The following is a 70,896-nucleotide window of genomic DNA, read 5'->3' as shown; positions in this document are numbered from 1 at the left end:
ATTGGTATCTACACATCAGATTTATAAATCAATCAGTCAAGATTCCGGTCTTGGACTGCACGCAGAAGAGGAAATCATCTAATACACAGGTTTTTGAAACATATGTTTCTGGAGCTCAGAAATCTTAAATCAGGCAACTCTTTTTTTTCTCGTTTCTCCAAGACAAGCATGTCAGTCACTGTAAAGCTGACTAGGAGAGTACAGATGTCCAGCTAATTTCCACACGTAGAGATTCCCCTCCAGTGTACTTCTAAGCCTATGTTTTTAACTCACCAAGGAGAGAGCAAAAACCCCCAGGTTACTTGGGACCAATAACTCAGAGTGTTTCAATCTCTGGAATAAATGGGGGAGAGAGGGAAAAGGTATGAAAGCACAAAGCTAGCTTTCCCGTATACATAGAAAGAAAGTTGCTCTATTTCCATGGATATAGTGTGGTCCTGAGTGTGTAAGAACCTGCAATTCCAAGGAGAACTTATCAAACAAACAAACAAAGAAACAAACCCCACCATAAAATAAACTAAAACTTGTGTGGGCCATGCCACTCAGTGGACACCTATGTATTTGCAGGGTTCCCAGACAGCAGAGTGCAACTACAGCCTTCTTCTTTCCTTGGGGTCACCCAGGCAGCACTGCCCATAGGATGAGCACACCAGCTCCCTGCCCTTACCCACCAGACCACATTGGGGCTGCTGATCTACGGCAGGGAGCTGCCTTCCTGCTATGTGTTGCTCAAATGACACAGCACAGCCCTGGGCTGCTGAGGCTTTCAAAATGCAACTTAGCATGTTTGAAGAACACACGTTCCTTTAAGATCTTAATATCTGAAAACTATACGTTCAAACCAGCATAACATTCAGAAACTAGGAGAGCTCAAGCATTACACACCTGAAAATACATTTTACAGGACAATTTCCAAGGGGAGTACAGCAACACAGAGAGGTGGTTCTAATTCAGTTTGTGCTCTACTTACCTAAACTATCAGGACTATCAATTGAAAAACACATAAGTATAACATCAGTATCTGGATAAGAAAGCGGTCTAAGTCGATCATAGTCTTCTTGTCCTGCTGTATCCCACAGAGCCAACTCAACCTGCAGAACAAAAATAAGGCAGTTACCCAGATCAGGGAAGTTTTAATTCAGAAGCCAGTAAGCAAAGAGAAATGGATAAAATATTTCAGTCAACACCACTCGAAAGGAGGAAACCACAAGACAAACTGCTTGGACAGAGGAACTATTCAAAATTTTATGTTCCATAACTCCAGGAATCAATTTATGCAGCTTATGAGACTTTTCTTTATAGCCATGACCAGCATCCATTCTCTGAAAGGACACAAAAGCCACCAGCAAAAAAGCAAGACAGAAGAATCTAAGGGAATTTGCTCCAACGGGCTGGAAATCTCTCTGATAAGCATTCCAGGAATACCAGTTTTTAGTGAAACTGGATTCGCTTAAGTATATACTTTTTAGGATTATGCACATTTTCAATTGGTTTACAGCTGGAACCTGTACTAAGAATGTCAGGACTGCACTTATTTGTGCACAAAATCATTAAAACTCCACCACAGCAGAAATTTACTCTTGCTATTTGCTTTGAAATAAACCTGATTTGTGTGCAAAGTTTCTTGTTACTAAGAACTGAATAAAGTAGCTGATGTTCTCAATATTTCTGCTTATGATGGAGCTGGAGGAAAATACCCGTTTAAAACTGCAGAAGGAATAACCAATGTTTAAACTAAGAAATTAAAACTATAATCAACGTCTTCAGGCATACTCTTGCTTGAGGTTCCCTGATGCATCTCTGCCTTTGCAACAGAGTGGGCTGCTTCTTCTTTAAACTCTCGCATACAAAAATTCCAGCAAAAAAGTCCACAGCAGCTCTGATAAAAACAGAACTGCAACCCAAACGTGAGCTTGGGTATGCAATAACTGTTCAGTTAAATCTGAAAAACAAAGCCTTAGTTACACGCATACACAAAACAATTATTCTGTACTTCAGTCAGAAATACTCCTCTCAGAGTCACCTCTGGATTTGTGAATGTGAATTCTGTAGCAAATATTCGTATTTTTTACAGAAATGTCTGTTGAGAGTTCCCTCATGTGACACTGGAATCAGCTCCTTTGCTCTACCCAAAACCCCCACATTCATACCATTACCGCTTTGTCTTCACGTGGCTTCTGAACGTTTCTGGTGATGTTTTTTTAGGAAAAGAGAGCTTAAGTGGCTGCTAAACAGTAGAGTCTTAAGCACTGATCTCTTAATCAGCTGACATTTCCACCACAGAAAACGCTCTGCTGAAGCCGCTCATGCAAGTTGTGTTTAGATACTGGCTGCGTACAGCTGATAGGCCATAACTCCCTGATCAGCCATGTAGAGATGCAGAGATTCAGGCAGAAGGGAATAAGGAAGTTTGAGTAGGTGATAAGAAAGAGAAATGGATATTGTACATATTTTAAACACTAGACCTTAAGAGTCTAAGAAACAATATAGAAACTGCAGAAGCTGTCACTTGGGGGGAAAACATGTTCTAATAGTAGTCTCAAAGTAAGTTTTATTTCACCCATTTGTATCACAGGAGATACAAACTCTTTTTAGACTCAAATGGCATGAACTATCATGATTAAACCCACAAATAATCCATGCCTGTAACAGCAAGAAATCAATTTTAATATAAGCCCAAAACTAGCTCAAAGAAATTTTGTTCACATGGGGATCAAAACAGAGCAGTTTCAATGTCACTGCATCTAAACTAGAATGACTGACAACGTTCTGACTGCACCTGAGCCCAGAGCAAAGGTACATGTCCAAGGAAGGGGCGAAACAGGGGAGCTCAGCATTGTAAGCATCAGAACCTGCCACATACTCGGCACTGAAGTCAGCTCTCTGTGGCTGCAGTAACAAACCAGACACATGCCATGGCTGCTTAAAAGGATTTGAAAATAGTTGAGCTTTTGAGATGCGAAGTGTGTGCTTTGTGTGCTTCCGGAGTATCATGGCAAGTGACAGTTTCACACATCATGAACTCCCTTGTGTGACATAAATGCAGAAGGCAACCAACCCTGTGTTCAGAGAGCAGCCTTCTGAAAGCTGTCTCTCAGAGCAGGTGCCTGGCATGTTTGCTTGTTTGGGAAACAAAAGGACTCAAGAGGTCACACACATTGAAAACTGATTTTCAAAATATTTAAAACTAGAATGAAATATTTTAATGGTTAATTTACTGAAGTAGCAACTGAAAACAAAGCTCAGTGAGCCGTGGGAATGCTTGGCTCCTAAAAATTGCATTCCTTCAGACGAGTAGGACAGATGATGGTGACATGCACTACAAAAATCAAATCCCTTTGAAGCCTGTCAGTCATCTGCTCTGAAGAGGATTCAGCATGTTGCCAGGAGTGGGTATGAAAAAAGACTCTCTCCAGGAACTAGTCTTTGTTAATCACAATACCAGGTCCTTATTAAAACAGGGACTCCACTACACAACTCCAAAAGCTAGGAGCTCTATGTCCTCAGCATGTAAGCATGTCTCTGAATTGCTCCATCCCTTTCCACCTACTGCAACATTTAAGTTGGAATAACTACGCTTTTTAGAATCTCAACTCGTATAAGGTTAGAAATAGGTTGTTAAGCAGACACTAGATATCAGCAGGTTCTAGAAAGGCCAGTATGTTTTTCCACAGGAACATGCTTAGTATTTAAAAATATATTTACAATACAAGCACAAAACATTTGCATTAACCACTTACTAAAGAAGCAGAGATGTGCATGCTATTCTGGATAACGGCAAGCTCATTCTGGCTGTCACAGCAATGTGCACATACCTGCTTTCCATCCACTTCGATATCTGCTACGTAGTTTTCAAAGACGGTAGGAACATAGACTTCAGGGAACTGGTCTTTGCTAAACACAATCAGCAGACAGGTCTTCCCACAGGCACCATCTCCCACTATAACCAGCTTTTTTCGAATGGCTGCCATAGCTGAAAAATAAAATGACAACTCATTAACTGAGATGCTAATAATAAAGAACCACTAAACTTTCAATTAATAAGAACTTTCAAATTGGGTCAACATGCCCATTAGAGACACTCACACAGGTATCTGAAATCATGTGAGTTCAGATTCTCATCTCCTGAGAGAAACGTTCCCCAGCACTTGTAAACACACTGGTGAACCACGGGGTGCAAAAATAATAGGAGAGTAGACCAGCCTGGCTTTACATTTCTTGACCTATTCTAAAGGTTGAGATAGGAACACCCTGAGACAGCAAGTGAGCAAGCAGCACTGTCCAGGAGCACCTTCTGAAAAGTGTCTTCTAGGTAATCAGAGATGCTTCAATTCAATTTTCTTGCCATGCTGAGTTGTCTTAACTATAGAGTGCCAGTGAGCTGGACTGAGGAGCATCTTCCCCTTCTAAAAGAGGTATGAAGTCAGAGTACCAACAGAAGATGTCAGAGTACCAACAGAAGGATCTCAAGGTAACCAGCCTGTTCCTCAAATTACAACTACCACACTGCAAAGGATTTGGAAGGCCACACGCCACTCCCCAACCTCCTTTAAGGGACATCGCTATTAAAAGCTTAATACAGCCTGCTGTCAGCTTACATTAAGCAAAGGGAGACACAGAGAAAGACACCACCATGGTGCTCCACACAGGTATCTGCTGTTCAGTGTATTGTACCAGAATCCATGGCTGGCTCACATGCAACTTTGGCCTCAGAAAGATGGTACGAAAGCTTGAGAAGTTTCAATGAAAGTCTGGAGTCAGCGTGGGACTGGAGGAGATGACTGTGCTGGATTTGGCAATTTACTACAGTCACAAGTGGCCCATGTAGTATGGACAGGGATGGACTGCTCATCTTCACTCCCCACAAATGGAATGCGAGGGGTGTGGTACAAAAACAGCAGAAAAGGGATCAAACCCACCAGAAGGCAATGGGCCTTGAGAAGTCCAACAAGAGGATGCTATAGACACAAGAAACTTACACAGGCCTAAAGAGGACTGGGCAAGTACATGGGAGAAGCTTCCCATGCGAATTAAAGAATGAAAAGACCACTTCTGCCTTAGAAAATCTCCATAGTAAAAGGACTTTGAGGCTGAGAGAGTACTTTGGGTAGCACTATATATGTGCCTGCTCTCTTCTTTCTTTTCCCTAAGCATTTATTTTGACCACTGCAGGAACAAGCTGGAGATTTAGGGAGTAACCTGGCTAGAAGAGACTGGAATGAGACAGAACCATAACTACTTTCTTCTCCGTAACAAAAAACCACTCCAGGGGAAGCTGCTTAGTCATCCCATGAAGCTTCCTGGAAATGGAGCAAGGCCACCATAATACCTACTATTGCATGACCAAAATACCACAAAGGGAGCACCCTTCTGAGTTAACTTTTGCCATGACAATCCCAGTACAAAGCTCTATGAGGAAGACTGGGGCTGCTGGCAAGGGCAGAACGGCTCAAAAAAGCATAGAAGAGAATTAAGACACAGAAACCCCATTTTCTCCTTTCCACCTCTTCTTTTGCCTTACGAAATTAAATAAAAAGGTAAAATCAACCATCTGAACGCAACATTAGTACTATTAGGGGGTGAAGAAGCTGTGGATATTACAGAGATTCTGTACTTCTGCTCCAGGGGCAAAGAGAGAAGGACCATTTTAGCCCATCAAGCTGCATGGGTTCAAGGACTTGTAGCACATAGCTTTGTCAGACAAAACTGCTCAAGTAATCCAAATCTATCTCTAAAGTGAGCTTATTTCACTTTGTGAACATATATGTGCGCACATTCAAGTTACTTACCTTAGGGATTTGGGGTTATTTTTGTATTTGTGGAAGGTTTAAAATGATCCAAGCTTTAAAAAGGTTTCTTTCCAGTGGTTTTAGATGGGTTTGAATACCTTCTAGCAATGGTAATATTTGATTTTTACAGACCTGGAAATCATCTGTCCTCTGTACCAAGTCAGGATCAACTACTTACAAGTTCTACCTACCGTCAGCTTCGTCTAATCTGCCTTTCAAAACTGTAATGCTGAGTCCTACAAAACCTCTGAAGCTGTCAGCTCCTGTGCTCCACAATGTTTACTATGAGCAAATTCCCCCAGTGTGTACCCTCAACCTTTACTTATGTAATGTAAGCCCGTTACTGTTTATCCTATTTGTCACAGGCATAGGAGAATAGTTTATTCCCTTTCCCTAGTGTAGTTGAGAATACATACTTTCATTTAGTCTTCTCTTCAGGCAAAACAATTCCAGTTTATTCAGGTCTTCTTTGCAAATCATATTTCACAGGCTTTCCTGTTGCTCCCTTCTGGACACAGTCCAATTGGCACAAATCTGCCAAAGCACAGAGCCCAAAAGCTGAATCCAGTATTTCACCTGGGGCTCTAGGAACATTAACTAGAGCTGAAGGATTAATTTATTTATTGATCTTCCAGGATACACTGTTGCTTAAACTCCATACTGGAAGCGTGTTCCAACACCACCACCCCCCCAAAGACAACAATGTTGATACATTTATCTTTTAATTCATGGTAACTCCCAGATAACTCCTTTTATCTTAGGACAGCCACATAGTGAGTTGCTCTCTATTCACACAGCTGAATATTCTACTGTCATGCTTTTATTTATCCTTCTGCTGATGGATATTCTATTCTACCTTCAGGTTCTAGTTCTGTCCTCCACCTTAATCATAGTCTTTCTCAAATGCAACTTTAGTAATAATTATCTAGGTCACTGATGAAACCACACTGGAGACAAAGCAGGTGGATGACAGGATGGGATAACCTGCCCTTCTTCAGTATTCTCCCTCTTTCCCCCTTCTGTGCTGGTGGCTGGGGCTCTGGCCCTTGGTCAGCTGTGCTACCTGCAATAGCACATAGGGTAGGTGACCAGCATAAGCTATGGATAACTGTCTTTTTCTGTGGATTATCAGATCAACTCTTCCTAAATACATCTGTTACTCCAGACTTTTTTAAGTGTTCCTTGCCAGTTGAATCTCATTTTATGTTTTGGCTTTCTATATATTTATGCCAAAGGTCTACAAGAGAACTGTAATACTTTAAAAAAACCCCAAACAGTATCATTTAAAGTAGTGCCTTCTATAAACCCTTTCCAAAAAAAAACCCCAAACCAACACAAACCCCAACAAAAGCCAACCCTTCCCCAAAGCACAAACCCTTGAATTTATTTTTTTATGTATATATTTCAAGAACTTTATTTTGTCTCTGCAGTATCTTTTTCCTGAGAAAAGCCTATCATGAAGCTCTTCCTGCCTGAATCTTTCCTGAAATCTGTTGACTCTGTACCCAACATGGAAAACCACTCTGTCAACCCAGGTGCCTTTCAGCAGTGTATGCTCAGCCACTTCCTTCCCACTGCTTACGACTCACCCCATGAGACTCTCCCCTGCTTAGTATTTCATCTGCAGGATGGCCTCCAGGACACCTCACACCTCCTGATCAGTCCCCTCTGCCTAATACTTTGACTACCTAGGTAATTAAAATTCTCTCATCACCACCTTCTCCAGGACACTCACAAAAAGCTTTAATCACATTATCTTTTCTTGGTGACCTACGGCACTCTCATATTTTTACTTCCAGAGCATTACCACAGAACAATTCCTTCTGCATGATATCCTTGGAGGAAATGTATTGTATAAAACTCAGTAGAGGATGCAGAGATCACCAATTACATCCTTGAAGCTTTCACTTGCTTCCAAAGCCCGAGGAGCTGCTTTTGATTTGCTTACTTCAAGCATTCCCCTGGGCATGCAGCACAGGCTGAGGATAGCTTGTTTATGGACCTCAACACATTTTCAGAAACAGCTCAGATATAAATGCTCGGTAGACACAGATACCTCAGGATATCAGGTCTGATCACTGTATAGATCCCTCCATCCACCTCAGAAGGAAGTCATGAAACATCACAACCACTTGTTTCTTCCTGACATTAGTGGTTACAAACTTCTCAGCTTTCTGGTACTTGAGATTTCTCCTCTGCTGGTGAGGCTGAATCCTTACTTGCTGCCACAACAATATCCTTCACTTCTATTCAACCTGTGGACATTCAACGATGGAGCACTGCTGTTCAGCCTGCACCTAGCTTTCTTCTTACAACAGATTCATCTTGTCTGTATCACTGAAGATCTCCATGTGTATGGACATCATTCAGCAGTGCTACAACACCCCAAACCTCCATATTCAATCTTCAAATGTTAGCAGATATCTGGCCACAGCAACAGCATCCCATAATCCATGCATTAGCATAATTACAATAATAATGTCTTCATTTACAGGATTCAGTGTACAGATCAGCATCTTTCAGCTAATTATTTTTAGCCGAAATAAATACATTCCTATCCAGTGGGGAGCTGGAAGGGACTGGCAGGTCTGGCAAATACTCAGAAAAGCAACACCTCTGTAGTAAAATAAAGGAAAAAAAAGATTGCTTAGGATGGAGCTACAGCTTAATGGTGCATATCACAAGGACAAAACTAACAGCATTCACAGCAGTCAGGTCTTTCTCCTGCACTTTGTCATGCTCTGGCTTACTTAATCAAGTGTTCTGAAGCCTTGGACTGAATTTGCTTTTTGATTTGGAAATCCGAAAGCACTTTGCTAGCCTAAAAAGTTTCATTTAATATGTACAGTACTTACACTGCATGCAAGTTAGTATTTGCTGCAGCGCAGCCCGTCACCAGTGAGTGTGTCTACATTCAAAGGTAAAAAACCTCAACCATATGAACTACCTAAGAGGATATTACAAATAGACCAAATCCAAGTTACTACTACCTCACTGTAACAAAACACAAGTACCACATATTCATCCTTTTAAGCAATGCTTAGAGCAGGGAGAGACCAATAAATCCAGAAAGCTGCTGGAACAGCACCACTGACAACGCACACAGAACATGAAGCAAGAAGCATTCTATCCCACTTAGTGTAGCAGCATGGTTGCAGGAATCTTCTAGGGGAATCTGCTGTCTTCTGCAGCAAGATGACAGATCTGCAATTTTTCCTACTCTTAAGTGAACCACTCCTCCCACCTCTTCATTTATAGGATTCTTAAAACCAGCTAGTCTGCTAGATTCAAAGTGGAAACTCTCAGAACATGAGTCCAGTGACTCATCTAAATGGAAGAGATTCAGTGATGACATTTCCTCAAACTAGGCCAATGCCTTTCACAGGTATTGCAAGAGCTTCAGCCATCATTTACTCAATCCCACTAACATTACAGGAGGTTACAACACAAGGAGCTCCTGTTTGCCGAGTTGCCACACTAATATCCTTGTTACATGAGGCTGCTATTTCTAAGTGCAGTGACACTCCCAGACTCATGCAGCATAAAGCTCTGCTTGTTAACAGAATCCAGAAAATACTCCAGAAGAACAAGAAATGGGGGAAATATTCCCTCCCTTCCCCCATTTTAAATGTACTCCCCTACTCCAAGTATTATTGTTTACTGCACGGAATTTGCCTCTTCTCTTCAGCAGGCTATTTATTTTTACAAGGAACAACATTTCCAGTGCCTCCTCTCCTGCAAATCCCAAGGCCACACAGCATGAGAGGGCAGTGGACATGCTGTTGACTTGGATATCTGAAGCTGGTTAAGCTGGTAACAAACATGCCAGGTTTGCCTGCCTCACCCTGGATCTCATCCTGGAGAAAGTAATAAAGTGGAAAAAAAGCCTTTTACCACCACAAAGGCATCCTGACTGGATTTAATTTCAATACCAATCAACTACCATCAACTTCATGTTGCCTGTTGGGTCAGATGGGCAGATCTCCTCCTGATCTGTACTGAAGGAGTTTGCTACTGATTGAGTTACAGCCTAGTACTCTTCTCACTTCCTTCATTTCCCCCTGCATTCAGACAGTCCTGCTCTGGGCCAGCAGCAGGAAAAGGCCAAGGCTGAGGAACCAGAAGATGAAAACCTACTCAAGTGTCTCCCAGCCTGACCAGTCAAGCCCTGCCCTCTACCTACCAGAAGGGAGAACTGCCTCTGCACCAGGACCGGAATTTACTGATAAAATACACTCACTTTTGTTCCAAGTTTTGACAGGGAAGAGGAAGGAGTTTCTGCAAAGACTCTAGTGATGAAGAGGACACAGATAAGCAGGCTTTCGCCACAGCTTTCTTCTGGCTGTTTAGCATAGCAAGGTCTGGCATCAAAAATAAGAACTATCAAAACAGTCTGGAGTAGAAAGCACATCAGTCCAAAGGCAAACAGGTCTGCTTTTAGGGCACCTGTATACAGTGAAGAAACTGAGATCGAATATGGAGCATCTGGGTGGGGGAAGTAGTCCAAAGACCATCAGCAGAGAATAGGGAGGGGATGAGCAAACACGCCAGGAGGAGGATGGCAGAAGGATGTAACTGCTCAAACCTATCCTCCTTCAGAGCAGAATCCAGGATTCTCCACTACACTTTTAATTAGTTAAAGTACGCACAAACAAATATCAGAAACATTTGCTGTTGAAATGCTATTCATGTGACTCTGAACAAGCTCCTTTGAGCATACACAAGCCTATCAAGCTATCTTTTTCCAAATAACTCATACAGGATGGACATGCTCTTAAATAGCAATAGTTGTGAAGTAAAGGAAATTGTGAGCCCAATTCACCTCTGTAAGAGGTTGCAAAATGGGTAACAAACAGCCTTGGGACTGCAATAAGCATACAAAAAACCCACAACCCTAAGAATTAAAGAAAGTGATTCAATCACATAAAGGCATTAGAGACAATCCATGCTTGTGCTACAGGGTTCCTAAAAGATCCTGGAAGAACATGCTGCAAGTGACCACTGATTTATTGTCTTTATTTCCAAAGACATCCAGAATAGATCTCATCTGTGCAACTGCACTGAAAGTAAAGCCAGATTAACTCCATGCTCAGAGTGGCCATGCACATTTGGTACAATATACAACTTGAAATCAAGTGTTACTGGGGTAGAAATACAGTTCAATTACAAGCTACTGGAATACAAGCACTAAAACTAAGAATGCAGTCACTGCTATAAAGGAGACAGTCACAAAGCATATTTTAACAACTGAAATGTGTTCAATTCTGTGCAAACTTGCTTGTGGACACTTGCATTCACAAACAGATAAGCCACATTATTTAAAGCAATGCTAACAAGGCCTTTGGGAAACAACTATATTTATACTCCTTGCAGCATCCAGCACATAAAGCAGTTTGCCAGTACTGCAGCAAGATAGACCTATTTCTAACTATGGTGCTATGTGGGAGCAGTTGTTAAGAAAAAGCTATCTGCTGGGGGTTTTTGGAGGGTTACATACAAAATTAACACTTTAAAAAAATCCCAAAGCTGGCAGAGCACAGGGCAGGCCCACTGACACTGCAGTAATGTAATCCACAGAGAAATAGTAATGTTCTGTTCTAAGACTGAAGTACAATTGAAAAACTGATACAGAAGAGATCAGCACAGTATCCAACGGGATTAAAATACTGGACATGGGTCATAGGTCCTTCAGGAAGGTCCTTGAACAGGGAGAGACAGGCATTCAGCTTTCTGCTAGCAGTTTATTCCAGCTATGTGTTAACCATGCTAAAGCCTGACAAGTTTTACTAGTTTGGTAAAAGTGCTTTGCAAACATAGCTGTACACTTCCAGAGCAGCTTTAACCTGGGAGAAGTATAGCTGTGTTATAACCCCAGCTCATAAACCTCACCAGGTCCCAGCTAACTCCACAAATAAGCAGCTCAAGCCTCTTTGTACCACATCACCAGAATGGGGAGCCGGGGCAGCTTAACAGCATTAGATCTTAACACTGGCTGCCAGTCCTGGTGAACCCTTAATGACTGATGTGTTATCGAAAAAGCACAAACCCAGTGTTTAATAGGCATGGGCACACAATGCATTTCAGTCAAGCACACACTGTGTTGTTTATGCTTCTTCTATGATTGATGGGATACTGCAGGAGATTCCTCCTCCAGGATAAAGCCTGCCAGTGCAAAGTTCCTGAGGACACCCAAATGGGCAACCAGTGCTAGATCCATGTTGGCTGTCATGCGGACAGAGTACATCTAATCTGAGATATCATGTGAAGTCTCAAAACTGGATTCATCATATCAAATTGCAGTCTCTGTCCTTGCTTTCCTCTTCAGGATAAATCCTGTATCATACGATTCATCTGACTCTGAGACAAAAATGGCTTTGGATTCTGATATATTTTCTTGATTTCTAACGACCAAAGGAAAGATCAAACCATTTTGCTTTGCTCTCCTCCCCTGCTCAGCCCACCCACCTGTGCTTTACAGGCATGATGCCTCAGCATGACCAAGCACTTCCAGAACACACAAACTACCTTTTGGTAAACACCCGAGCCACGACCTGTGCAACCCTCTACACCTGCACCATATTCCATAAGCAGCTCCAGCACAGACAACAAGCAGGAGACCAAGTTGTCTCTGCAGCTAAACTTACATTTCCTACATCTAGAGACTCACAGACCATCCTTTATTACAGGTCTACACACATATAAAAATGAGCATATTGCCTTGGGACTGAAGTCCCTCCACCTCAGCACCTGGCATTTAGGATCAGCTTAGGAGTGGATTCCTACAGAGAAGCAGAAGAGGAAAAAGGAATAAGAAGTTTCTCCCTCCATGCTCTCCAGCCTCCAACCGTTTTCAGCTCAGGAGCTTCTTGGGTCAGATGTGGTTCCCATGAATTTGGTAACCTCAAACAGATTTCTCTTCCATAAGCTTGTCCAGACACCCTTTGAACCCAGTAAACTTCCAGCATTCACAACATCCTGTTGGAAGGAGTTCCCACAGCTTAATTACACATTGTGTGTAAAGCCACTTCCTTCAAATTTAAGATTGTTCCTATTAGTTTGTTTTACTGCCTTCTAATTCCAAAATGGAAAGAGAACAAACAGTTTACCTCACTCACTCTCTTTCTGCTGCTCATGTAGCAAGACTTTCCAGACTGTAGCATCCTAGCATACATCTATTTTAGCTTTTAATACCTTTACACCTTTGACAGTAGCAGCTGGGTGATCTATCAGCTGGCTGCTCATATCATAAGGAGTAACAAAGTGGCAGAGATGTCACCGTGAAGTGCTTCAGCCAGGAAGGGCCCTTGGAAGCCCAGCAGCACAGCAGTGTGTATCTTCACATCCCACATCATCCAGGCACAGCCCCAAATGCACCAGGGCTGGAGCAAACAACTCAGGCCCCAGGAGCTGGAGCCCAGAGGGTTTTGACAAGGCTGTGCTGTTACATCCATGGAGCCACACCCTGAGCTGTGTTTCAAGCGCAAACAAGCTGCAGCTCAGTCATTCCTCAGTAGTTTCACTCCTTGCTTTAACTCAAGTGCAGACAATCTTGCCTTTAAGGCAGGTGATAACAGATTCCCTGAATGGTATCAGGCCAGCAGTTACATTTTCTGCATTAGCAGAGGGTTTTTTTGTCAGTTCCTCATTTAAATGGCCTCTACCAATTTCTTCATATTGGTATTTTGCGTTTCCTCCAGGTGATGTAAGGCTGTAAGAAACACAGCCTATGTTCCCTATACACAGATTCATTTGAGCCTCCACTAACCTTTTAAAGCTGTCCTCTTTCTACTAAATTTAATATGAACCATATTGATTTTGTCCTGGCTTCATTTCTAATTGACATGCAATTACTGTCAAGTGCTAACTGAAGGCTGAGATGAACACCTCTACTTAAGAACCAAACTGAAACAATGAACACTAATTGTTTCTGTTTCCCCTAGTCCAGGCTGAGTGATGTTGCTGTAATTCTTTCCTGAGCACTTTGTTACTTATTCCATTATTGCACCTGGGATTGATGCCTTAGTCTGATGGGATTATCATGATTAAGGTTGTTCTCTTAGTTATTACTACATATTCACATTCTTTCAAACTCCTTAAACTGTTGCAGTATGTAAAGAGTTTTCTGGAAAAAAAAATAAAGACATATATCACCCCCCCTCCATTCTCAGGCCAGAGATCTTCAGAACTTAGATGTATCAAACCAGAGGTGTCAGTTACCAAGTCTGGTCACATAAAGCATGCAATATAATTCAGTCTTTTTTAATTTCATTCAAAGAGATAATCAAGACACTTGATTACAGGGAATTTCCCTGTGAACACGTAAGTAACTCATGAAAGATGGGGAAACCAGACAGAAGGAAATGCTCATCTCTCACAAAAGACCATCAACTGAACCTGAACAGCTCAACATTCCTAAATGACCTGAAAAAGCCAGGAAAAATAGCAGTAACAAAATTTACTGATGATGCCAAGATGCCCAGGTAATAAAGGCAAGGGCCTACAGTGATGAATTTCAGAACCTTAACAGATGCTGTGTCTAAGCACTAACATTTGAAATATATAAATGTGAAGAGATACAAAAGGCAAAAAACCAGATTCAACTTTCAATATGAAATGACGGCTGGGAGATGATCACTGTTGCTCGAGAGCAGTATTTTAGGGTTATATAGTTAAATCCTATCAAACAGAAGCTCAACACTCTGAAGAGCTAAAAAAAATTAATAGTAAAATTCCATTTTTAAGCACTAGGAAAAAATGAACAAACAAGAAATCATTAAGCTGATGTAGGAAACCACAAGCACACCTGCATCACTCTGCAGTTGTGATCCTCCCCATGTCAAGATGCTATAAGGGAACTGGAAGTGACTCAGAGCAGGGCAACATGGATGATTAAACCATAGAACAGCCTCCATATGAAGAACTATGGCTGAACTGTAAAAAGGAAAATCTGGAAGCGACACAACCAAGGAAGAAAATTATTATAGACACTTGTCCAAGATCCTAAGCAGTGGTGAGAAAAGCTGGGACCTGAGTGTTCACTCTTTAAAACTGAGACAAGGGCACTCTAGATGAGCCAGGTTCAGAGCAGAAGCAGGCAGGGCACAGAGCAAGGTGTTGCTGCTCCTAACACATTTCAACTTTTCAAGTTTCTTTGAGCCCTCTTTTTCTCTCAGTTACATTTCATGCATTTAAGCTTCCGGTTTGTATTTTCTACTTTCAGTTTCAGCTTTCCTCATATTTCATATGTAAGGCTTTTTTGCATTGTTTTTAAGTGCAAGCAAAACAGATGCCTTCATTTCCTTTCCAAGTTATTGAATTTGCTTTCAACGCTTGACTGGGGGAAAACATCGCAAAAGGAGGTTCCTGAAACATCATTTCTAGGCCTGTTTAAGCCAAAATTGTTAGAAACTAAAATAGCAATATCTGCAATCAAAACTCTTAACATTGTCACTGTGCATCCTGTTTTGCAAACACCACACTTAGCAAGGTCCTCCTGGTCTACTACAAGTTTTGATCTTGACTATCTGCAAAGTTCACTCCTGTGCTGTTCACCTCCCTTCTTCTATAGAATTAGGAAATTGTAAAATTTCAGAACCCAGGAAAGATTAATTCCAGCATTTCTCCCCTGCCCTACTCTGCCATGACAAGTCCCTCTCCAAGGCTGAAGGCAAACCTGGAGCTACATGGGCAGAAAACAGCGTTTTGTCCTCAGGCTTTGGGGCTGCCATTGCTGTCCTTCCAGCCTCACTTAAAATCCCTGTGACTTTGCCCCTACCAACTAGATCTGTGTTATCTGTAGGTATGATGACTTAAGAGAACACTTCTCTTATGCAATACCAAGTCCCAAGATTACTTTGCACAAAATGAGATTAGGGGTTAATATTGAGGTAATTGTAGTAGATCTGTGGATCTCCACTCATGCGCAATCTGCAAAACGCTTTGCATTTGTGCCAGGCTTTTTTTTTCTTTATATTCTCTCTTCCCAGACACCTCCAGCATGTCAAAAGGGATGCGGAGCACTCACATGCTGAACAAGACAGGTTCTCCCTGGGTGAGAAGACTGTCTTTAGGCACCCACTGCTGTCCTGTAGCTGGCAGCAGAAGGAAGCATGTATGGATCAGAGAACACCAACTATACCAGACAACCATCTTTCTGTACTCATAGCTGACACTCTCACCTGTGGTTCCTTCTCCCACCACAAGACATCTGCGAAGGTTGTATTGGTTCAGGTCAAACACCCACCAAGTCCAGCACCCTGCCTGACACATGCAGGTACCTCAGCTGATTAAGAGAGTAAAAGAAGAGCAAATGCATTGATATCTCTGCAAGTGTATCTTCTCAGTTTCCAGCTTGGGGGTATTCTTAGCTTTTTTAATCTTTGCGATCAGCAGCCCACTTGATAGCATTTTCTTCTGTGATTTCATCTGTTTAATTCTGAAGCCACATAAATCATTGTCATTCAAAGCACTTTGTGGTGCTGTATTCTGCAGTCTCAATACAGACTGCTGGAGCAGCAACATTGGTTTTGATCTAGACCAGACTGCTCAGTCACATCTTTGCCAAGTTCAAGGCTTCAAATCTTTCTAAGCATTCCTTGTATGAAACCAATTTCTTATCCCTGATCATTCTTCTCAGACTCTTCTTTGCTTTTCTGGTTGCTTTGTATCTTAAAGTCCATCTTCCTTCACACAAAACCACAGTAATCAGCATGCTCAGAACTGAGAGCTGTGCAGTTACCTTCTTTATTCCCTTCCCCAAAGCCCTGCACACATGCTCATATGAGCACTGTTGAGTTTTAAACTCATGTTTTCACAGAATTATGATAAGCTCTTCCTCTTAAGTAGCAATAATTCCCTTTCACTCCACTGGTGCATAAAAAAAAAAAAAGATAATTTTTTTCCTCCAAATTTGTATTTATCAGATGAACAAATTCACCTGACATTTTGCTGCCTGTACTTCAGTGTCAGAAGGATGAACTGCAAGCTCTTGTTTTTTCTTTCCTTACTACCTCACACCTTTCTCAACAGATCATTTGTGAGTATGCTAAACAACATAGGTGTAATACATATCTCTATTCTTCTCTTGTCCCAAACTTCCCTTCTCTGTACTTGTTGAGTCATTCAAAATCTCCAGCAGATTTAAGCAGCACCATTTCTCTTTGCAGAAACCACACTGACCTTCTCCCATGGCAACTTGTCAGACCATCTGGTTACTTTTTTTTTTTAATAATTTATTTTTTAAGAAAGCATTGAACTCTGTGATATCCTGCTGAACTAGCATTAAGAACTGCTACCATGTAAAGCCATCTTTTCTTTCTCTGGCTTCAAGGTACTAAGGAGTTACACAGCATCATTAACAATACAGTCACTTCAGGCCCAAGTTTCCTTTGGAACCCCTGGGCAAGCACCAGGTGTCCTGGCATTTTGTAACTGTATCTATCACTTTGCTATAAAAATTTCTTTGCTGAAACTTCAAGCAGAGACAGATCTTCCAAAGAGTGCTGTTCCACATAAAGAGAATTTCTGGCATAGGAACCTCCTTGGACATCTCCACAGTCAACAGGAATATACATAAAGTCATTTAACTTTCTATTGATGGCTTCATCATCAACTATTTTTTTCACTTTTTCATCATCAACTGGCCCTCCAGACTCCAGCACCTTTCTTGCTTCTGATGTACTTCAAAAATAATATATATATTATTTTCTCTATTAATATGATGTTGCTCAGAGTTGTTCTGGTGGGTCACTGTATTTTTCATTTGACTTGCCAGAGTTCACGTTCTTATTTACTCTTCTGGTCAACTTCATGGCTTGAACTTTCTGAAGGCTGTTTTCTTATTTCTAATACTTACTTTATCCCAAACTGCATGCTCATTCTCATCTGTCAACATTCCACAGTATAATTTAAAATCTTCCCAACAACATTCCAATTTCAAGCACAGAAGCCTGGCTCTGCTGCGGTTTACATGGAACCCAGCCTTTCCAAACAGCTTTTGGACTATGGGTCAAAAAATGAGCCAATTCACTCTGTCAGTACCAAGTCAAGATCCTACTCTAAGCCACCTTCTCATCTCACACAATTTCAACAGAGCAGATAGAAAGTGAAGAATAAAGAGCTTCCAGGTGTAAAATGTAAGAAAAATGAAATGCTTGCAAAGAATGCAAACAGAGATAACTGGTATTTGGAGAGCTGATAGTTCTTTCAAACCACAGACATACACAAAGACAACCTTCCTTAAAACTGTGATGATGATGAGGAATCGCTTTGTACATATCCACACTAGTGATCTGCTCCAAATGCCCCAGTTCAATCAGTCAGTACACGGTCAGGTGAGATAGAACCACTTATTGTTGCAAAGTACTGCGAACTAACTGAGCAAAAAGATTGAATTCAGCCCCACTTCTGATTAAATCAACAATAAAAAAAAGCAGCAATCAAAAACCCCACAACTGTCAGAGCTTGAGGAAAGAAAGACCTCATATTCCTAGTGGGTGTACTGCCCAGTATCACTCAGTATACCAGCGGCTCTCCATCTGTTCCTTCTGCTAGAGACCTTGGTCATGAAGGCTGGTCAAAGACAGTGAACCTTGTTCTGATGAGTTTAATTAGATGATTCACTTAGGAAGGACTGGCTGTTAGCTGGCTATACACAACAGGGGATGGCAAATATCTTCATTAAAAGGTAGTTTATGGATACCTCAGTTCTTTTACTGTCTCAAATGCCATTCTCAGGTGAAAACATGGTGATAGGAAAAAGACAGAAGAGAGCATGAACAGAGCAGAGTTGCTCCATTAACTCCAATTATGCTTTTGGTAGCTTTTGTTCACACTTCAGAATGAGGCAAGAACAGAGATCACATCAAGGCCAGAAGGCATCCGGACACCTAATAGTGGTTTAATATGGCTTAAAGCAACAATAAATTAACAAGAGGCAGTCTTTGGGAGTATTTGTTCTTATCTTTGAGATGATCCCCAAAGTAATAACCAACTACCTTTTCCTACTCAGCTACCTTGCTATTTATACATAGTATCTGGTGTTGCAAGAGAGGAATCACATCACCAGGCAAGCAGCAGAGGATTTTCATACTGCATTCAGGTGTGTGCATTTGCATAGCTGTACTCTGGGAGTGATGGTTGTTGCCATTTGGTGCATTTATTTTGCACAGCACCGTTCTGTATTATGGGGTTTCACCTCTTATTAAGTGTTTACTAGGCCAGACTCATCACAGATCAATTTCAGATTTAAACGGTATGCGGGTGAACCTTTGCTTACATACTAACTTCCTCAAACTCACCAACTAAACTTTTCCTCCATATTAGTTAACTGCATTAGAAGACAAATCATAAGACAACAGAGCAGTACAGGACAGATTACATCCATGTGGAATAACACATGAGCCAGATTAGAAGTTAGTATAAAACACAGAAGATAGAGCCTGTGTAGAGACTTGAAAAGAACCTAATGATATCATAGTAGCAGGGAATAAAATGTTGCAGAGACACTGAAGAAGGAGATACAACAGGCTAGTGAGAAGGTGGCAGCCAAGGTTGGAAATTTCTAGGGTTGAGTGGATCACAGAAAGGGTTCAGGGCAACATAAAGATGTTGAGAGAAAAGGCGGAAGTGTAAAAAGTAGGAAAAATAAGAGTTACCATTAAAAAAAAAAAAGGGCAATGATATTCCAAGCTGCCCTCAAACTATCAAATTGGTTTTATTTGGAATTTGCTTATCTGAAGAGCCATCGCTGGTCCCACATCCTGGTGGCAGTTAAGATCATTTAGGATGTTTTTACTGTCAGTTCCTGGCTCAAAGAACTCCCGCCTCTGGCGCTCAATTGCTGTGGCACTGGGCCAGAGCTGGAGTATGGTGAACTACAAGGGATAACACAGGAGCTGCTTAGCTCTGTGACCACATTTCTTTTGCCCCTTGTGTGAAGGTGCTCTTATGTTTGAGAAATTATTTTTTTAAAACCCATATATTTCAATGTTAAATTATACAAATCACCCATTACAATTCATTTATGTCAAGCATTTACGCTGAATAGGCTGTGAAACATTCCAGTGAACTAATTAGAATGAAATAAGGCTAATGGCAATTTTTCTTTTTTTAAACACACAAACTTGGTCCAAATCAGAGCCAGAATTAGCCTGCAGAAGTGAAACAGAAATACTAGTGCTTTGTGGCTGGAGACCTGGGTAAGGACAGGAGGAAGGCACACCAATGCATTAGAAGAGCCTTCAACATAAAAGTAAATATTTTCACAACTTATCTTTTCAGTGAGAGAGAGACTTCATGTTTCCCCACTGAAAAAAATCCCCAAATAAAGCCACTGGAAACTCTAATACTTTGAGTCCCATACAACACTTAGGACACGTAAAACTAATTTTTTGAGATTTCTGCGCTAGCAGCACACCATTTAAAAATTGCACAGGCAGCGGAACTGTTACCTAAAGTCTGGGTGGGGGAACCGCAACACCAAACCTAACATTCCCTAGGTAGGTCCTAGAATTTAGCCTCCTCTGAATCCTGCAGCACACGCAGAGTGGATGGAACCTGCTGCTGACCAAGTGCTCCCTGCACCAAGCAGGTGAACTGCAGCGGGACAGAAACAAAAGCTGGATATGAGGCAGCAACTAAAACCAAACAACTCCCCGTTCCAGACATCTCGAAGAGAAGCTTAAAGGGATACGAGAGCAGTTAAGTATCATCTGACTGGGGACAACACTTTGTCCTGATCCTCTGTAACTATTTTAACTCTGTAAACCTCCAGAATAAGTTTTTGGTGTTTGGTTTTTTTACCAAAGTAGTCTCGAGGTGCCTCTCGCCACAGACAGAATGGGCTTCCCGGCAAAGAATCTTTAGTTACCGCTTAATTTAAAGCTGGGTAATTTTCAGCCTAAGGTAGGGGCTGCCGGTCGCGCTAAGAGTTAGTTTTGAACCAAAACCGCGCTCTTTGCTACAAGCTTGTCCGCGCGCCCCCGGCCCGAGGAGGCCGCACCGGTAAAAACCAACAGAACGCGAAGTTCCGGGCCGCGCTCGGAAGGGCGGTTTCTGCCCCGCTCTCAGCTCGGACGTTACCAGCGCCGGGAGCTGCTTCCGCAGGAGCCCAGCGCCACGGCCCGGCTCCCGCGCGCGCGGCTGACGTCACCACAACAAGCTGCCAGTCAGCCGGGTCACCCCCACCGCCCGGTGCCCGCTCGTGTCACACCCGCGGCCGCGCGGGGACGGTAGTTACTGTCGCCTCAGCACCGAGCGCGGTCCCCGCCGCGGTACAGGCCGCTCCAGCAGGGGGGAGCCTGCAGGGCCGCACCCCGGCCTGCCGGTCTCTGCCCTCTCCTCCCCCGCCGCCCGGAAAAGGCCCCGTTACCGGCCCCGGAAACCTGGGGGCTCTCGAGGGGCAGCCGGGCCGCCGCACACACGCCCTCCGCTTTTGTGCACGGCGATGCCGCCCGGGCGCGGCGGCGAAAACCTCGGCCGGGCCCGACCGCCTCCGCCCGCAGGCCACAGCGCGGGATCCCGGCGGGGGCGGGCGGGCCCCACCCGGCGGCAGCGGCACGAAGGGAGGGGGAGAAAGCCGGCGGGCTGCCTCCCTCCCACTACCCACCCCCCGGTAGGCGAAGAACCCTCCCCGGTACCTGCGGCCTAGGGCTGAGTCTCACTCCCGCCGCTTCCTGCTCCAAAGGCCCGAGCTCGAGCAGCGGCGAACGGAAACGGGCGGGGCGGGGGCGTGCGCGCTCACCGGCCCGGCGCGGCGCTGCGCTCCCTCAGACAGGGCCCCACCCGGCCCCTCCCGCCCACGGCCCGCGCGCACGCACCCGCGCGCGCGTCCCCGACGAGCCAATCAGCGCGGCCGGGCGTGGGGGCTGCCGGGAAAGAGCGCTATAAAAGTCCCGGTGCTATTTACGCCGGGTGGGTTGGGTTAGTGTGGCTGTGTCGTGGTCTGGGTGCGTTGGTGGCTGCGGTGAGGGGCTGCAGCTGGTCCTGAGCGCGCCTCGTGCCCGCCGTGAGGCCTTCTCTGGTGGGTGACCTGTAGGGGGATGTTTATGCGTTTTCCTTGCTTGTCTTCGAGCTGGACAAACCTGTGGGGTGGCCACTGGCTTGGAGTTTTAGATGCTAGGTACAGCTCCTCCTCCGGCCCTGGGTACCTGGGGGCACCTGTGTCTCACTAGGCTGGGGAAAGCGGCTGTGGTAGGGAGTTGGTGTATGAGGGTGCCCTGTTTGCTTATAGGCCTTTTAGATGATCCTGTCTGGGCTGGGAGTTGGTTCCCTGTTTCTGTGAGTCAGGCAAGTAAGCTCAGCTGTTAACAGAAGCTGGGCAGAGCTGTTGGAAGAAGCTGAAGAACTAACAGGGTCAGACTACACCACGTCTTATTGCCAGGATCTTCTGAGCATGTCTCGTGGTGTGCCTGATGGTGAGGATTGTCCTCGTCTGGGGATACAGAGCTTCCATAATTGATGCAGTGTGTCCTGGAGGAAGATAGGGCTTCATCTGTTGCATTGTTTCCCTGCTTGCCCATCTGAGAAGGTTCAACAGGTGGAGCTGGCTTTAGGGGAGCTTGGTCACACTTTGCTGCAAAGGTGTACAGAGGGGGTTGGTGGTGGCCAGCTTCTGCAGGTCTCTCAAGGTTCCCTTGCGTAGCAGGCACATTAGCCTATAGCTGGCATTTGGGCACAGCTTACTAGATCTGGATTCCCTTAGGAGGAATAGGGTGCTGTGCCAATCCTGGTATGTGATCCTGTTAATAACTGTATCTTCCCATCCATGTTCCCTCCTCATTTGCCAGTATTTGTGTTGCTAGACAACTTTAGACTGCCTTTTTTATGGACACTCTCTGGTGCCTGTAGATGGAGGAGCTGCTTAATCCCTGTTAGTAAGCATGTCTCTGAGACTAGCTCATTCTAAGAAGTGTTTCAAGGAATCTGACTTTTTTTAAATCGAGCAAGGATTTGTTACACACTAATAAACGGTCTTAATGCCTACAGCTTGGTCCTGGTTCTCAATGGACAATCAACAGCATGCAGGTCATGAGGCCCTCTGATACGTTGTCCTGTGGGGTGGTGAGTGCACTTCCACCCCTGACACTGTAGGAGTGTTGAGACAGAAGTTTGTTTGAAGTCAGTAGTAGTGAAATTACATATGTGGTTTGAGCACCAGGTAGGTAGGGCTCAAACTGGAAATCAGTTAATCCTAGGTCATAGGGTCTTTTCATAACCTATTTTTTATTTTTTACTGTCTGCTAATGTTCCTTGTGGCCTACTCTTCTTTTTCATGGCCCACTGGGAAGTTTGGCCTTTGTTTCCAGAACATTGTCAAGTCTTTGACCACAGTATGAGTGCACTCCCCTTCCTAGAGGGTATCTCCTTGCCCAAGGCAGAGAGCTCTTTGAATTTGGGTGGGTCTGCGGCCCCAGGCATTGCTCTCTCAGGTGAGGGCTGTTCAAGTGAGTATTTTGTTAATCAAAGTGCTTTGGGAGCTGCTTTTTTACAGTTTGGTAAGTAGATGGCTTTTAATGGATTGAGAGCTTTGCTTTTTGGTTAAGACAGTAGCCAACAAGCTCTACTACCAGCTATGAGGATCCTCAGTCTAATTCTCTGTAAACCACACCTTTTGAAGGGGTCCATAGTGCTGTCTTGCCACATTTTCTTATCTGTCTTGTGTATGTCATTATTTGAAAAAAGTCTTCATCCTGACTTTCATGTTGCAGCCAGGACCCTGTTAGGTGCCAGCTGCCAGGATAAGAAGTAGTAGAAAAATGCAGCTCTTCTCACACAGCACATGCAGAATTTGAGTTAAAGCAACATATTCTGAAGGAATTAGTTTGGTCATAAATGCTTCTTTCCCTCCTCCTCCCCCCCCCCCTTTTTTTTTTCCTAAGATACAAATCCATACAGGGGAAGAAAGGTTTCTTAGCTGATAGCCGGGAGCAGCTGAAACATCCCAGAATTTTTTTTACAAATATTTTTATTGCAGAGAAACAGTCTCTCAAGTGTGTTTATAGTTATCAGAAAAAACAGCAACCAAAAATGAGAGGAAATAATAAGAAGCAGTAGCTGATAAGATTTGTTCTCGGGGAATTTAACATGGGTTGTATTTTTAGTCAAGCTGTACCCTTGAAGAATAAGCCTTGTTTCTGTGCCAGGAAAGTGAGAGCTTACTTCTCACACCACAGCATGACATACTTTAGCAAAAGTTCTTCCCTAACTTATCCAGCCCAAATGTTTTCTGTTATCTAATTGTATCATTATTTGCTTTTATGCCATTGACAGTTTCCAGACATGCTTACCAGCATAATAGGATGGTATGTCAGTGTCATCTTTGCTTTAGCACTATAAGCTGAGCAGTGTGAAGCAGAAGCAGCTGCCTACCCCAGTAAGAATGTATTTGGGTGGTGGTGTGTGTTGTTTAAAATAAAAAAAGAAGTCCCCAACAACTTACCTCTCCAGGATATTTGGAGATACAACTCTTAAAGTCAAGAACTTTTGTCTGAACCTAGGCTGCTCAGATTAATAAATGATGACCGTTAGCAGGTCAAGCCACTCCAAACATGCGAAGTGCCTTTTCAGCTTCCTCATCCATGGCCTGATTAAGCAAATGAAGCAAAACTCTCCCAGTGGTGCCAGTATTTAAAAAAAAAAAAAGGTTAAAGCAACAGAGTCCAAGCCAAAAAGAGATTATTTCTTTTATTTAGGACATAATTCTTCCTCTCTCCCCAGTCTGCACAGCGTTTAGGCCAAGTGTGGGACCTGCAGAAGTTAGTTTTTGACCTGTCTCACAGGTGAAGAAGCCTGAAGGGTGAGTTGCCTGTCTGAAGGCCTGAAGGAAGTGGCCACCTTGGAAGCCAGTCCTTTGGCACCCTCCTTCATTGTTGCTGTAGCAATTAACTCACTTGTATCTCTTTAAGGTGTTGGCTTGCAGATACACCCATGGGCATTGTGTTGATTAGTATGGATGTCACAACAGCCCTAACAAGGGGTAGAGCTTTAGTGTTCTGGCCAGGGGATTTTCACAGAACAAGGAACTGCTTTTCCTCAGAGAGAGGGAAATCCAAAGCCTTTGATTTGCAGAAGGGCGGAGCAGGAGCTCCGAACGGTTGATGATGGCCTTTAGTCAAACACAGGCTCCATGGTTGGCGAAAAGAAGCCTGTGAGCTGCTCAGTGCAGCTAGTGTATGATACTGGCACAGATTTTCTGTGCCAGACACCTTCAAGATGGCATTGGTAAGGCTTCCCTGGCCTAGGGAGCAGCAAGCTGTGCTACAGAACTGCTGGAGGAGAAAGCATCTCTGTATTCCCACTGAGAGAAACCCCTGCACAGAAACATCTAAGTTCAAAGGAACACAGGCCTTGCAAGAACAGCCTGGGTCTTGAAGCTTGTCCCCTGCCTCCCCAGATGCAGCAAGCACTCTTAAAAATCCTACAGCAAAGTGACCAGAATCCTTGTGTTCTGTATTCCCTGTGCAAGTGTGGGATTCTCCTGGTCTCCTCATGTGAAGGTGATTATCTGGATCAAAAGTTAATCATGCATCCCTACCCAGGAATGCATATTGAGATGTCTGTACCTCTTACAGACCCTGGCTGGCTCTTGGGCATGACAGCAGTGACCTTCAGAAGCTCATCCCTTAATCCTACTGTGACCCACCTTCCTCTCTCCCACAAATACAGCATAAGCAGCTCCTTGTGGAGCTCTGAAAACCTTTCTTAATTTTTGCCTTTTTTTTTGTTGCAAGTCATTTATTTTTCTGCTCAATTCTTTTAACTTGCAGCTCAGTTGAAAGCTGCTTTGAAGTTGAATTTGCAATTTAGCTTCTTTCACAACAACATAGCACCTTTGCTTTAAGCTTTCTGCTGGATTTAAGTGCACAGTAGCTAAATATATTAATTATGCCCTTAGACTTAAACTTGGCGTGGAGCACAAAATGTACAGTAGAGGCAACACTACTTATACCCCATGCTGGCTTGTCAACAAGGGGAACACATCAGGGATAACATCCTACTGGGACTAAATTTCCATATGTGATTTCAGCCTGTTGTTAAATGCTCAGTAAATCCATTGTTTTTCTTACATGCAGAAAGGAAGGACTAATGGATACCTTCTCAGTATGAAACATGTTGTAGCTGAGCAGCAAGGATAGACCTGCCTGTCACCTACAAGATGAGAACCTCCAGCCTTGCCTGAGCAGGACAGTACCTCTGCTTTGCTCCCTTCCTGCCATCTGCTGCTGCTTTCTGGAGAAGACAGATCAAAGGAGGACCAAAGCAGGACACCTGGTATGTGTTTATACAGCTGGAAGGGGAAGAAAGTCCTGGCCATGCCCTGCTGATGGCTCACCCGCATCAGCTGCAGTAGGGCAGGGTGAGAACTGAAGCTTTAGTAGCTCTCAGTGCATTTGGCTGGAGGGTTCTGTAGCACCCTGAAACTGTCCTGGAGACTTGCCCTACCTACATGTGAAAAATGAAAGAAAATTCTTAAAACCAACTCCAAGTGACACTGGGATGGATTTTTAGGTTGCTTTTAGTGCTTTCTGACAGAGGAGGGAGCTGTCAGCTCACCATTGAACTGTTCAGCAAGCAGAGTTGCCCACCTGGGAGCTGGTGAAGGTGTCTGGATTGCCCACCAAAGGAAGAGGTTAAGCCTGTCTTGCAGGAGGTGGATGCTAACTTGCAAGTGCTTAAGTCTTTTGTCTTTAAGTGCATGTATGGGGTGTTTTGTGTCCCTGTACAATGGAAACCACAGTTACTAGGCTGCAGGGACAGTGGGGGCAGCAGGCCTGGGAAGCTGTTTGGAGCTGGAACATTTGGCAGTGGGGTGTTGTACACTTTGTTGGTGTAGCAATGCCCTCCTCTGCTACACCAAGAGCCCCCCGAAAACTGCAGCCAATGCAACACCTTGCTACTAATGGCTAGAGACAGAGCACCTTCCTCTGTGTCCAGGCAATGCAGGCAGCCCTTTTATCTGGGATACCTGCCAGGCAGCAGAAACAGGCAAGGCAAAAGCTAGGTTAAAGTGGTCTGAGGTTGACTCAAGCCAACGTGGACTAGTCTGAAGTGCAATAACAACCTGATTCCATCTGCTGTTTCTCCTGGTACAACTTGTCAGTAGCCTTCCTGCCTCAGCCAGTAGCAGTGTGACAAAGTCTTTCTTAATTACAACCGTGAAATAAAAAGAACTTCTTCATTAAGTGTTGCTTTACAGCTGCATCAGTCATCTTCTGTCCAGCTGCTCATGGCAGAGCTCCAAGTGGGCTGAGTCGTGCTGGTTTGGCAGGTATGTGGGGGGGTGGTGGTGGTTTGAGTGTGCAGCTGGGCAGAATGCGGCTCTGAGTCAGAGGTTTCTGGTGATGTTGCTAAATACAGTTTGCCACAAAGGTCTTTTTCTACTTCATACTGGAGCTGTCTTTATGCAGTCTTCTGCTTTCAGAAATACGGCTCAGACCCAGTTCCTGCGAGTCATATGCATTCATTCGTCAGCCACTGGAAAAAGGCAAGTAAGAAAAAGTGGTGGCTGTGTTATGCTTGAGGACTGGTTTCCACCACATGTGTCTTCTGAGAAAGATTGAAAGTTGAGGCAGTCTGTCTTCCTATCCAGGATATTGTGCTTTATTTCTCCAGCCATGCAGATAATCTGTATGTCAGATGACTTCATTTTGAATTGTAGTAAGACTGTGAACCAATGATTTAGGAGCATGCACTGTCTTTGTTGTGGTTCTGATTTTATGTGTTGCTTAGTGTACGAGAAAGATGGATTGTTACTTGGCTAAGGCTAAATTTGGAGGTAATGCCAAATGCTATATGAAACAGAATCTCTTTTCAGCCTCAGTAAGTCCTCTGAATCCTCTTCATCTTTCCCCAAAGTACTGGTGCTAGAAATCAGCAGCCTTTTCTCTACCTCAGTTGATGCACCAGCTTGGTTCTGAGCTGATATGAATTAATGGTAAATCTTGTGTGTCTTGTACAGTGGTGACTGACTCACATCAGGTCACTTGATACTTATTCCAGGAAAATAACACTCAAATTTGGCAGAGAACTGTCCCTGACACTGAAATATTTGTGAATTCAAAGCTTTTGCAACTCTGGCAATTTCTATATGTTTTCCTCTAAAACTGTTCATATTGAAATGCAGGGATTGCACAAAGAGCCTTGCTGGACTCTTCAATTTGAAGAGTTTAAAATTAATCACTTGGACCAACAGGACCACTTGTTCCATGCAATTTAGCTCAGACTAATGTAGTCTTGCAGAAAAACCTCCCTAAGAAAAATCAAGGCATAAACTTGGGACATAATCTTTCTATTCCATGCTGAGTCTTTTTTAAGAATTTTAGCTTCAGTAACTCAGAAAAGGGCTGTATCTATCTCAGGGGATAAAAAAAAAAAAGTATTACTCCAGTGATGGACTTAATGCAATCCTTTTATGTTATTTTTTGAGGGATTTTTTTGGACAAGATGCAAATGGTGCAGGAACAAATTCTTTAGAGGCATAAGACTTCCTGTTCATGTGGGAGGAGCAAAGTTTTCACAGCTAAATAGGAAAAAGGCTTGCTTTGAGCCTTCGGAGTTTTGACATGAGTCCCTGTGGGGTGTGTGTCATGGGCCCTCCATGCACAGTGTTGCATTTCTTTGCAAAAATGGGACCTTTGCTGGTACTGAACTAAACAGAAAAACACAGGGGATGTGCTTGGAGCAAGGGGGAGCAAGCTGGATGTCATGTGTATGGTGAGTGGTTCTGAGTTAACTGCTACCGCTATGTATCTCTGTCATTTCAATATGCTTAGTAAGGTCACATCGCAGGGCTGAAAACCCTCCTGCTCTCTCAGAACTTCAGAGGAACTCTGTAAGGCTCAGATTTGGCTAAACAGACCCCTTAAATGACAGCAAGGAGACCAGTTAAATCCCAGAACTGCCTCATAAACTGCTAAAATCTTGGGAAATTGATTTACCTGCAAAAGCCAAGACAAAATCTGCAATGCTGAGCCAAGTGACATCTTGTTATTTGAGACTTCATCTCAGCTCCATTTCTGACTTCACAGGTGAGAGCTGCAGTGTCTGAAAAATAACCTGGTTGGAAAAGCTGCCAACTTCCAGCAGAAAATGTGTTTTAGTGGTTTACTAAAATGAAGGGTGAAGCTGTGGTGTACAGAGGAGGTCAATGCAATTTCTAGTGCTCATTGGTGTTTGGGCTCAGTGCAGGGGTTTCTCACATGTTATCCTCTGCCACAGCAGCAATAAATATTGTAATGACAAGACACTGCTCTGTTGTTCCACTCTCTTCTGTCTCCTCCCCCATGCTCGCGTTAGGGCTTTGCACTCAAAATTCAGATGTGGATCACATTTGGCATTATAGCTGAATAAACTACAGTGTTAAAAATATTCCTGGATCTCCCTTTAAATGGTTTCTCTTCTCACTATGGCATACTTGGCATCACTGAGACTGCATTTCTGTGCTCTGTTGCTGCAAAGTTAAGCCTGTATCAGTGTCAGCAGTTCAAGCTGTCTTGTCAAGGGAAGAACAGCAGCCACAGGAGCCAGTTTAGGCCTCCTGAACAAATCAGGTCAGCTGAGCTTCTATGGGGACACTAATAAATGAGCTTGTCTAGCACAGATGCAGTGGTGGGCTTAGACATGGTCCAGTTTGAACTGTAGCCATCACTGGGAGACATCACATTGTAGACATCACATTGTAGACATCAATGGGAGTGGTGCACCCTGCTCTGCTTGCATGTGGGCTGGCCTGACCTGGTTGTAAGCCGGGAGGAACCAGACTGGGCATAAAACTTGGAGATTTGAATGCAGTGGGAAATGTTTTCACCACCTCTGCAGGTCAATAACCAGGAGAAGTGTGCTCATGGTGGGTGGTAGTGCACCAGTAGGCAGTGACACTTGTAGGAGGGAAGGGGGGGGTCATGCTGATGTGAAATAATGTCAGAAATCACCTGTGTATAATAGTTTTTATTGTGAATGCTGTGTACCCTACAAGATGAGGTAGTAGGAAAAGAAAAGGAAATATAAGAGTGTAAATAATTAGGGTTTCTGAAAGTCCTTTCAGATGAGCTCCCCCTTGTCAGATTTATAGAAGCTCCCACAGATGTTGGAAGAGGCTTGTGAAGTACTTTTTCAAGATAGTTTTTTGCCAGGAAGAAGATGAAAATCTTAAATGAAAAATGTCTTTTGACTCCAAATTTGGGGTGGTCATTGGAATGTAATCCTTTACACAGCTGCCAGCGAGGTTTTTTAAAGTGCTGTTTACACGTGTGCATGAAAAACAGGAGCGTGTCATGGCTATAAGAAATTAATTTTCTGCTTTTGAAAGCTAGCAATTAAGGCTGGGACAAATGTTCGTATTTGCTGTTTATTCTGCAGTCACTCTTGTAAAACTAAAGGACATGCTGACATGAAGGCTCTGTTGGTGTCATTACGGCTGGGCTGCTTTGCTTTGTGCGATGTCAGCTCCCCTCTGGTTAGAGTGCATTTGTTTAAGGCTCTTAAATTCCTGTTGAAATCCCTGAAGCCTGTTAGGGGATCCCTCATTAAAGTGCTTGATGACAGTCTTAAGTGTCACTCACTGTAGAGAATGAGTTTATTGACAAGGCTACGTTAAACCCAGCACTTTTTGCAAGCACAGTTTGCAAACCCACAGAGACAGAGCGTAGGGTGTTCATGCTTCCTTGTTTCTGTGTGGATGGAAGAAAAGAACACTCTGTGTAAACTATCTCATGTTTTCAGCAAGAAAAAGAATCTAAACTTAATCAGGACTTCATGTACAATAGAGAAGGTTAAAAAAAGGACAAAAGACTGGTTTGTAGATGTCTGTTCTTCTGTAGCTCAAAGACAAAGTAAGATCTTCCTCAGGATAAAAAAGGAAGTACATGATTGCCGCTAAGACAATGAAAATTGAAGGCACGCCCCAGGAAGAGAAATTGAGAGAACATTTCAATACACATTTCCCTATAAAATACCTTTTTCACCAGGAAAAGATGTGTATAGCCCCATTCTTTTTGTGTGTGATACATTGCAGTAGGAGGTACGAGTATCCACAGTGCAGGTAAAGGGAGATATTCCCTTCTGGATCAAACACAAACAACTGTAAGAAGCATTGCTGCTGATTTGAGGAGGACAGAACATGGCTGTAGAGAAGAGTTTCCTTCTGATCACTGGCCCCTGCCTGGCATCTGAGAGGAATTTACCAGACCTGTTTGGTCATGAGTCAAAGTTGTGCACCCTAATTCCAAATGACTGGAGCTATAAATGGTTTAAAATGATTTTCAGGGGAGTTCAAAGATGAATAATGCATTCCCCCAGACTCGTACGTGATCTTTTATTCAAAGAAAATCAAAGCGATGTACAAATGTGATTGCTGGCCTTGGAGAGGGGAGTCTGAATGACTGCTTATCATTCACAGAAGCTAAAAGAGGTGGTGACATCTGAAAGGAAGAGATGAAAGCTCCATTGCAATTTGTTAAATAGAAACAACCTTAATATCTCACTAAATAGCTGATAAGCAGATGTGCAGGATGCTACTCTACTGTTCAGTGCTTCCATAGCAAAAGGAGGACCTCATAGGCTACAGCCTACAAAAGTTTTTCTCCTGTAACTCCAAGAAAGTTTGCTTGTAGTATCCATGGAAATTCCCTGTGGCAGAAGTCTGTATTAAGACAAAAGACCTGGCGAAGTGCCTGGAGTAATCTGTCCAATTCTATGCATTCCTATTCTAAAATATTGTTAAAATGTAATAGATATAGAAAAGGAGAATGGGGAGTGATTTGTAAGAACACGGATTTTGTTTTATTTTTTTTATTTATCCCAGCAAAATAAAACCTGTAATGAGAAGTTTCCACCTGAAGTAATAAAACTCACTGGAGACTGAAGTCAGTATACACACAAGAAAAGATGGGTACACGCTAGTTCTAAGTAAAAGTGGCTTGAGAACCTTCTACTGACCCACATCCCTCCAAAGGAAATGTTAGAAAAACTGTTTACAGGAGCAAGAAGCCTGGTCATCTTAAAGGTAGCACATAGTAAATTTGTTGACGGATCATAGGATGCCACGTACCAGACTGGAAAGGACTGGTCTCCAAACTGGAAATTCCTCCATCTCCTGCTGCTGTAGCTCTTTGCTGCTCAAGACACCATGCAGGTATTGCTGAGTGTTTTGTCCATCACTGCAGTCCGTTCAGTTTGGTTTTGTGGCTTAGTTTTGATTTAGCAAGTGGATCATACACTGTCCAGGTTTGTATGGTTCAGACCTGGGATCTGAACATAAAGATGAGAATCTAAACTCAACCCTTCTGGATTCACAAGGCAGGAGGCAGGGAAGGTTATGTACCTGCCTGAAAAGTTCATTCCATAACTTAAAAACTTTGCATTTAATTACAAGACCCTTTTTGCTAATAGATCCAGGAAGAAAATAGTTTGCTATTTAGCATTTGTGGCCTAAATAAACAGCTAACCATAAGACAGATCTGCATATTTTTTAACACTTTTAGATTTGTGTGAAAAGACATAAATGTCTTCTTATTCTGTAAGACTGTGAATTTTTAGTTCCTGTCACAACAAAGAAACATAGCAGAAATCAGTGGGAAATTAATTTAAACCTCAGGGCAAAACAATGGATCAATAGTTAGTCCTTCAGTGTATCTCCTCTTCTGCTTTAGCACCGAATGGTGAAGGGCTGAAGTGCTGCCCGTCTCTTCAGACTGCTAGTCTTTCACAGGCCTGGCTCTCGCAGGATACCAGGACATGTGTGTTTGCTTGTGTGATCCCTTCCTATTGTCCTGTCGAGGTTTTCCCATCAACAGCAGTTTCATTTGAACAAATGACTATTTTAGAAAATGTACTGATTGGTACAAGAAGTTCCATAGTGGCAAATATTACAAGTTTATGGTGCCAGTGGTGGGTGTGCAATGTGGCCAAGCAGGTGAGGACAACAGGAAACCTCCCAGAGATCATGAGTTTTACATACTTCTGCCTTGGCTTTTCTCAATGTACTGCTTCATAGTGAAGGTAGGAAGCTGCTAAATGAGACCCAGATTTTAGTGGTTAGTGATACTGGGAAAATGTATGTGTTAAGTATTAAATGTGTGCTGAGTTAAATAACTCTAAGGGTGGAAGAAAGAGTAGTGTCTGATGGCCAGAGCTGGCAGTTAAAGGGCTTCTGAGTTCTCTTTTTCTTTCTGCCAGTGATTCACTGTATGGCTCCAGGCAAGACATGTAACCAAGCTGAAATATTTTTCTCCAGCTGCAAAAGAGCTGTAGTGCCAAATACAAGGAGGGCCTGTGAGATTTAACAATTTTACAGAAAGCTGTGAGATCCCTGCTAGAAAGCTGCTACAGAAAGGCAAGTATGTCAAACTACTGTCCATAAAATGAGCTCCTTGGCTCCACATCAGAGAAAAGCAGTGCCTGGAACTCCCTCTGTGAACAACCCTGATGAAGAGGGTTGGGACAGGTGGGAAACGGATGTGAAAACACAACAGGAGAGAGCAGCAAACTCCATCAGGAGCGAACTCCACTGCTGCTGCATCTGGAGGTGGCTTGGGCGGGCAGGTTATTTGGTGTACCAGCACCAGAGAGCAGACTTTCCCTGCCAACAGCACTGAAGAGGCTGGAGAAAGAGAGGTGTCAGGGCTTTTATACACAGTGGAAGAAGGAGGATGGGAATTGTGTCTGGGTCCTTCTAGGAAGTCTCTTTTGGAGGAGGAGAAGAAGGTAGGGAAGACTGCTTGCTCCTCTGTCATGGTTTAAGCCCAACTAAGCCCCACTAAGTCGCTTACACAATCCTTCCCCTGGTGGGATGGGGAGGATGATTGGAAAAACAGGTAAAACCCATAGGTTGCGATAAGAACGATTTAATAACTGAACTAGTGAAAATTGAAATTGAAGTATAATAACAGTAACATCATCATCACCATCATCATGCAGTGCGCGGCTTCTGTGCGGGGCCGCAGGGGCGGGGGCCAGGGGAAGGGGTGGGAGTTGCGCCGGCCCCACACCACGCCAGGGGGCGCTCTCTTGGGCTGCCCCGGCAGTGGCGATCGAGCCGCGGGAAGGTGCCATGGCCCCGCCGGAAGCCCCGCCCACTCTGCTGCTCCGCGCGCGTCCCGCGCTGCCCGCCGCGCGCAGCCACCGCCTGGCGGGGCCGGGCGTGCCCGCGGGAGAGGGGTGGGGCGGGGCGGGGCGAGCGGGAGCCGGCAGCCGGGAGCGCTCTGGGCCGGCCGTCACCGGCGAGCCCCGGGTGAGGAGAGCGGGGCGGTGCTTGCGTCCCTCCGGCCAGCACCGGGGCGGGGGGGATTCTCTGCTGGGGGAACAGCGGCGGGGCCGGGCGGGCGAGCGAGAGCTGCTCCGCTCCGGTTCCCCCAGGCCGCGGCCTGCTTGCAGCTGGGGGTCGCCGGCCGGGCTCGGCTGGTCCCTCACCGCTCCGGCAGCTGGGCCGATGGCGGGGCTGCAGCCGGTGCCCCGAGGGTGCTGCCTGCAGCCAAGAGGGGCCGAGAGCTGCGCCTGCCGCAGGCCGGCCGGGCCGGGTGCTAGGGCCGCTCGGGTAAGACCCTGCCCTCCGCCCGGGCACGGCCTTCTGGCCAGGCAGGAACCCTGCGCGCTCTGCTCCCGCTGCCTGTGAGGGGGGCAGATGAGAAATTGCCCGCGCCTGCCGCCGGGGGGGAACGACCCATGGGAACCGGGAATAATAGCCCAAAACACCGATTTCTCCCCTGGTGCCAGCCGTCTTCTGGGTCCTTGGGCTGGCAGCTCATGGAGAATCGCCAGAACTGTGATTTTGAAGTAATAAATCTGTGTTGGTTATAGGGAGGAGGCTAGGTGCTGCTGGGGACCGGGACGGGTGTAAAGCTGCGAGCATGCTGTGGGTAAGGGGCTCCTCCCCTGTGAGGCCACTCCGGAGCAGTACCTGATACCACTCGGGTGTCCCCAGGGTGGGGCATACAAGCAGGACATTGTCCACCTTTGCCCTTCCTTTCCAGTGTCTGTGTTTGTTGATGCCCCTGCATTCAGCCACAGAGTTTTGTGAAGAAATCTTGTCTCGTGGGGTCCTGTGGGAAAAGCTGCTCCTTGGGACGCTCGTCCTCTGGAGAGCAGGTCCGAGGCAGCTGGGTGCCATTCAGGTGCTCTGCTGTGATTGTTTTGCATTTGGCCTTGCGTGTTCAAAAGGAAGCAATGATGTTATTTTTTCCTGCTGCAGCGCCACAGATCCTGCACCCCAGTGGATCAGATGTCGTGAGCCGTTTCTGGACTAAGCTGGTTTTGCAGGTGAGTAGGGCCATGGTTTGAGATGGTGCCCAGCCTGGTGCTGCCGTGGCACTGAGAGCGCAGCTGATGGTGCCGGATCTGCAGGGCTTGGTTCTGCCATACCCCTACTTGCTGGGGTTGAGCAGAGCTGCCCATGGTTTCTACCAGGATGTGACTCTTTTCTTTTGCTGTAAAGCTGAGCAAGCAGCAGCCACTGTGAACAGCTTTTATTGGATAAAGTGGTTTAAAACACAGAGGTGAATTGTTAACTTTAACCTTTGCTTTCAAACTGAGCTCCTGTGCAAGTCCCAGGGGAGCATTGCAGCCAGTCCCTGTGACCAGATCTTTGTATTCAAGGGAGAATGAAAAGCGAACAACTCTCCTGCAATGGTTTGGGTTGCAGCTCCCCAGAGCCACTGCTCTTGGTGGGTGAAAACAAGCAGGAGGTGTTCACCAGACTGCTGTGTCCTGCAGCAAGTGTGAGGGAGAAAAGATGCCAAGCAAAACAGGAAACTTTTGTTGGGGTTATAAAAACTTTTAGGTTGAAAAAAGACAATCTAAAAGGGTTACCAGTAATTCATTGAACCTGAGTGCGTTTGGGATGTTTTTTCTAGCTGGGTCTTCAACTTGCTCTGAGCTTCTCTGAGTGCTTGGATCAGAGGGGCTCCCCTGGTCAAAATACCACACGTGGCATTTATAAATTATAAATTATTTTATTATAGACCCCTGATCCTTAGCCCAGTGCTGGGTATCTGTTGGTCTGTTGGGTGTTGATCATGGGGTGGTTTTTGGTGTTTCCTGGATGCCAGACTGGATGTGAGTGGTGTGGCTGGTTCTGGGAGATGGGGACAGTACCTCTCCATTTCTCCTCCATAATCATCTCATTCCCAAGAGGTGCTGAAGCAGTATAATTTGTACCTGGTGACCAATTGGAACAGGCTGATGCAACATGGGACTAATATACAGGAGATTTCTAGGGTGGTTCCACTGTCTTTAAGCTTCATGTGTAAGAGGGATTGGAAGGGGTTGTGGTTTACTACAAATAAATATCTTCAGAGTGATTGCTTGTCCGAGCGCTAGCTTAACTCCCCTTCTTTCTCATCTCTTGCCACTAGTGCATCAGGAAGTGTGGAGCAGCAAGCATCCGTCATGTCTGACTGGATGCTCCTTGGGCTGATTGCAGTGCTGGTTGTGCTGCTGCTGCTGACTGTCTTTGGCTTCGCTGTCTACTCAGGGCTCTTCACAGAGGTGGTTGTGAGTGCTGGCTCCCCACCTGTTGGCAACATTACGCTGGCCTACAAGTTCAGGGTAGGCCCCTATGGTGAATCTGGGCAGCTCTTCACGGATGGCTGCAGCATCTCTTCGAAGCTCTACTCCATTGGTGTCTACTACGACAACCCGCACACGGTAAGACATGCCTGGTGGGGCCTGTAAGTTCTTGTGGTCAGCACCTGGGTTCACAGCTCAGGATGCTCCCTACCTGTATTTCAGGCACTTTCAGCTCACCCTCTGTAAATGAGTAGTGGGATTCACAAGTTCTCCCAGATGTGTAGAAGATGCTCTGTGGGGAAAGGCACCTGAAAGCAGATTGTTTCTTGGACAGCCCTAACTGGAAGGCATTGGTCAAGCAAAGCTTGCTATCTTCTGATAGCTCCTTATGAACAAGTTATCAGCAGCATAGTGGATGTGATTATGGAGCAGAGGCCAATGTTCATGATCCCAAGGTGACGCATTCCTTGGCAGATCCCTTGGCTGCAGGAAGTGCAGCCAAGCTTCCTTCTGGACTTGCAGCTCTGTGGTTGAAAGCAGATGGTCTCTTCAGCTTGCTCTGTCCTCATCCATATTGCCCTTGTTTGTAGTGCACTGGTGTTTTTCTGAGCTTCCCTGTAGTCCTTTCATCCCCTGAGAGTTCTTACTGAAACCTCAGGTGAGGTGTGCTGAGGGCTCCTGTCTGATGAAACAGTTACTCCATGATGCTTTTCAGGCTGAGAGGTGAGCAGAAAGCGCGCTGCCTTGTGACTGCCAGCAAGACCTAGGTACTCTGATGGGTACTGTCCAGGACAAGGAGCAAACAAAAGTGCACCAGAACTTGCTGGAGAGTGAGGAGCCTAGTAGCTGATGTGAGGTGGCATTGGGGTCTCCAGATAACAGCATGTGGGCATTTGTCTGTGGCAGACAGCCTGGCTCCCCAGTAATGCTGCAGTAGCTAGTGTGACTGTGGAGGAATGCCACAGGGAGGGAGAGGGACAGCAGAGTAGTTAGCAGCTCTGTGTGTGTGCTTGGGCATGTGTGCTAGGGGCTGGCACGGGGCACAATGCTGGGGTTGATAGTTCTAACTCCATGCTTCTGCTCTGGGGATGACTGATCCTATTTTAGGAACCCTGTTTCGCTGCTTGCAACATGGTGCTCCCAAGGGTTGGACCTGCTGGGACGGGACTTGTCTGTGAAAACATAGTCCTGAGTGGCCTGACAGGAAGATATCAGAGGCAAGAAAGCACTGAGCTTGACAGTGGCCTCTGGACCCTGGTGTGCTCAGCCACCTTGTGTCTTTGTATCTAGTGTTGAGCTGACTTACCTTTATCTTCCAGTTTTTACTTCTGGATCATGGGAGGCAAAAAGACACTCTGCAGTGCCTCTTCCTGGCCTGGGAAGGAGGATGGTGGAGTTCACTTTCCCTCATGGAATAAGCTGGGCAGTGGCAGAATTTGACTGAACACGCCTGGATGCAAGAAGTGTCATGTTTGGAGTGGGTGAGGGATGGGAGCCGTGAGGAATGCATGGTGTGCTGAGGCCCATGTGGTCCAGGTGGCTAATTCTTCTGCCACAGATTTGTGTCCTTGCATCAAGGTTCTCATCTGGAGTTGAGAACCCTGTGCAGGGCAGTCAGTGCTGCTGGAAGGGCTCAGCATCCGTGCTTGGTGCTACCCTGCTCTAGGGATGTGATGTGGAAATGCCTGGGGTTGCCCTGCAGACTTTCTGCTTGGGCACTGTGTGCTTGTAGCTGTGATGGTATGGGAGATGGTGTGCACTGCTGGCTCCTTGTTCCTGGAGGTTCAACAGGGCAGAATTGGTTACCCAGGCTGCCTTTCCCCTGGGAGGGAGAGGACCTCTTCCTCCTTGTTTTCAGTGCTCTTCTGACCTTGGTGAAGCACCCTGTGGCAGAGGCTGGTCCGCCCAGAGCTGGCCACCCGCTGCGGATGTTGACTTGTCACCAAAAATAGACCTTTTGTCATCAGGCAGCAGAACGTGCTCACTGCCTGCTGTGTCCCACTGTGTCCCTGGACAAGCACTGGTGGGCTCTGCCCAGACAGCTGCCTCCAGCCTGGCTCTTGGCCACCAGCTCCTGTGGGGTTTGGTGCCCCAGTGCTGCAGTGGGAAGAGACTGATGACTGGCAGGTACCAGTGTGGGATTTGCTGTCCTGGCAGATTTATGGCCAAAGGAGGCTCTTGGTAGAAAAGAGGATGGGGATGACAGAGAACATCAGCTGTGTGCTGAGCAGAGCCCGGTGGCCTGGAGCATGTGGGATACCTCAGGGTCACACTGGGCCCCGGGGCAGCTGCATCCTCAGGGCTTCCTTCTGGCTCCTGGCTCTTAGTGTTCGCACAAGGATGCTCCCTGAGTGCTGCCGAACCCTTGCCAGTGATGTTTTATGTGGTTTAATGGACAAGATTAATATTAATTTGCACTTTTTTTTTCTTTTTTCCTTTTTATTTAATATTTAACGGCCCAGAGGACTTCTCCCTACTTCTCCCACCTCTGGCAGGAACAAAAATAACTCCTCAGCAAGGATGGGATGTGGCGAGTGGGTTTGTGCTCAGCTCCAGCCAAGCACTTCTGCTCACATCTAGTTGTAGGCACGTGCCAGGGCCTTTTGCCTGCAGTCCACATGTTCGCATGCTTAGCGACCAGCCTGTGCCCAGATGTTGGATGGATGATGCCAAAGGCTCTCTGAGTGCAAGAATGAGTTTTGCTTCCATCAGCAGAACTGCTGGTTAGGTTAACTAATAATTTCCAAAGATTCTCTGTTGGGGTGCTTGGGGGAGCAAAGGCTTTGATCAGCATCTGCCCATCCTAAAAGGACAATTAGGGAAAGGCTGGTTTTAGCTGGAGTGTTTCCTTCCTTCCCTTGAGATGGTCTTTGTCAGACAGGGAAGAAAGCAAATCTGTCTTGCTGCTGTCGTTGAGAAAGCACCTGTGGAGCTGCACACTGTGAAATAGAAAGTTAAAAGGAGAATGGAGGAAGCAAATGTACCTGGCCTGAGTGGTGCTGCCTGCTTTGGCAGCTCTGGTCGTTCCACCTGCTCTGGGGGTGAACTGTCTTTGCTCAGGATGTAAATGGAGATTTCATTTCGTGTTTAAAGGAATTTACTATAGATTTCCCTTATCTCCTTGCTTCATTTGGACTTTTTGCTAGGGATGCCTTTAACTGTTGTCTCTTGCTGTCTTTGGGGTGGATCTGCTTCTACTTCCCAGCCCCAAAGCAGTGATGCTCAGCACAGCCCTGTCTGCAGCTCCCTCTTGCAGCATAGGAGGGCAAGAGCGAGCTGTCAGGCGCCAGTCCCCAGCCTGGTAGATGCTGCTACTTCTGACAGGCTGTTTTCTTCCTTCCTATTTGCATCTGCTGTGTTTCTTCTCCGGGATAGTCCTGCTGTGCAACATTAAAGAGTGTTTTAAAGTAAAGGGAGGGCAAGGAGTGCAGTGTGAGGTAGTTATGCTGCAGAAAGAGACGTTGCACAGGCAAAATTAGACATGAGATTGGGCAGCACAGAGTGGTGATCCCCTTGGGGGGCACATGAGGATGGGAAGTGGTAACACAGTGGCCTTGTGTGCACCCTCTTTCTACCTCACATCATCCCCACAAGAGTTTTGTGATGCCAATGCCTGCAGGGCATTTCCAAATACGGAGAGAGCATGTTTTACGTTTTGCATGTTGTTGTGGTCCAGGATGGAAAGGGATTTGTTTCTCTTCATGCTACTACAAATAGCTTGCTGACTCTGTGCAAGTCTTCATGCCTTTGTTTTCCCACCCCTGAAACAGCTGGACTGAGTGTGCCCATGTGGGAGAGACCCATCAGCCTCTGTATTTCTCTCTGGCTTAGTGCTGGTGGCCTGTGCAAGTCGGTTGCACCAGCACATGTATCTGGGTGGCTGCTGGAGGCAGGCACCGGTGCAGGTCAACCTCCTTGAGGGTGTGGTGGAGTCTAGTGAGCAGGTTGTGGTCAAATCTCTTTTTAGTTCCTGCCAGAGTAGCAGGGATGCTCTGCACATGGGGATGGTGGTGAGTGTATCTTAACAGTTGGGTCTCTGATGTGGGGGGAGAGCAAGAGAGACACGGGGCAGTGACTCACCTGGGACAGGTTTCGGTGAGCAGCCTGATGGGGTTTCTTTGCTGCAAGTCCCTGTGTCCTCCAAGGAGGGGAGCAGTATGTTCTGCACTGGGCTGTGAGCTAAGGCTGGGAGGAGTGTGGACACCTAGGAGCAGGCACCTAGTTTGGTGTGCCTAATCATTGCATTTACCCTTTTTTGTGGTGCTTTCCTACCTCCATGCTCAGTAGGTTGAGGTTTTGGCTGGTGTTGAGACTCTCTCTTCTTCTGATGCTGGCTATCTGTTCCCCTTGATCAGGTGTCTCCAGAGAAGTGCCGTTTTGCCATAGGCCGAATCCTCAGCGAGGGAGATGCAAAGCCGTCAGAAGAGCAAATCAAGCGGTTCCAGAAGTATGGCTTCAAGATCTTCTCCTTTCCTGCTCCCAGCCATGTGGTCATGGCGACATTCCCATTCACTACGCCATTGTCCATCCATCTAGCAATCAATCGTGTCCACCCAGCCCTTGACACCTACATCAAGGTAAGCAAGCGTGGCATGAAGAGCTCTGCATGTGTTCAGTGGACTGTCAGAGGCTTCTCATGCTGACAGCTGATGGGGCTGCTCTGACATGTCATGTCTTGATGTCTTCCCTTGGGGCACTGCCATCAAGATCTCCTCCTTTTGCAATCTGGCAGGTATTTCCCCAGCAGGGATGTCCTCCCATTCGCTTCATAGGTGCAGGGGTGTCTTTTCTGCTGTTTTGTGTTGACAAGAAGCAAATTCTCATCTGATGGCTTGCTGCTTTCCTCCTTAACGCAGAGATAAAAACTGCTTTTCTCCTTGAGTGTCTCACATGTTGTTAGGATCTGGCAGGCATGTGCCCCTTTGGTGTAATGCATTGTGCCATGAGACTTCTGTTTCAAGTGCCAGCCTCACCGGTGGAGCAGCTGTTTTCTGCAGGAGTGGGAGGAGAAGTTAGAAACTTTCTGGTCCATGGGCTTAGGAAGACATTGTTTCAAGCAGTGCATTGAAATTTGTGGCCCTTGGTCGATGCTGGGCAGCTGTGGGCTGTGTTTGCCCTTACCCTGAGCAGAGCGGGTGGCCATCCCCACTGCTTCTGGTCTTTTTGATGCCAGCTCTGCTGTTTTGCTCTGGCTGCAAGACCGGCTGCAGCAAGGATGTTCCCAAGCACCACATCTAACACGGGCATCTCCAGGTCCAGGCTTTCTAGAGAGTGAGGATGGTCCTGTCCAGCTGAGTGATGGAGGGAAGGGATGTGACCATCCTTCCTGGTGGAGAGGATGCTGGGGAGGGGCCTGTGCTCAGCCCCTGGCTGATCTGGCTGTCGAGTTCTGCTGCTTTTGTTTGTTCGTGTTGAAACGCACTATTTATAAACTTGCTTTTCCTGGCGAAACTCCCAGCCCTGTGGGGGAACCGTGTGAATCCTGCAGCCTGTGCTGTACCGCAGGATGACTACCCGGGTGCCTACCCCAGAGCTTCAGCGGGGAACTCTTTGCCGACCCTCTTGCACACCCCAGCCTTAGGGAGCTGCCTGCTAGTAACCAGTGGAGGCGTGTTAACACCGGCAGTGGATGAGACCTCTGCTGCCTGTGTCCCCCTAGTGCTGGAGAGCTGGTGGAGAGCAGAACCAGTTCCCTGTTCTCTTCACTCCATACTCTCTATGTCTCTCCCTGGAGCTCAGTTTTGGTGCGGGGGGTGTTGGACCCTTCTGCCAGCCCTGCAGTGGATGTGTGGGAATGTGGGGAAGGGGCTGGCACGAGTGGGAGCATCAGGTTGGCTGCGGGAGTGCTCGGCGACATGGGGCTGGAGCTGCCTTACTTGGGGAAAGGTCCTGGTGAGCACATCTGTCGCATGAGAGATGGGGTTGTTGGAGCTAAAAAGGGAGCCATGGGTTGCTCTGGGAGCACCTTGGCAGCATTCAGTGGGAGGGGCCGATTTTGAATTAAAATAAAGAACTGAAATCATATGGGAATGCAGCGCCCAGGGCCACGTGCAGAGGGAGTCGACACGTTTTGATCTCTGCCTCAGTCCCTACAGCACGTGTCAGGGTGCGTGCATCCATCCCCAAGTCCTGCAGCAAGGTGTGGCCTCTCTGCCCATGATAGGCTGACCGTGGGGTTGCCTTGCCAGCGTGAGGCAGAGGGGAGTGGGTACTGCAGGTCCTTGCACACTGCACCCTGGGGATGCCCTGGCTTCCTCCGATGTGGTGTGGGGGTCTTTGGAGGCTGTTGGCAGCTGTGCCACCAGCATCCCTGCGGCTTCTCCCCTAGGCTGGACCACCTGCATCCCTGGGGCTCTGCTAGCACTTCACAGGGTGGAGAGATGGGGAAGGAGAGAGAGGGGGAAACTTGCATGGAAACAGGTGACCTATGCCCGCTTGGTGGTGGGAATGGTGGTTGCCATGGAGACAGCTTCTCCAAATAGCATCCTGCATCCCACCCCCGGTGCCCGGCTCCCTTAACCAACCCGAGACAGCAGTGAGACAGATTTGCTTTATTTATTTATTTCATGCTGTGCCTCCTTTGAGAAGGGCGCTGTTAATAAGAGCCACAGGTCAGGCCTGCTGAGTGTCCCCCCACTGCCCTTCCACCCCAGCAGCAGCAGGGAGGAAGCAGGTGGGATGGCAGAAGTCAGAAGGAATGAAGGGACTCAGTAGCAGAGGTGGAATGCCAGCTCCAGTGGAGAGGAGTTAGCTGAAGTGGAGGGAAGATGCATGGCTGCCTGTCATAGGAAGGAGGTGTGGGAGAGCGGGAATGGAGAGGGAGGAGGAGGAGGCAGGAAGAGGAGTGGAATGTAGGGAGGAAGGGTGGAGAAAGCTTTGGAGATGCTGAAAAATAGGGAGGGGAACCGGAGGAGGAGGGGACTGGAGGGGACCTCTGGGGTGAAAGAGCGTCCTATTTTGGACCCTTATTTTTGGACCTGTTTTCAGCTTAGAAAGTTCTCTGACTTGTCACTATAGCAAATGGATGTTTTATTTCAGCAGTGATCTTATTGCTGTGGTGTAGAGATGTCTGGTGAAGATCTTGCCCCCTGCCACAGACCACCCCCCTTGTGGGTTTGTTCTGAGCCAGGTAACAGTGACTGCAAACATGTGTCACTGTCCCTTAATGGAGTTGTTTTTTCTTCATTAAAACTGGAAAATTATCGAATCACAGAATAGTTAGGGTTGGAAAGGACCTTAAGATCATCAAGTTCCACCCCCCCTGTCATGGGCAGGGACACCCCACACTAAACCATGCCACCCAAGGCTCTGTCCAACTGACCTTGAACACCCTCAGGGGTGGAGCATTCACAGCTTCCCTGGGCAACCCATTCCAGTGCCTTGCCACCCTTACAGTAAAGAACTTCCTCCTTACATCCAATCTAAACTTCCCCTGTTAAAGTTTTAACCTGTTACCTCTTGTCCTATCACTACAGTCCCTAATGAAGAGTCCAAAATTGTACCAAGTCCTACATCTTCTCTGAGTTTGAATGAACAGGAGGGACCTGGTTGATTTATCAGTCAAGCCTGCAGTCCCCACAAAAATAAATCATGCTTGCCAACAGGGTCTTACAGCTGTAAACATGTGTTGGTTGGCATTAATTATGTCAGTCTTTGCTTCCTGGTGATCTGGTCTGGTTGTAGCCATCGGTTTCTTTTGCCTCGGCTCTGTCTTTGCTGACCAGCCTGTGCTTGCCCAAGTCAGCTGTTTACCCATTTTAATATTGGCAGGCAAAGGCTGCTGTCTCTCCTGGGACTTTGTAGAATCTCCAGCTGGCCAGAGATCGCCCTTTGACATGCAAACAGCTTGTCAGCTGGTTTTTTGGTGTGTTTTAAATGTGTGTTATCTGGACCTGTGAGCAATGTGTTGTATCTTCTCATGGAAGAACAAACATTTCGCCTGGATCCTCTGCCCATGTTGTCTGGCTTTGGCCTAACTCGATTGCAGAAATACTGAACACTCCTTCCTTCCTGGTGACACCACCAAGGTTTCCCCCAGCTGATGTGGCTGGGATCTGTGCCATCCTTCAGACTGTCCTTTCCTACCCAGCGACCCAAACAGCTTCTTAATGTGAACAGCTTTCTGTTTGTGGAGGACTGGGAACCTACACGTGGTCCTTTACAGCAGCCAAGCCTCGGTGCCCAGTGCCTTTGTGAATATGGCTGCACCATGTCCTTCCCCTCCTGCTCCCCTGATCACACTGCCATGGCTGCTGGCTTTGCTCAGATCTGTTGATCTCCCTGCTGTTATAAATGAAGGTCTGTGGAGCTGTGTTCCCATCCCAGGTGATTCGTACTTTAAAGACAAAACCATGGAACAATCTTTTTGCTCGGCTGTGTTGAAGGCTGGGGTCAGGGATTCACAGCCGGTAAAACAATTGCAAAGAGGGCTCAGTTATTGGGATGTTTTCCCCTTAAATTATTTCTCCTGGCTGATCTAGTTTGTTTTGAGCTCTGTGCAAGTGGTCCAGCTGCAGTCTGAGCATATGTGAGACCCTGTTGCAGCAGCAGCTCCAGCCCGTCAGCTTCTGCCCAGGGTTTTCCTCTGAGCATGTAGGAAGTACTACAGAGACTCAGCCCTCTCTGTGGTGCTGTTCTTCAACCATAGCCATGCTCATCCTCATGAACTCCTTTGGTCTCCTGTGAGCTCTGGGGAGCACTGCCAAAGCCACTCAGAGTTCTATATCCATCTCCCCAGGGAGGGTGAGGAGCAGGATACCTTTATCCAGAACCTATCACCACTGATCTGGGACTTTGCTTCCTTCAATGTCTCGTCATATGGGCCTTGAAGAACTAGGTGACCTTCTCCCTTCTTGCACCAGTGGGTCACCCTGTGGAATATGGTTGTGGCTTTCTGGGAGCTGGAGCTCCCTATCTTTCTCCTTCCCTTTTCCTGTGCCCCGAGGTGACCGTGGGGATCAGTTTGTGAATGCTTTAGAGAGGTTTGGGGTATTGGCAAGAAAGGCCTTCAGTTTTAGCAAATATGCATTTGAATATAGGTCTGTAGAGTTCCCAGGAAGACAGGAGGTTATCTGATGCCACTGTTAAGCAATCCTCACGAATCAAATAAAAACAGGGTGAGGGGGGAAAAAAAAGCCCTTGAGAGTCATAGAGGAGTTGTCATGTCTAACTTGTATTGATGGTAAAGATGAAAGCTAAGCTGACAGTGTGACAGGCTGCTGTGCTGTGGGCTGGCAGGGGCTTGGAGTAAGGATATGGATTCTGGGGAAAGTGTTTTGGGAGCCCTTGTGTCTACATGGGCCCCAAGCAGGGCTGTAGGTTGGGTCACACATGGCTTCTGCACCGCAGATGGACCTCATTGGCACCTGATGCCCACCAGTTGTGTACCTCGGGGCTGCAGCAGTGGCAGGATGGGGCTGTCCCAGCGGTTGTCCCTCATATAGCTCTGGTGCGGTGTAGCTGCAGACCGGTGGCATCTCCAGTAGGATGGGGATGTGGCTGATGATGGGAAGCCCTGGGGAGGATGCTTGGGGTGGTTGGTGCAGACAGACTGCTGGTGGAGGGTGGGAGTGTTTCCCTTTCCAGAGTTGGGGTTTTTTTCCACTTTTGTAGGGCTTTTTTTACCTCAGCTGGTCTGACTCAGAGCAGGCGATTGATGACAAGCCATCTCCCTGGTGTTGCCCACTCGTGATAGCCAGCCAGCAGCAGGGTTTGGAAATGAGGGGGAAGAAGCAAGACCCATCCTACTTGTTTTCCCCTCTTAGAAACAAAATCCAACTCAAATGCTGCTCTGGCTTGGTTTATCCCATGACCAAGGAAGCCCTTAACGGTGTTGTCTTCATTGCCAGTCACTCGTGATCATAAGTGCTACATAGTGGATTGAATTCTCTCTTCTCCCTTAGGAACCCTGGGGAAGTGTTGGCTGTTTGCAGTCTGCTCCTCCAAAGGGCAGTGGAGCACAGCCTGATGCTTGCAGCATCTCCCTGCAGCCAGGGAAACTGAGGCACAGGGGATGTCACATCCAGTCTGCCACATGCTGCTGAGGTCTGGTCTTCCACTGCTGCTCATGGCCACAGGAAGAAAAGAAGAGAGAGCAGAAAAGGGCAATGTCAAAGATGGCTTTGGGCAATTGTTTCTGATTGTCTGGGGGCTGGTGGGCACTGGGTAATGTGGTGGTGTGCATTGAGTACATCACACTCCCTCCTCTTGCTTAGGCTTTACACACCCTGTGTCTGCTGCCAGTAAAAGAGGTGATGTAAGTAGATAACATTTTGGCCTTATTTTAGGGGAAGACAGTTTAAGGATGGGAATCTCAGCAAGCTAGAAGTCTCTCCCTACTCATCCCCTGCTTGATGTAGAGGATGAATTTTGGAGTAACTTGGCCAGCAGTGTTGGAGGACACCCATGGCTGGTGTGTGCTCTCTGTCAGGAGCGAGTGAATCTCTTGATCTTGGGCTTGGCAGGAGGAGCTGGCAATGGGTGGCACAACACTGCTTCGGCCTGAACCTCTCTGGAAGGTGACATGCAGCTGCAGGGACCAGAGGGGAGCACTGAGGTGTCTCTGCATGGGCTTGGTGCCTTCACAGATACATTCATCTCCTGTTGACCTGCACTGACAGCTGGTTTTCAGCAGTCTCTCTCCAGCAAGGCTGCCTGCTTGCTGATGGTTGGCAACCCCCAGCTGCATGTCACATCACATCAGTCTGCATGTTCACGGGGACTTCTGCTTGTTAAATATTTTCAGCAACAAAACCCTCTGAAGAAGTTTCAGTCCTGCGAATGCAAGTGACCTCACAGTACACGGAGGGGAGGGCAGGATGCCCACAAAGGTCAGGATGGGAGCTGAGCTAGGTGGAAGGGATTTTTGGTGGACAATGTTACTTAGCTTCAAAGGGACTTTTGGACTCAGCTTGGGGTTGGCTAGTGCAGCAGAGCAGGTCCGTTTAACCTGTGTCTGCAGGGAATCGTGCTCCTCCTGCGCTGCTAATGGAACATATGGGGATCCAGGGCTCTGCGTCATGTCTCCTGCCACTCACAGCAGGCATTCCCGCTTTCCCACTTCTCTAGAGGAATTTGGCAGCCCCAGGCCACTACTCATCTGCTGTCAGTTTTTCCCTGGTCCTTGGGGGTGGGTGGTGACTTAGCACTGGCCATGCTTCATGCTTAGTTCTCAGCTGCCCTTATGTAGCTGGACTTGCTCTGAGTATGCCAGTGTGTGCTGGTCGGTGTGTGTGGTACCTGATGCTCTGCTGCTCTGTGCTTCCAAGCACCTTCCTTCTTGCAGGCACATGGCTTCTGTTTCAGCTCTGCTGTTCAGCTGCACGGGGGCAGGTGTAAACCACAGCTCTGGCAGCAGCCCTGATTTGAGCAGAAAAGAGGTTTTCTGACCTGCTTTGAGCTTCGGTAGTTAAAAGGGCTCCTTCCCTGCCTCTGCAGCTTCTTTCATGTGTGAAATCACCAGGTTTTTCCCCAACTTCTTGTTGACTGTGCAAGTGCCTGAGCCAGCAACAGGCAGAGAAGTTCCTATCCCAGGGAAGTGGGTGGTGTGGGAGGCAGGCTTCCAGCCACCGAGGCCTCTCCAGTTCTAACTGTGATCAGAGAATGAGAGCAGCCCAGGTTGGAAGGGACCTGGAAAGATCACCTGGGCCAACCCTTCATGGGAAAGGAAGCCTGAATGAGGTTATCTAGCACCCAATTGCATCCTGAAAGCCTCTGGCAATGGCAACTCTACCACATCCCTGGGGAAGCTGTTCCAGCTGGCAGCTCAGCGCTGTGTCTCTGCCATTGTGGATGCTTTCCTGTGACATCCAGCATTTTGATCCTATTACCATCCCCGCTCCTTTTCCAGGAGCATTTCCAAAGGCAGCTCCTGGAAGGAGAGCAAGCTTCAAGCGTCTGCCTTCCCATGTATGCCAAACCGTGCAGGCATTCCGGATGGCTCAATGGCTAAAAGCCTGGCTCAGTGCTGCCTGCCAGCCAGGGGTCCTGCCCTCCGTCCTGGGAGTGAGTGGGAAGCCACCTTGCTCTCCCAGCCTCCACTCTGGAAAGCTGGGCTTTGCAACCCCATAACAACTTACTCAACCTTGCAAAATTGTCAGAGATGAATCTGCTCAGGCACAAAGATTTGCTCCCCCTTTGCCTTTGCAGCGAGGATTAATGATCACTGAGGAAGCTGGGCTTATTTCATACGGCTGTCCAAGGGAGAGAGAGAACCAAAATGGTTTGCCTTGGGCAAGGAGGGAGAGTAAAATACTACAGTGCTTTTCTGTCAGATCTCTTTATTGACTCAATCTGTACGTGTGCTGTTCCCAAATGTATTTATAGAGAATCCCAGAGGATGCGGCTGGCTCAAAAGGTTTTCTTTGTCATGTGTTGGAGATGGGTCCAGTGCTCTCAAGCAGAGACACCATCCCAAACCTTGGGGTCTTCCCTCTTTGCCAGCCAGTCAATTAATCAGAGGATGAGATCGATCTTCCTCTTTGCAACTATTTTAGCAGGGTCCTAATGAGATTTTTCTGAGCTGGTTCTTCCCTGTATCCCTTTGAGCCAGACCTTGCCAGCTGTGCTGGGCTTGAGAAACAGCAAAATGAACCTGATCAAATGCGAAACAGCTTCTTAGAAACATTGCTCTTTTCCAGCAAGCGCTGCTGGCCCAGTTTCCCTGGCTGTGAAGCTCCCACTTTGAAACCTGTGGAGCAGGGAGATAATACATTTGAAAGCAGTGGCATTTTTACCTCCAGAAAAAAGACCATTGTGCTATGACTAACTTGCACTTTTTTGATTCTCGTTAGATATAAAATGGGAGAAAAGGCCCAGCTTCAGGGAGGGCTGGAGAACGAAAACATAACATTTTCTCTTCTGCACTGAGTCAAAATATGGATGGATGAGTTGCGAGGTTGGGTGATGATCAGATCACAGGAATGAAAGAACAAAATTGGTTCTTGCTCCTTCCTGTGCCGAGAGCTTATGTGCTGTAGGTGAGATGCAGGCTTTGGGGCTGCGTCGATGCCTGGAGCACCAGAGAGGCAGCTGAACACAGCTGTTTGGTCTAAAGCAGGGAGTTATGCTGAAAGTCCTCAGGGTCTCCTCTTTTGACAGGGATATATATATAAATATATATATATATATATATATAAACCCCTGCTGTCTCTGCCTTCCTGCAGCAGCTGCTGCCCTTCGGATGCTGTTCAAGTTGATGCTGCCGTGACTGGTAGCTTTGGGCAGAGGCAGCAGGATGGAGGTGTCTTGAGCTGCCAGTCCTATGACCATGGCAGGTGTGGAGGTCTGCAGAGCTGCTGACATCTTGGGGAGGCTTTCATGGGCTCAGCATGTGGTTTTCTTCTGGTCGTGTTGTTGCCTGGTGGCCATCGCTCTGCCCGCACCCATAGGGACCCACAGCCTTTGCAGAGCGGGTGCAAGGTATGGAGAGGTACAATGGTTCAGTGCACACCTATGTACAGCTGGCACATCCCGTTCTGCTTTGAGGAGCAAACACCTGCTGCTGAACTCTGTTGTCCTGACAAGCTGCAGAAAATCATGCTGCCAAATCCTGACCCTCTTGAACTCCTCCAGATTTACCAGACTGGGTTCATCTTTGTGATCTCCAGCTGCCTCTGCCATTGCAGGGCTCCAGAGCAGCTTGTAGCCTGGTCTGTGAGCTCCTTGAAAAAGGAAGGTCAAGCTGTGCTTAATTCTTGGTTTGCTGGCTTTTGGAGTGTGCGTGGGAGCCCTCAGCTCCAGGACTCCTTTTGTCCCATTTCTTTTCCAGCATGTGGCAGCTTATTCCAACCTCTGTTCAGCCAAACTGGGGAAAATCAGAGCCTTTAATAGAAACATGCCTTGGAGCTGACAGGGATGACTCCAGATTAGAACTGCCTGAGGGCAGCTGATGTAGGTCTGCAGCCTGGTGGGGATGTCCAAGCTTCCTGTGCTGCTTCCCCTACATTATCCTGGGCAAGCTGCAAGCCATGGCGAGGCTCTTTGCCTTCATGTGGGCAGTCATCTGCAGGCCATGTGGGTAGTCATCTGTCACCTCTCCTCTTCACCTGATCACGTAGGAGTGAGAAAAGGCATTTGTTCACTGCTGTCAGACCACAGTGGGCATAGGAGGAGGCAGCCCCCTGGGGGAGCAGCTCAGGGATGAGTCAGTATTTGTCCTCTGTCCCCTTGAGCTGGCTTCTGTCACGATCTGGTGCAGTGTCTGGCATTGGTAAGAGACCAAAGGTATCTCTTATCCTCAAGAGTGGATCAGCATCTGATAGACCAGTGCCTCCACGTGTGCTAAGTCAGCATCCCATGTCTTTGTCCCCTGCCCACCTGACATTTACCTTTCCTGGGCTCCTTGATGCTCTGGTGAGTGTGAGGACATGGAGGCTCATACCTGACTTAAGTAGATGCATTTCTGCTGGGTTTGTTGGAGATACATTCTCCCTTAGGTAGGGTCCCTCTGCCCTACCAGGGCTGGTAGGACAGCTGCGGCTGTAATGTGAAAAAGGATGTGCCTCCAACCTGGAGGAGAGGAACAAATGTGAAAGATGATGGAGAGCCACCTCTTCTTCTGAGTAGCAGGAAGAAACTAGAAGGAGGTTTTTGTGCTGACTTGGAGCAGAGCCTGGGTACAGCTTTTGGGACAGGATCAGATTCCCATGGCCACTGTGTCTGCTTTCTCCAAAGCTCACCTTTTACAGGGGTTCAAAATACAGATCTCCTGGCCTGTGTGCAGAGGGGGAGCTGGGGAAGGCTTTACAAGGCTTTCAGGTTTGTGAGAGCAGCTCAGCAGCAGCAGAGAGCCTGAGGTCTACTCCAGCTTGAACCAAGGCTGTATCCAAAGGGTGGCCAGTAGCTCCAAGAGAGCCGGGAGTCCTGAGGCAGCACAGAGAGGGATGGGGCTCACAGCCAGCTCCTCTGGCAGTGGGACAGTAAAACAGGACTCTGGGTCCACTGGTGGCACTCGGGGTGTGTTTCTCTTCCAGGTCACTGACATCTGGATTTTGCACGTCTACATTTTGCATGGCTGCGTTCTTCCTAAAGCTCAGCAAGGCTCTGCCGATCTGAGGCTGAACTCCAAATTAAATGACACCAAACAGTATGGCTTTACGTTTCAAAGGGTCTGAGGGAGCAGAAGGATACTGGGAGTTTCTGGTGCTGTGGAGTAATTGGTGTGATTATTTTTTGGCAGCTTGTACGATGACCACCAGGTGCTTGCTCCACAGATGGATGGTTTTACTTGTTCCTCTTCTGCTAATGTGAGGAATGATAATGATGCCGCAGGGATGAAGGGGGTGATGGAGCTGAGTGCACCAGCGAGAGCACGTCAGTAACCGCTCTGCATCCCTGACTCTAGCTGCTTATCACAGTGGTAACTTGTGGATGGGCACATCACATGACCCCTGGAAACTTCTGCATCTGCCCTTCCTGCCTTCCACACACCACAAACACAAACCAGAGGATTTCTCGGTAAAGCTGTTAGTGTCCGTTTCCCTTATCTTTGCAGCTCTATGAGGAGGATCCTAAGGCAAAAGTGCTGTTGAAGGTCAAGGACAGACCTTTAAGGCAGCTGGGAGAGTGTCTGGGAGTCTCTATCCTTGTGTGGCACTGGAAGCTGTTGCCTTTCAGATGAAACCTGAAGGGGTGTCTTGGCCTATGGGAGATGAAGAGGATGTGCTGTAGCTGTTCACAGAGCATGCCTGTCCACAGCTGCCTGCCAGCTTCATGCATTTTCTGATCGGCTCTGTTCCCATTCCATGGGACTATAAGGCACTCCAGAAAGGCTGGAGGGAGGGAAACCATGGCCTCGTCCCCACTGTGGACACTGGCATTTTCCCCCTGCTACTGGATGGCTGGTTGGCTCCTCTGGGTTTTATTTCTCTGGGAGCTGATGGCAGCTCCTTGACATGCAGAAAGGTAGATATTTGTCATCTGCTGTGGCCAGCTGCTCTTCTTTTCATGCTGTGCAGATACACAGCTTGGGGTAACGTCCGCCCAGCAGTACAGTAATCAGACTGTGAGTTGACAAAAGCTTATCAAGAGGTCAGTGCTGAAGAAAGACTTGCTGTGGTACTTCTCTAATGAGCAGTTCAGGAGATGAGCAAAGCAGAAGTAGCTGCTGTGGCTGCAGGAGCTGCCTGATGCTGTGGGCTTGCAGCAGAGGAGCGCAGCTATCGGCCCTTCTGTTCTCGCATCCTTCTTCCGTGTGCATCTCTAAGTGCCATGTTCACTTGTCCCTCTCTTGCTTGGTTCCTGCCTCTTTGATAAGCCCCTGCCTGTATATCCCATCAGTTATCTTGCAAAGCTGTGTCTCCCAGTGAGAGCTGCTATAGGACCCATAGCATTGACTCAGCTCTGGCTTTGTCCAAACCCCTACTCTCCTGCTGGCCTGGACCCAGCTGCTTTCCTGGGACAGGACTACAGCGGCGCAGGGCCCAGTCTGCTCCCTGCCCATGATGAGCTGCAGCTGCTTGGGGGGGGGTGGATGGGGACAGAGGTGCAGAGATGCTTCCCCAAAGTCCTCTCCATCCTCCAGGTATTATGAGGGAGGGCACCATGGTGCTGGGAAGAGGAGGGGTGTCCTCTGAGTCTTGAGGGACACTCATGAGGACCTGGGGCAGCTCTGGTGGCTGCAGCATTGGCTGATGTGCTGCTGTTGATGATGTTGTGCAGGGCTGTACATGGTTTGAGGTGCCCAGGAGCGCAGAGCAGTGATGGAGATGGGGAGATGGCTCCTTGGCAGGAAAAGACCTGGAAAGCTGAGTGGCACGGTGTATATCTGGAGCTTTCCCAGCTCATGCAGCACCTCTGTGCACAGGACCTGGAAAGCATCTGGCTTATGGAAGGGCAGAGTCAGGCTGGGCTCCATCCTTGCCTAATTCACTTCAATTTCATCTCGTTATTGATCTGCACGGTCAAGCTCACAATCCTGTGCTGGTAGAGGAGCAGTCACCAGACTGCAAAGGTTGCTGAAAGCAGCTGCTCCTGTCCCCTGCTGCCTCTGTTGCCAGCAGAAGAGCCTGGCTTTGGAGGTGCTTGGCTCATGTCCCTGCCAGCACTGCCAGCCATTGCCACCTCCCCAGCACACCACAGCACTGTGCTCGGCAGGCGTGCTCCTCTCCAGGCCAAGGTAATGAGCCCCCTGGGGCCCTGTGCTGGGGTCCCTGCTGGGCTGAGGAGGAGGAGATGAGGGCTGCAGAGGAAAGGCCCAGCCCCACCTCGGCTCCCCATGTCTGCTGTGCCAGAGTGGCTGGAAAGGTAAGTCAACACATACAGCTGCTGAAATGGCACATTCTGGCTCGAGGACATCTGGAACTGTCCTGAGGTCCCTGATGAATTTGCCTGCTGCTGCTTCTTCACTTCCCTTACCACTCCTTGCCTCTGCCTGTGTTTCCATCTCTTCCCGCATTGCAGGCAGCCTGCCTATCATTTCGCCTTTTGCTTTCTGCCCGCCAGCACTGTTAGTTTGCACTGGGGATTTCCTTGGGCGAATTGTTACTGCCGGCAGTGTGCAGTGACTGGAGGCTCCAGGGCTTCATTAGCCAAGCTCACCAGTGGGAGTTGTCACCACGCTGGGGCTCACCAGGGTTGCTGGCTCTTTGCCCTTTGCCTTGCTGCATTTCTTGGGGTAGAGGTGCAAGCTCTTGGACGTGGGGGTTTGAAGGCAGCTTTCCTGGAAGCCTGCAGGGAACTGCCTCTTGTTCATTTGCAAAGATTCAAAAAGCGCTTGTCCTGGGCTCTGGCTTCATTTTAAAACACAGGGATGTTGCTTCCCAGGGAAGGGAGGGAGGAACAGTGAACCAAGGGTGAACAGTGGCCTATGGGTGAGTGTTCTGCAGTGGAGAGCCTGGGAAATATCCCTGTCACCTGAGGCAAGCCTCGGGAGGACACAACAGCCTTTCTGCACTGTGGCCTCACTTAGCCGATAGCTTGGAAGATCCTTCTGTCCTGGAAACTTGCTTTCTGCCATTAGATTTACTGATGTGCTGTACTGGAGATATGCTGATGGGTGTCGTGTTCATCTTTTCCATTTCTCCTCAGCAGACCAGACTGAAAACCTGCTTAGACTTCCTCTGTGCTGGTCTTCCTTGCCTTTTAAATGAGGGCAATAAGCCCAACGCGAAGTCCCTGTTAGTGGTGAGGGAAGGACTATTTTGTCTGGGAATCAGGCATTTGCATTGCAGCTTTGCTCCAGGCTGCTGGTGGCTTTATCTGTGCAAGTTCAGCAAGGTTACGTTCTTCAGCTTCCCTTTTCAGCTTTCTCAGCTGTGAAGGGATGGTGTGAGGCTGAGTTTAGCTCATTGTGAAATATATTCCAAGCAGCCTGGGAGCTGGGGGCGTTGCAGAAAGACAAAGTTGTACAAGGAGGTAGAAAGGGACAGGGGACTATTTATTCCACTGTGCCATTTTCTTCCTGGGGGCATTAATGTGACACGTGTCCTGAGTTTGCTCTGGTGACTAACAAGGTGTGGAAGAGCAGCTGGAGATGCCCACAATCCTGGGAGGATGGCTTGTGGAGCCAAAGAACAAGACGAAAGGGCTGAGACTGGGGGTGGCAAGATCTCCCATGTGCTGAGGGCACAAGGCATTCCTGCTCTGTCTCTGTTGCTTTGATTTTGCCATACAAGGGTTTCATCACAGGACCCATTACTGGTGAAGGTGTGTGTGAGAAGATTGGGAATGACAAGCCTCCACTGGACATCCCTGTTGCGGAAGGGCAAGTACTCAAGCAAGTGGTGGCCTGCAGAAAAAGCCATCAAGGTGGGCTGGGAATGTATGCCTGGATGAGGAGCCCTTGAGGTTCTCAAATGTGAGTTAGCCATGGAAGATCTTCCACCACAAGAAACAACCTGTTGTTGGTTGACCTAGAGGGAAGTTGTACTCCAGGTTACGGCTTACTTTCCCTGCAAGCAGCCTAATGAAGACCTATGTTTCAAAGAGGCTCTTTTTACCTGCATGATGCCCCACATAGTGTGGGAGGCTGCAGCGTGGTGGGCTGCCTGACCCAGGTGGGATGAGCAGGAGAACATCTTGGGTGATTGCTTTCCTGAAAGGCCCTCCCTTGACAAGAAGCAGAGAAATTGCTATAGCTGCTGTTCCTGGCAGTCTCGCTGAGGCAACAGAGCAGGCAAAGCGATTTAGCATCGCTCCAGCCATCCGTGATGGCAGAGATCATTGCATCAACCTCTTCAGCTTTGCAATTCATGCTGAAGAAGCATTCCCTGAGGGCTGGAAGGAGAGCGTTGGTCCCCAGAGACCCGCACTCCAAAGCAGAAGCAGCCCTCCCTAGCTGCCATCCTGCTGTCCTGCAGTCTCATCCACATCCTTTTGTGCATGGCTGTTGACCCACATCATGGAGATCCTAGGGACAGGGACAGAAACCCAGAGGTAGTTCCTCAGGGGAGGAGAGATTATGTGGATTTACATGGATTTCTTGTCTTTTAATGAAAATCCAGTGTTTGAGCTTTTGGAGTGGTTAAAACCAAAGTCCCTTTCAGAGAGCTGGTGTGTGGCAGTGATGGGGAAGAGAGGAAGTGTTCGGGGTCGGTAGGAGGAAGAGTGTGAGAATATATCGTAGAGCTCTGGGAAGCTGGTGAGAACCATCTCCCCAGCTGGCTTTGCTTACCCATGGTGAGTACAGGAGCAAGGTAGAACTGGAGATGTGGAAAGCACAGAGATTTTAGGAAAATTAATGGTTTTTTGTAATGCAAAAGTTTGTTTCACTTCTGAAAGTCTCTGCTTCAAGACTAATTAGTGCCAAATAACCATGACACCAGGGGGGAACCAAGCCCCATGAGTTATGTGTTTGCACCATCTGCTCCTTGTTCTGCAGGTAATGTTCCCGTAGTTGGGGGCAGTAAAATATGTCCCTGGAAGTACATGGACTAACATACCTGAGCATGTCCTGGCTGGCAGCCTTGTCCAGGGCTTGTCCTTCCCCCACGAGGCTTTGGCTGTCCCTGGCTACTTTCTGGAAGGTCTTATTTTGCTGGGACTTGCTGTCCACCTCATCTCTGAAGATGGGGAATGCTCTTGAATGTGCCGCAGGCTTTCTCTTGCAGCTCAAGTGGGTGCTGGAATTGGAGAAGGTCTGGAGCACATCTGTGCCTGTAGTGAGACAGGGCTGGAGCTTAGACCCTTTTGCTTGAGGACAGGATGGATTCTCCATCCCAGGGAGGAGAAAAGTGTTCATGACTCTCACAGCAGCATCCAGCAGCAGCCTGGGAGCCTGTACCTGGTCCTCATCAGCCTTTTCAGGGCATTCCCGTACCCACCAACCAACCCAGGCTCATTCCTTCGCCTCTTGGTTTGGCTGTGCCTGACAGCTCCTGCGGCTCTGCCGGGGCGGGAGCAGCCGGGTGGCCGGGCTCGGGGAGCACAGGCAGGCAGGAAAGGTGTAAATTGCATGGCAGGCTGCCTGCACCAAGGTGAAAATGAAAACTCTGCAGCTATCTCCCAGCCTGGTGTTTCGCAGCTCCCACGGCCCAAATGTGCTCCCTCTCACCACTGTGGAGGGGATCTTGGGGGCTGCTTTTCACCTGCCTTTCCCGCAGCCACAGCACTGCCATGGTGACAAGGCAGTGTCCTGGTTGCAGACAGGATGGGGCCCACTGTGCAAAGCAGGGAATGTGCTGGTGTGGAGGACAGGGGGGGATGTTTATGGATGCTGGAGGTGCTAATTGCCAGGCGCTGTATTTTGCTATCTAGAGGATTTGCTATCTTTTGGTGAGGCTGCTGTTGCTGTATTGTTGGTTCATTTTTCCTGCTGGCTGATGAAAATAGCCTTTTCTTGATTGCAGTAACATCACCTTCTGTTTCTGAAACACCTTGCAGCCCAGAGGATTTGAAAGTAAAGTGCACGTGCATGGGAGCAGTCTCACCACCTCTGAAATGTGAGTTTCTCCAGTTTGGGAAGCAGCAGCTGTTTTGCAGCCCTTGGCAGCCTGGTGTTCATGGCTGTGCTGTGTGCTGGAGCTGGCTCCGCAGTGCCAGGACGCAGAGGCTGCAGGCTCCACATGCACTCTGCTTGGTCTGCGACCTGAGGTGTTGGGATTTCCTTGACACTTGAGGTATTACTGGTGCAAAGCACATCTGCCTTCCTCTCCCTCCAAAGCTTGTCCTCCCTTCTGCCCAAACTATCTCTTGACCTGGTGGTTCCTTCTCAGCCGCTGCCTGGCTCCTGCTCCTCGGTGAGCAGCCCCAGGCACTCAGACTTCATCCCTGTCTCCTGTGGTCAGGCTGCGGCTCTTCAGGGAGGACCAGAATCACAGAAGGAGTTGGGTTCAAGGGACCTTCAAAGATCATACAGCCCAACCCCCCTGCCGTGGGCAGGGAAGTTGTTCAGTAGACCAGGTAGCTTAAAGCCCCATCCAACCTAACCTTGAATGCTTCCAATGATGGAGCATCCGCAGCTTCTCTTGGCAACGCAGTCCAGTGTCTCACCATCCTCATCACAAGGTATTTCTTCCCTATGTGCAATCTAAACCCGCCCTTTTTCAGTTTAAAACCATTGCTCCTGTCACTGCAGGCCCTTCTAAAATCTCCGTCTCTTACAAGCCCTCTTTGGGTATTGAAAAGCTGCAATAAGCTCTCCCTGGAGCCTTCTATTCTTCAGGCTGAATAACCACAGGTCTCTCAGCCTTTCTTCATAGCAGAGGTGTTCCAGCTCTTGGACCATTTCCATGGCCTCCTTTGGACCTCCTCTGACAGCTTCACAACTGTTTTGTGCTGGGGACCTGGGGTTTCACGAGCAGAGAAGAGGGGGAGCATCCCTCCCTCAACCTGGGGCCACACTGTTTGTGGTGCAGAGCAGGAGACACTTGGCTTTCTGGGCTGCAAGTCCACATTGAAACAGTTTGAAATCTGGGGAGGAAGAGGTGCCTTTATGTTTTTTTGCTTCCATCAGCTCGGACCTGGGGCCAAAATGGTGTTTAACCTCAAGCTGCTGTCTGGGCAAGGAGGAATGGAAACAGGGACACCACCAGTGGATGGTCCAGTCTGTCCCCTGGCTGAACTGGGAGAGTGTGGAGGGGTGCTGTGTGCTGTGCAAACTGAATTGCAAAGCCTCTCTGCACTACCTAGCGCTTGTGTTCTAAGATAAGCGGGGATGACACACTGAGTGTGGAGTGTGTGAGGAAGCGAGGAGGATGTGGCACACGGTGTGCTCCCTCTGGGCCTAGCTGGTGGCTCAGTTTCAGCTCTTAATTTTAGCAACTGATTTTAGGGCCCTTCGGCACCACACAGTTTTGTTGTTTCTTTAAAATCCATAGAAGTGAAGTGTTCGACCCCTTTACCGGGAGGAGGAGAGGATGGATGCATCTGTCTGGCTGTCTGGAAGCAAGATGTGGGGAATTCGTGTTGTCTGAGCAGGCAGGAGGTGCTGGTGGGTCCCCTGAGGGTCCCCTGAGGGTCCCCCACAGGCGGCACAGGCGATGGGAGGTTTGTGGCTGTGAGGGTGTGATGATGCTCTGGCTGGTTGCCTGGGGGGATGCTGGTGAGACCCCTGGCAAACAGCAACCCCCAGCAATGGGCACAAGCTCCTTCTGTGTTCCTCCTGGTGTAGCAGCAGAATAAATGGAGAGTGGGAGCCCTGGTGCAACAGGGGGCTGGGAGGGGTGTGCCTTAGCACCCCCATTGTTCCCCCAGGGCAGGACCCAGACACCTGTCTGTGTTACTGATGTTTGACAAATCATACTTGAGACTGAGAGTTCAATTTGGTTGCTGGGTGGACCTGGCTGTAACCCAGTGGTGGGCTGACCCTGCTCTCCAGCTAAAAAGAGAAAATCCCCTTGTGTGGCTTATGTCCTCCAGTGTCACAGGATGAGTATGGAGCTGGCCCTGTGTGGCTGGCACCCTTCTGCTTCACTGCAATGGCAGTGGCACATCCCATTGCCATAAAGGCAGAGGCAAGTGGCAGCAATAGGCATGTTGTGCCAAACTGATGTTCATATGGCCACTGATAAACAACCCACAGTTTCTCTTTGAGTCTGGGTCCCCTCCTGGAGCAGGCTTGGGCCATGTGCTCATCAGTTCCCTCTGGGAAGTTGTCCTCTCAACTGGAACTGTGCAGAGAGAAGTTCAGGCTTAGGCTGGATCCTGCACCACTGCTTTCCTGGTGGCTGGCACGCTCCAGCCAGTTACAGCTTTTCAGCAGCTTAACCATCACCCATGAGCCATGCTAGGAGGTCTTGGTGATGGGTCAGGGGGCTATGGTACCAGAGGGCTTGTGGCCAGAAACAGGGTGAGGAGCAGCTGCCTCCCCACAGCCTTCCTGGCAACCCTAGAAGTGTTTTTGGGGCTGACAGTAGGTTTGGCTGGAGTCTGAGTGCTAGCATGGCTGGGCATGGTGAGAATCCTGAGAGCATCAGCAAGGCTTGTTTGCTTGTCTCCTAACAAGATGAATTCTTCCAGCAGTGGGAGATAAAGCAGATCAAGTTGGTGGCATTTGAATTCCTGAGCAGGCGAGCCTGACAGGGTGACAAAGCCAGTCCCTGCAGTGCCCCAGCCGCCTTCTGCTTCCTGGCAGGCGCCAAGGGGCACAGCATGGCATGAGCATCCCAGCACTTCCTTCCATTTTGGCACAATTCTGCTGGGATTTTAATGACTACAAACTGTATTGGAGTTGCCTCATCATGTGACCCATAGCCCTGGAACTATTGTCTTGCCTGCACAGGAAAGCAGGGGCTTCTTCCATGCGGGAGGCTGTGCCCAAACTGCTCCATGGGCAGTCGATGGGCTCTATTCCTTAACAGACAAGCAGGGAATGTCTGAAACCCTGGTATGGTGCATAGTCCTTGTTGCCCTTTCTGATACATGAGACATGGGGATGCTCCATTCATAGAGGGATGAGGCCAGCCTGGAGAAAGTCTTGCAGGGAGCCGGGGTGGTGGATGATCTGGAAGCAAGCCGGGGGTAAAGACTGGGCTTCTGTCTCTGCTAGCTGGAGGAAAGGCAGCCTCCTGGCAGAAGCTGAGAATGGAGGTGGCACAGCATGACCTTGTGAAGGAACAAGTCTCCTTCTCTGCCCTACTTACTGAGTCCTGCTGTCCTAGCCAGAAGCCTGGCCCTGACATTGTTGGCATCCCACTGTTCACCTCTCGCTGAGCTCCTCCGCTCGTGTGAGACTGCATTTGATTTGACTGGAGGGCTCTGCCTTGCAAACTCCACATCAACCTTGCTGCTCCATCTGCTGCCTTAGCTGCACAGTTAGCAAGGGGCTTCCTTCTCAGCTGCAGAGAGATTTATTGCCTGTTGAGTGTCTCTGTTGGTTTGCCTTGTTGTTGAGCTTTTGTTAATTTGCTCTCTCTTTACATCTTCACCTTTGGATTCTGCTCTCCAGTCTCTCCGGGTTATTTTTTTCCCTGCAGCAGCCTTGCAGCCTTTCTCTTCACCAGGATAACCCTAAGCCTGCTCTATCCTATGCTGACACCCATCTCTTGGTTGCACTTTGCTGCACCTCTGCCTGTGCTTGCCTGGCCTCTGCCTGCCTCCTGATCTCCTTTGGGATGATCACAAGGATGATCTCCCTTGCATCCGCTTTGGATTATCTCCTTACACATTTTGTTTAATGATTCCCTTATCCATTTTTGTTGCCCTGGCTTTCCACCTCATCGCCTCTGCCCTTTCCCCAAGTCTTTATGCAGCTTCATCCCTTTGGTCCCAACCCAGATGGAGCAGCATTCCTAGCTGCCACCTTGAGTGTGAAGCAGCATTGTGGAAGTCAGTATTATGGCTGTGTAATTGGAAGAGGAGTTGTAGCAGCCTAGGTAAACTGTGGGGAGAGGGTATGTCCCAGATCTGCTCTGTAAGAATCCCAGAGCGGACTTTGGCAAGTCAGTCTTGGAGGCCAGACTGAGCCTCCAAGATGTTTTAGACTGGTTAGAGACCTCATACTAATTTAGTGAAGGTCTCTTTGCTCTAAGATCCTTTGAGTTGTCCCTGTCTGCATTAAGTGGTTGAGGGCCAGCTGGATGCATCCAGAAAACCTGCAAATCTTTGAGATGCCCATCTCTATGTGTTGCAGGAACCTAAAATAACAAATTGAGCTGAAGATTGGCTGATGGGCTTGTGGTTGGTAGAGCAAGGGGCAGAGCGGTGCGGAGGGTTCTTGTCTGCACTGTTGCTGCAAAAGCAGGAGTGAGATGAGCCGCCTCTGCTCTGCTGCTAAAAACAGCCCGGCTTGTTTTTATTTAATACAGTTTTGATCTGTGTGTGTTAGTGTTTCACCTGCCTGCAAGTGTGAACTCTGGGCTTCAAGCACCTTGGAAGCCTGCCTGTGTTCCTGCTCATCCCTGCAGCACCGGGCTCTCAAATGGGGCTTCTTGTGGGTTGGAGGAGGGACTGTGCTGAAATTCAGGCTCAAGGGCTTTGAGACTGGTAAAGTTACTGCTGGGGTTTGTGTTTCTGCCACTGTGATACCACTGGGTAAACTGGGGCCCCACAGAGACAGATCCTGTAGGCTTCCCAGGGAAAATAGACCTGAAAATGGCTCATGTGGGGTTTTCTCCCTGCTTTCCTTGCGCAGCATCCTCTCAGCAAGGAGGTGGCTCTCTAAGTGGCCTGGCTAGCAGCACCAGGGGAGAGGGTTGGCATTGGCTCCTCTCTGTTGTAGATTCTGCCCAGTGCTGGCATTTGGCTGGGAAATAAATAATTCAAAATCAACTTGGTCCATTCCCAAGGGTGAAGAGGGTCAGGAATGAACAGGCTTTTGTAAGGTCATGATCGATGTCCTCGGAGAGGGCTCATCACTGTCTTCAGAGTCGTGAAGGGATGGGGACCTTGCTGAAGGATGTCTGGGCAAGCCATGCCGGGGAGGAGGATAAGGATAGCTGTGGTAGGGAGGAGGAAAAGGAGGATAGTCGGGGCGGGGAGGAGAGGAGGATAATCAGTGTGATTCTGGGGTTAAGCAGAAGCTGTCAGTGATTGGAAAAAGGGAAAGAAATAAAAAAATATCCCCCTGAAGAGACACTGCCTTTTCACCCAGCTTGTACAGCCGTCCCTCTGCCCGCAAGCAGCAGGCGGGCAGGCGAGGAGGGGGTGGCACAAGGCGTTCAGCTGCTCTGAAGCACAGCCCTGGCACCCCGAGAGCCCCCCCAGCCCACGTCTCGCCGCGGGGATGTGCCTCCATCATAGGGCCCTGGCAGGCGGGGGGGGCTCAGTATGCTGGGGTGGGGGGAGGTGGGGTGAGGAGAGAGGATGAGGGGGAGTTGTCTGAAATGCCAGGAATTCATCTCCCACTCCCCCTGCCCTCGCCGTTCTGAAAGGAGCTGCGTGAGCTGTCAGCTCTGGATTATATTAATTAGCAGAGAAGTGCTACGCCTGTTCATGGGGCCACGCTGCCAGGAAGAGCCGGGGACTTGGCAGGTCTATGCGAAGCAGCTGCTGGGCTCCCCGAAAACCCTCACTGTAGCCTAAAATGAGCACACCAAAACCAAAGCTGAGCCAGGGAAGCTGAGCCTCCCTAGGGCTTTGACGTCTCCTCCTTGAGCCCGGCTAGTTGTTCACCGCCAGGGCTGAACATTGAGGTTGTGACAGGGAGAGCAGCAGTGCAGTTTCAGGATGGGACCCACCTCTCCTCACCGGGCCCCCATGTCCACAGTGAATCGGATCAGCCTGCAGTGCTGCAGGTCCATGTGGTGGGGGGCTGTTGGGATGGGGAGTGAGGGCACATCCCTGACCCTGCTGTCTTTCAGGAAAGGAAGCTGTGTGCCCACCCTCGAATCGAGATCTACAAGGAGGACCGCATCTACTTTGTGTGTCCCCTTGCCCGCCAAGGGGACTTCTACGTGCCTGAAATGAAAGAACTGGAGAGGAAGAGCAGGGCTGCTGCAGCTGAAGCCGAGGATGCCCAGACAGACATCACAGGTATCTGTAGCTTGTGCATGTCTTGAATCAGTGTCAGCCCTCCCAAAGGTGGGGGTTCTGGTGCCCCTGGTGCTGCTGCCTGGCCTGGCAGAGAGGGGCTGACCAGCACCCACCTGGCACCCAAACACTGAGTCTCAGCACACCTCTTTCCTCACCGCAGACTGAGATAGGATCTTGTCCCTAAGGTGTCACACTGCCTTGGGGAGCCCTTGGGCACCCCTTCACCCTGTCAGGCGAAGACCAAGCTGCAGCGAGCTGATGGCCCACTGTTGTCAGAGCAGAGCTGGATCTCGCAGCTTTTGGTTGCAGCTGGGCTTGTTTTTCTCCTTGTTATATACGTCTTCCTTGATCTCATCTTCATCTGTTACATATTGGGATTGCAAAGAGCTTAAATACCAGGTTGCTGTAGCTGGTGGTGGAGTTGCCCGATAGCATCTGCTCAGCAAGATCTGTTGGAGTCTGGATGTATTCATACAGGAAGGGACCACAATGGCTGTAGGCGCAGAACAGCAGTGCTATAGTAACCCAAAATGCTAGTTGCTGTCGCCAGCCCACGTGCTCACATGTCTGCAAGATGCGGGAGCCGGCTAGCTGAACATTCCCGGGCACTTGAATGGGGTGGGGGCAGCCACCTCCTCGTGCCCCATGGGTCACCCACGCTTGTGTAACAGGCATGAAAAACACGTGCCAGCTCTCCCTGCCTCCCTGGGGGTTTGGTCGTTTGTTTTAACACATCTTCAGGTTTGGGTTGCTTTAATTCTTAATTGCATGCGGCGTAAAAGCAAGTCTGGGAATTGCTTTCTGGGAGCTCTGGAGTCCATTTACTGCTGCAATGAAAAGTCCTAATTGGAGCAGTTTCCCAGCACTTTGAGGTCCCATGTTTTCATGCTGCTCACTCAGCTCTTTGCCTTTTTGTCAGCCTTTCCCTGGGATGCCACCACCAGCACACCTGTGGGGGCGGAGTGCCCTGCCCTGCCCTGCTGGAAGAAGGGCAAGGAACGTCTTCCCAGTTTTAGACAACAAATGATAGTGGACTTTCTTTGGTGGGATACCATGGGCTGGGCTCCCCAGCAGCAGCTCTGGGCCAGATCCTCCACCACCCCTCCTAGTCACATAGATGAGCTTTTGTCAGTGCAGCCTGATGCAGTGTCATCTGCTGAGTCTGCAAAAAAACATCTTAAAATAATAATAGCTGTGAGAGATTGGCCTTGCCTCTGAAACTAAAGAGTTGAGCTTGAATGTTGCACTGTGATCATCATTCGTATTGGGCACGGCAGCAGAACCAGGTCCTTGCTTCGGCCATTGGAGATGGCCAAGGACATGGCAAGCCTTCAGGTTGCTTATGCCACTCCTGCCTGAGGGTCTTGGAGTTCTCCATGATCTCCTGCGTCCCCATAATGTTGCAGTGGCCCAGGCTGGCACAACTGCTGTCAGCTGGGGAGAGTGGCCCTGCATGGCAAGGTCCTGGGCTTATGCAAAGGGAAGCAGTGTCCAATGAGTGTCTTTGTCCCACTGGCTCTGGCCTGCTGATGCTGGAGTCTCAGTTGCCAGTGGTGCTGCTCCACCCTCAGCGATCGAGTGGCCATTGAACTGTCCTGGTTAAGCAGCAGGGTCAAAGTCAGGAGGTGAGGTGGGAGAGGGTAGCTCTCCATCTTGCCACCAAAGTCCTGTGTGGGTTTTCTGAGCCCTGGTGCAAGAAGAGAAGCCACTGGAGGGGGAAGCCAGTGGATCCCCGCTTGCCCAGCTGCTCACTGGAGATACCTTGAAGGAGAAGCCTTGAAGATGATGCCTTATGGATTGAGGCTGGTCCTCCCTTCTCAGGTATTTTTTTGTGCTGGGATCTGTGCAACCATTTCTGAGCTGGAGGAAGAGAAAGCCACAATCTCTTTTCCCAACTTTTTTAGTCTCTTCTTTGCTTACTCAAGGAGCAAGCTCAGCTTAGCCACAGCATGATAGCCAAAAGATCTTCATGACCCAGCAAATCCTTCTGTGACAGCTTCCAAGTTTCCTTCCATATCAGATGGAGGGTGGGCACCACAATGTCACCATCTACTTCTGAGTGCAGTCCCCCCTCAAATCCAATTGCACAGATTTCGGTTATTTCTTGATCTACCTCAGCTCTGCCAGTGTTTCAAGTGGTCCTGCCCTGACAGAGGCACAGGCAGTGCTGGAATGCTTCTGGGAAGGGGGGGTGGTCTCTCCTGTGGCACTCGGCTCCTCTGGCAGTGCCTGAGCTCTGCAAATCCAGACATGGGGCTCTGACTCCCTGATGCCTCGCAGGGCAAGTGGGGGGACTAGGGAGGTGCTGAGCCTCTTTTTCTCTCCCTGAGGCAGCTGAGGATGCTTTACATGCAGCAGCCTTGGGCTTTCACTCCTGATGTGGCAGCAGCTGAAGCCTGCTCTCCCCCCGAAATACTGAAAAAAGCCAGCACTGGGCATATGATTTCAGAGGGATCATCATATTTAACAATGCTCCATGTGGACACAGCACCTTTCAGTCATGGCTTATGAAACTCCCTGCCAGCAGCTGTATTATGCTTTCCTCAAACTAAAGACTTCAGGGGTTCCCAGCGGAAGGCGCTGCTGTTTCTTCTTGCCTGTTGTGGCTGGTGCCAAACAGTACCAATATTGGGTGTGTAAGGAAAGCTTGGATTTGTTTTCTTGAGCCTCCTGACCTTGGAGTGCATCTCTGCATTCCGACTGTTGCCTGCTGTCCTTGCTCCTGAGCTTACTCTGTGAGGTGCTGGGTGCCTGTGGCTCTGAGCAAAGCCAGTGGCCACAAAGGCTGCAGGACATGATCCAGGATCTCTGCTTTCTGCTGTGCACAGAGCAGGGTGCTGGCAGCTCTGCTGAGGACAGAAACACTCAGCACACAAGGAAAGGGCCGGGGGCTGCGGCTGCCTCCATGCCCATTCCATCCCTTTGCCATCATCAGGGTCATCAGAAAGATGGGAAGCCTTTTCGGAAGGCAGCTGACAGGTCTCCAGGGGGGCAGTGTCAATCACGATTAGTTGTTTTGTACTTAATTATTTTCTGGGGCTTTGGCACCAGCACGGGCTCAGTGGGCCCCCGCTCCCGGCTCGCGCTCAGCACTCTGCTCTCCAGAATGACCCCACTGTGGAACATGGGCTTGCTGGTGTGAACACAGATGGTTTCTAAGCACATGGTTCTGCCCATAGTCTCAGGTGTGCATTTTTCTGGAGCTGAGTCTGTCCAGCAGCTTTCGGGTACAACCGGTGGCATCACCCGCTGAGCCCCTGTGCCACAAGGGGCATCTTCTCTGATGTGCTCTGCCTCATCCCCGCTTGCGTCTGTCTCCAAAGAGCCCTGCCTGTTCTGCCTGCCTGTACATCCCGAGGAGAGGCTCAGTGTGCAGCTGCTGCCGTGCCTTCCTGCTGGTCTGCTTGCCCCAGCCCCTCTCCTGATGGCTTGTGTGTGAGATTCAGCAAGCACAGAGGAGCTGTTCGCCTCCCGTCAGCACACTGATCTATTATTTAGCGGCAGTGGAGATTAATATTTGATTGAACAGGGGGTAAGAAAGGGCCTGTGTGCACCAAGAGGGGAGTGACGCTTGGGCATCACTATCATCCTGGGACGATGCAGTCCTTCTCAGAGGGATCCGGGGATGCCTATATCTGGGATGCCACAGGGCTGAGCTGTCAGCAGTGGCCAGCTCCCTGCCAGGCTTGTTAGCAGCATGGGGTGAGTGGTTCATGTTGCACCCACCCATGGCTGCTCTTTTGGTGTTGATTGCTTGGTTTCTCTTCTTCCTAGGAGGCTCTGGCCTTTGGGGGCTCCTCAGCACCTCTGCAGGACCACATCTCAGGCTGTAACTCTTTTTCCCAATTAAAACTTTCCAAGTTCCACACTCCTGCTGAGTGAAGGTGAAGTGGGATGGCTGCACTGTCTTTGGGGAAGCAGAGCAGGGAGGGGGTTCCACAGGATGTCTGGCACCTTGCTGCACACGAGAGGGAAGAGCCATGCTGGATCTGGCTGCTGGGCTGGCTTCTGGTGCAAGGACCAGCCTTAGAAAGTGGGATGCAGGGTTGGACAGCAGCTTGCTGGTGGACCAAATAAGGTGCCTGGAGCAGAATGGAGAAGCGGGTGCAAGGGCTGCTGGAAATCTCTGTGCCCAGATGAGAGCTGAACTCATGCTTATCCACAAGGCACCTTCCAGTGAGGCTCTGGTTGCCATCTTGGAGCTCCACCATCATCCCTGGCCAGGCTGGGTTGCTGTGCTAGAGCCAGCCTTGTCCTGCGTGGAGGAGAGCAAGGCTGCTGAAATGGGCACATTTGCCAGCTGAGGCTGCTCAAACACAATCAGAAGTGACAGAGCAGTGAAAAAGTGCCTGGCTGGAAGGAAACAGGACTCGATTTATTGTCGCCCTTGGAGCAAGGGAGAGGGAGGTGGCTGGAGGGGTGAGGACAGTAGTGCTTTTCTGCAGTGGCGGATCAAAGCAGCATGTAGGTCAGCTCCGTCCCTGTCTTTTGCTTCCTGAGCTGCTGCTCCTCTCCTCAGGAGCATCTTTGCTTTGTGTCATGGGGTTATGTGACAGCTTCCCAGCTGAAGTGGTCCCCAGGGAGGGTGATGGACAGGCAGAGCAGGGCTTGGGTGGTCAGAGTCACTCTTGTCCCAGGTTTCAGAGGGACGCAAGATAACCATGAATGATGTAAGCTGTCATGAAGCCATGGTGGGAATGTGCCTTTGTCACCTCAGGCCACCAATGTGGCCAAATCAGATCTTTTTTGAGATCACTGCCCGAGACCTTGCAAACCCTTAGTTGGCTTCAAGGATAAGGACCTTGAAGGCTCCCCTCCATCCCCTGTAGCTGTCTGTCTTCCCAGAGGCTCCTGCTGACCCACTGCCCTGCCGGGTGGGACAGCATCTCCCGCTTATCTGCCACCCGTCCAGTGGCCACCATCCCTTTCAGCAAGCACTTTGTCTGCAGTGTGCAGAACATCCTTTTTAACTTAGAGTAAATGTAGTTTCCGTGTCGAGATGCTCCCTGATGCTGCAGCAAAGGCAGTGCATGTTGGTGGGTGATGGGTCTTTTCTCCTTTTTGGGGAGAATCATCAGGCATCACTTGGGTGGGTGGTTCTGGGCTTGGCTTGTGCCAGCTGCTGAAGGGGTTGCATGCCACGGCCAAGGAAAGGGTGCTCCTTTCTGGGTGTTCACCAGGCAGGATAAAGCTGATAGGCCATACAGGCAGGATGAAACAGTGAGTACGCTGCTTCTATGGGTCTTTCCCAGCTGCTCCTTGTCCTGGCACTACTACTTGGTCCTCTCTGAACGGCTGTCACTCAGCCAGCAGGACTGTGGGATGATGCCACTCAAGAGGACTGCCATTTACCAGCAGTTCTGCTGACAGCTGCCCAGGCCAGGAGAAAAAACAGCAAAAAAGGGGATTTAAGGGTGTTCAGAAGGAAAGTTCCCTCCCTGGTGGGTCTCCTCCAGGAGATTGGTGGCTGCAGGAGGCTGGAGATGTCTGCAGGAGCCCTGTGCCAGTGGCTGGGGATGGAGCCATGCTGGCAGGAGCCACTGTGGAGGAGTCACCTCTCCTCTCTCACTTCGATCATGACCATCCTCTTTGCCACCTCCTGACCCCACTGGTGGCAAGCTGCTGGTCCTCCACCAGTGCTGCTGTCAACCAGGACTCCTTGTTTCCCTCCTGGTTCAGGGCATGATCCTCAGGAGGCACTTCCAGCCCAGCATGGGCGAAGCCTCAAGTAGCCCAGCATATGCTTCCCAGTGATGCAAGACAGGCAGGGTGGAATGGGGAGGTGATGAAGGAGCCCACCCAGTGTTTACTGCCACTGTCGTAATTAACAACATGGATCTGTGATGTCATAATCAGTGATGTGGATCTGTGATGTCATAATTAACAGTGAGTAATGTTTTACAGGAGGGTTTGTCTCCCAGCTGGTTGCTCTGGCAACAGCACCGAGCTGCTGGTCTCAATCTGACTCGCTCATCTTGTTGTCAACTCCTTAATTGTGTTGTCGATGGAGTTAACAAGGCCAAGAGCCAGGGAATGGGGAGGTGGGCTGAGGGCTTTGCCTGGGCAGGCAGGGGCAGCCCCTGGAGGGGCTCGGCCATGAGAGGGGCTGTGGCTGGCAGCCAGGTGATGTGCGGAAGTGCTGAGGGTGCTGGGAAGGCTTGCCCCAAATCCCACCTGCTGCTGTCCTGCCAGCCTCCACAGTGCTGCAGGAGCTGGCAGCTGCAGGGCAGCCATGCAGAGAGCAGGAGTAGGTTGTAGGAGCTGCTGAAGGCCCGTTAGGGTGCCCTGGCAGGAGGCTGGACGTACACTGGCCTGTGGTGACAGCACATCTGAGGACCTGCCATGTGCCACCATCCCCTTGGGTGCTCAAGCAGTGCTGCAGCTCCCCATCAGCCTTGCAGCACAGCATCCCACTCCTTGCTTTGTTCCTAGTGCTGTGACAGGGGCAGGGTTATCCCTCAGTTCCCAGGCTGGGCATTCTTGCTAAGGAAGGACTTGCCAGGTCCTCCATGTGTGCACAGAAAGCAGGAGTGGGGCTGCTGCAGGAGGTCAGGGGTTGTTTGTGCCGGCTTGAAGGTGCCCTGATTTCAGAGAGCTGCTTGAGTCCAGCTCCTGCTTGTCTTAGTATGGTCACTTCTTAGAGGCCCAGGAGGTAACAAGAGGTAGGAGCTGGTCTCCACTGTTACCTGATGTCTTTGAGGTTTCTGGTGGTTTCAAAGGCTGTGTCACTCTATCCCAATCTCATCCTTCCAACAGCCTTCACTCCCTCCCCTTCTCTCTCCATCCCAGGGGCCGACACCCTGAGTGAGGCGAGCTCCATCAGCATAGAGGCCACAACTGACAGCAGAGACACCTCAGTGGCCACCTCCATTCTGCTGCCATTCCCAGCCAGCCGTGGCCGGGAGGAGGCAGACAACCGCAGCGAGCACAGCTACAGTGAGTCGGGAGCCAGCGGTTCCTCCTTTGAGGAGCTGGACCTGGAGGTCACCGTGGACGGGGAAGGAGCCCCAGGCCTGCTGCACGACGCAGGCTACGCGGGCAGCCAGGAGATCACAGACAAGTGGACCAAGGAGCCCATCGCTGCTGAGAGAGGAGAAGAGTGATGTGGAGACCTGTCTGCCTCCCCTTCCACTGGGGTCTGAGTTACTGGGAAACAGTTGCCTTTCCCACCTCCTTCCTCTCCAGCCAAGAGATTTCAGTTGCTGACTTCCTCTGAGACCCACTTTGCAGAAAGGGTGTTTGCCCATTTCAGGGATGCAGGGAGGTGGGGGGGGTCCTCCTGCAGTGTCTGGTGGTGCAGGGTGGGTGCAGGCTGGGGGGCAGTGAAATGCATTTGCCATTTGTGTGTCTCTAGATGTGTTGCATATTCCTTGCAGGAGTTTTGGGGGGTGATGGTGGATGGCAGAGGTGTTCCCCCACATCTCTGCTGGTGCCCCTCTCACCCACAGCTTCTCTCTGCTGCACTGCCACACGTTTTCTAGCACCAAAGAGCCATGAGTAGGATTGGATTTGTTCCCCTCTTCCCCTTGCTGAAAAATGGAAACATCCTGTGTAAACCTGGTCTTCCTGGCACTGCCACAGGTGCTTTTTTGGGTCTGTAATAAAGTGGATGCTTTTCCTCACTGGTGGCTGGTGGCATTGCTGACTGCCTCTTGGCCCATCATGGGGGGAGCAGGCTGTGGGTGGAGGCTGTGGTGGGCTGCACCCCACATCCCCAGCTGAGCTGGGGAGTGTTCCAAGGGCTCTGCATCTCATG

The 70,896-nt window shown here is 48.6% G+C and overlaps 2 protein-coding genes across 2 annotated transcripts in view; one reads left to right on the top strand and one right to left on the bottom strand.

Annotated features, from left to right (window-relative positions):
• RHOA (ras homolog family member A) overlaps positions 1-21,567 on the bottom strand; it is a 25,915-nt gene extending 4,348 nt beyond the window's left edge. Inside the window, exons 1-3 of the mRNA XM_080625892.1 lie at positions 21,428-21,567; positions 3,816-3,973; positions 971-1,091 (exon numbers count right to left, since the gene is read on the bottom strand). Coding sequence (XP_080482018.1) covers positions 971-1,091; positions 3,816-3,971 — 277 coding nt within the window. The 5' untranslated portion in view covers positions 3,972-3,973; positions 21,428-21,567. The remainder of the gene's footprint in view (positions 1-970; positions 1,092-3,815; positions 3,974-21,427) is intronic.
• A 14,603-nt stretch (positions 21,568-36,170) lies between these two features.
• TEX264 (testis expressed 264, ER-phagy receptor) lies at positions 36,171-70,243 on the top strand (the record flags this gene model as incomplete). Its single annotated transcript, XM_080625665.1, has 4 exons — positions 36,171-36,428; positions 40,646-40,867; positions 62,969-63,140; positions 69,930-70,243. 4 exons carry the CDS (start codon positions 36,171-36,173, stop codon positions 70,241-70,243), a joined length of 966 nt encoding a protein of 321 aa, XP_080481791.1.
• Positions 70,244-70,896: the final 653 nt, after the last annotated feature.

The sequence above is a fragment of the Psittacula echo genome (assembly GCF_963264785.1).
Source record: "Psittacula echo genome assembly, chromosome: 9".
Classification (NCBI taxonomy): domain Eukaryota; kingdom Metazoa; phylum Chordata; class Aves; order Psittaciformes; family Psittacidae; genus Psittacula; species Psittacula echo.
This window is presented reverse-complemented; position numbering and strand designations above follow the sequence as displayed.